Genomic DNA, 72,089 nt, shown 5'->3' with positions numbered 1-72,089 from the left:
TTGAAAGTTTCCACTATTAAGGCTGGCAAGTTTAATCAGTTTTGCAACCAAAACCTACTGTAGACATAAAAACTTACTGTGTTTTGACCAACTTTTCCAACAAATCTTCTCTTCTCCTGACTGGGGGAAAAGATGTAGAAACATTTGATGGACTCCCAGCCAAACACAAATCTTGCTTGTATGGTTTTGGTTTTCCACACAAAAGTTTTACGCAGTTCTAATAATACATTTTAAATTCTGATCAATTTCAATTTATGAACCAGATCCATAGATGCTGCATTTCTGTGTGGCTCCATTGACTTATGCCACTTACACCAGCTGAAGATCTGCCACTACATTAAAAAAAATCCATATTTTTAATTATTCTGTCGTTCTCCTCCATATCTGCGTGTGTGTCGACAAACAGTTAGAGGTTTGTATATCTTCCTTTATAATATAAATTACATGGGCAAAGTGAGCTGCAGGCTGTGAGGTATCTTGACACTTGACAATAGCAAGGCAAGGGAGGGAAATGTAAGTGCTGATCATTAGATTATAGCTGAAGTATTCTTTTTTTCCCCTACTATGTTCCCTTGAGACCCAGGTGTTAATAAAATCAAACAAAATGAAAACGGGTAAATTATTGCAAGCTATGAACACCTACATTTTGCCACGCCTCACTAGTTTTCAATACCACATCATTCTTCAGACAACCAAAGAAAAAGATGCAATTTCCTTCTGTAGACTGGGTGGTGCAGGAGAAGGACAAAAGAGACAAGATATTGCAATCCAAAGGTCAGTGACCCAGTCCCTTGTATAATTACAGCATTTCATTTATATTCTACCAATCTGTTGGTAAATTGGTGGCTAAAAATAAAGCAATTTTAAAGTCTTTCCTAGCTAGCAACAGAGCTCTAAGGCCAGACTATCAGATAAGGAGAGGAAATCACATACTAGCTGTAATTTATTTTCTAAAAATAAAAAATACACCTTACACAAAGAACCAGGTCAGATCTGAAACAAGGTTACATTTTGTCTCCTCACTTCAGAATTTCTGTGAATAGATTTGATCCCTATTCTAAACAGTAGAGATGCTGTTTGAAGGGCTTCAGGTTCTATAAGAAACGTTTCTGAATGCAATAAGCATCCAATTTAACCTCCCACAATGGATAGAATTTACACCTTCTTCAGACTTAAGTAGTTAATTTTTGTCCAATCTAGTTGACTTTTCCTAGCCTTGCATGATCAAACTATCCTGAGATCACATCCCTCTGCTGCTTTCTGACATGTAACATTCTCAGACTCTCCATAATGATCTGCAAGGCTACAGGAAGTGAGATGGTGGGAGAGCCAACAAGACAGTCTTGCATCCCAAGAGAACCACAGAAATGCTCTGGGTAAGTTAATGCTGAACCTCTCCTCGTTAAATGATTTACCTTTCTCTGGATCTGGGAGTTTAGTTTGGATCCATCACTGGGCATATGCCAGTAGATTTTTTTTTAAAATGTCCAGACTTCATTTGTGTCCCAACATCAATTGAGCTATGCTGACTCACACCAGCTGGGAATCTGATCCTATATGTGTATCGTGTTATTTGGGGGCAAGATTCCCATTGCTTTAGACCAAACTTCTGCTCTTCAATCCTCACTACAGCCCTCTGACGCATATTCTGCACTTGTTCCATTTATATCAGTGGATGCAGTATGTGCAATAGAGATCTGCAAGGCAGAGATCAAAGAGAATTTTGCACTAAATCCCATAGTTATAGAACAAAGGGTACATCTACACTTCATGATGGAGGTGTAATTCCTAGCTCCATGCTAGCTGATCCAGTTAGTGCACTATAAACAGAGAGTAGCTGCAGCAGCAAAAGCAGTGGCAGGGGCTTACTCCTCCCAGTATATATCCATCTGAGATACTAAGCACGCTCTCAGGGCAGCTAGCCCATCCCACCTCTACACCACTACAACAGCTACACTGTATTTTTAGCACACTAGTTTGATAAGAACTAGTGCAGATATGTCTCTTCAAGCTGGGAATCAAACCCCCAGCTCCAAGTGTAGATGTCCCATTAGTCAAAGTCAAGTCAAAGATGACCTAGTACCTAGCCCTCTTCCCTATGACGTTAATGGCAGAACTATTAACTTCAGGCAGGGCTGGAGTAAACCCATAGTACAGATACTCAGGATGATCATAATGGACAAGTAAAGTGCATCACAACATTACTGACTGGAGTGGGAAAGGAGTGGTTTAAATATCTTTTCCAATCATTACATTTCACACAAACATTATTCATCGTGTGGTTATGGTTTATCCACTGAAAATAAATGTATTTTGTTTCATTAATACTTTGACACACAGTGTAACTACCACCCTAGTGGGATTAGGATTCATCTAATAATCTTGCTGTAACGCAAGGCCTTTGTGCCTTTATTGTCCTTATAGATGAGGATTTGAATGGTAAAAATAGGGTATTGTCCCTTATCTGAAACTGGACATCAATGAATGAATGACAGATATTGAAAATTGGCTTTCATTTTTGTCAGTTTCCAGTCTACCATACACATCAGATTTGCATTTGTTTTCTTGTTCTATTGCTCGTCTTTTTTAATAGCCATTTTAAAATGTATTTCTCAATTTAAATTACTCCCCCAAAGAAGTTTTACATTGAAGAATTTTCAATTGTAGATAAACATTTCCAAAAAAATGTAAAAACTATCACATTCTGCCCATTCTTTGGGCTTCGTCAATGACATGACTGCTGCAATCTAAGGCCCAGTCCAAACAAGGAACAAGATTCCATCTTCAACATACCAGACCAGGCACTCAGCAGCTTGCAGGATTTGGCCAAAAATTAGGAAGGAGCAAAGGATCAGACCTTTAATGGCACCATTAGGCACAATTCTGATACTGGGGCAGTGTTTTACAGCACTTTATGGCATGAATTCCACAGCCACTCAGTCCTTTGCTAAGTGTGACAGTGGTTTCGCTGGAATTTTTGTCCAAGTAACCTTGCACGATTATGCCTTAAAATCAGTATTGCTTCCATAGCCTATTGCTTCTCAATATACGGGTGATGCTGTAAGCTCAAGACACGAAAAAAAAAAAAAAAGGGCTCACATTCCTCCCCAAGACAATGAGCAAGAGTGAACTGCGGGATATGCTGTGGGGAAATATTCAGTTTTTCAGGAACCCAAGAGGAAAACAGTCTCTGTCCTGAAGAACCTGCAAGCTAAATATAGATAAACACAACACAAGGATGGGGTGAAAGGCAGGCAAAAATGAGGGGTACACAAGAATATGCGGAAACTTTGACTATTAATGCTTGATACGTCAGAAGATTCAAGGACTTTTTCTTCATGTGTTAATAGACAAACTCCTTAATAAAATGAGTCAATGTGTCATGGAAATCTAGTTCTGTTTTCTCAATGAAAATCTCAGCCAAAGTTTGAATTCTGTTTAAGCCAGCTGCACAGCTGGTCAAATAAAGATTTTTTTTTTCCTGACCCTTTCTTCTGACCAAGTCAACATTTTGAAGTATTTCAAACAACTCTTGTTTATAGCTAGGAGCTGATACTTATATTGGGGATTTTTTGACGGGCCATAATGCAGTGGGCGGGAGACACAAGAGTTGTTGATCATGGTAGGGAGGTGAGGTAGGGATGGAGGGCCACAGAAGAGGTTAGGAAAGAGGAGGAGGTGAGAAGATTCTAAGCAGGTGGGAAGGATGGAGGCAGAGGGAGATGAGGTGCATGGTGGGCAGGTTGTGAGTCAGGTAAGCAGCAGAGGGCTGAGGAATGTGTGCACGTATGTGCCTGCATGTAAATCTGAGATACACTTTTTCAGTGTGTAATTCTTTCCTTTGGTGTATAATTCAAGAGAATGTAGCAGGGCTCCTTAATCTGTCTCTCTGGGTGTTCACCCCAAACCATGTGGTCACCACAAAAAGTCAGCATGTCTCAGCCATTACTAGGCATTGGTATCTGAGATGTCCCAGTTTCCGCTCTCCTTAGAGTAGGAAACAATTATTGGCAAATGCTGACTTTTCAGTAGTGACTACTGCTTGCAAATATAGGCCTTACATACCTATGCATAGATAACATTCATGTGTGTATACATCACACACAAAGACATATTTGATTTTAATAAAATGTATATTGAAAAATAGCACTGAAAACAGATTGCCAACAATTTTCCAAGTGGGAGAAAAAACCCAGAATGGATAAATACGTGTTATTGATCTGCAGAACGTGAAGTGTATTAAGCACTGCAATTAGAACAGAAGAGTAGACATTCAGAACTCAATACAATTTCTTTGAAGATGAAAGTCATTAGATTTCAGTGAGAAATTGGAGTAGAAATTCCGATTGACACAAAAATATTTAACCTGCATTCTGCAGTATTGTGAGCACTTGGTAGCATGATTAACAATAGTGTAATTGTAACGGCAAAGAGGAAGAAAAAAAGGATTCCAGCGGTTCTCAAACTGTGGGTCAGGTCCCCAAAGTAAGTCGCAATCCTGTTTTAATGGGGTCACCCAGGGCTGGCTTAGACTTGCTGGGGCCCAGGGCCAAAGCCTGCACGCCACAGACCAAGCCCAAGGGCTTCAGCCCTGGGCGATGTGGCTCAGGTTACAAGCCCCTTGCCTGGGGTTGAAGCCCTTGGGCTTCAGCTTTGACCCCCCACCCAGGGTGGTGGGGCTGGGCTTTGGCCCCCACACCCAGAGTGGTGGGACTCGGGCGGTCTCAGGCTTCGGGTCCCCCCTGCTGGGGTCATGTGGTCATTTTTGTTGTCAGAAGGGGATCGCGGTGCAGTGAAGTTTGAGAACCCCTGGATTACCCTAATCAAATTGAAGGTCCTCTTGCCTATCTCTGCAGTCCACATTTTGTTCTCAATTGCTCAGAAATTTGCAGTTAGAGAAAAGGAAATCCTGGCTTCTGAAAGTCAACAGCTAAAATATCAATGTCCAACCTAGCGTTTCTGTGGCTGTGTACGCTACAGGGATGGCATTGTTTGGGCCACGTTTTCCCCTCAGATGCACATCTGTGGTTCCCATTAATTTCAGTGAGAGTTGGGCACATACATCTGAAGGGCGAATGTGGCCTTTAAATTATAGATAGTCTGAACACAGCACACATTAGCGGTCATGGTAATTTTTTCCTTTTGACGGGCAAAAACAGCCTGGTTAGGAAACGCTAGATTTTCTGGAGTTCAAAGATGGGTTCTGAAATTTACTAAAGGGCTTATGACCAGGAAGGAGTAAACCAACTCCTACCTCAGCCCTTGCCCTGGACCAAATCTTTTGGAATTTGGGACTGGCTTATTTAAGAAGCCATCCCATGTCTCCCATATAAATCCTCGGACAGGGTGAAGGCTCACTCTGTGCAGCCTCGCTGACGTGTCCCCAGAGGTCTTCCCCTCCTGCCTCAGTTTATTTTCTGGCAGCCGTCCCATCCAGCTCATCTTCCTCCCATGAAGGTGAGAGGGCATACAAGAGTCATCTCCAAGCTTGTCACCTCCACTTAAATTCTGAAAGGGTCTCTCAGAACAGTTTGGCTTATAATTACATTTTCTATGTTTTCCTCTTCCCTGATTTGCTACAATGGGGATATTGGCTTCAAACCAGGGGTCCATACTCCCTTTCATTCAGAGGGAAGTCTGTGCTATGCAAGGGAGAGTTTCACCTTTGCATTATGCTCCATGTCTTTGTCTCTTCAGAAATTTCTCAGTGGGGCATAGAGCAGACCAGAAAAACATTGACAGAACCATTTTCCTTCAGAAAATGCCTATTTTGCACTACAATGGAATAAAATTATTCCATGGAGCTATTGAACATATTGTGGTGCATGCTACTTTGTGCAACATTTATTTCGGCAAGTGCTAAATGGTTGTGAAAGCCAAGCAGTCACTGAAAAGAAGTGGTAAAACCGAAGTCCAGCAAGGTGGTCACTAACATAATGCAATGTTCCGGTCACTAGCAGAACTGCCAAATGGACCACGTGGTGAACATTTACAAGGAGCATTAAACAAAAGATGAACAGTAAGTCTACTCCTGAATTCAGCAGGCCCTAAAGCAAGGTTCCCATAATACTACTATCATTTCAGGCTCATCTCTTACAAGTAATTATGAATAACTCTCTGAAAGTGTTCCCATGCAAAAATGTGGAGAAGAGGGGTCTGAAGGTTATATATCTGAAGGCAACTGGGTAATCTTATATGTTTAAAAAAATACAGCACCGTGTAGCCATCACCCAGAACACTGCAGTATCACTATATTGTAAACTGTAGAACTTTAGATCATTATTGCAGAATACAAATATCCAGTGGCAATATCTCCATTGTGCTTCTTCATAACAAAGTCCAGTATCTCAGGATAGGGTGAAAAAAAAATCCGATGGTCTGAAAAACCTTCACCCTTTGATGCTCAGAAAATCCTTTCCCTTTGCTGTATTTCCCATTCTACTAAAGTGAGTCAGCTAAGTTCTGCCCTGACTTGAACTTCACATCTGTCAGAAGGGATATAGCATGGCGCACAAATGAGAGCAGAATCTGGCTCATCACTAGATAGTGATCTAATATTTTAAATGCATTTTATTTATCATTTGAATGACACACCTTTCCACTCCAAATATTGAAACAAGGCTCCCAGGGATCCACCTATTTGTATTCTCTCCTTAGCCAAAGACAAGATTAAGAACCTAAAACAAAAAGGAAATACTAATATTGTCATTGCTTATAGAGGTATATCTTGGTTGATCTCACTCCTCTCCCAGTTTCAACACTTTGTTTAACAAGGAATTCAACTGGCTGCTGAGTACTTGCAGGCTGAGAGTGTGTGACAAGACTGATTGTCAGCTCGTAGGCTGAGTATGTCACAGAGCTGATAAACATTCACTCTGCAGAAGAAGCGGGAAGGGAGAGAATTGGCTGTCTCATGAATGGTAGACCTTTAGAAGCTGGTAAAACATCAGCACTGCAGTCAGATGCCAGCCTTATTTGGCAGACAACAGCTGCAGACATCTAAGAGGATAAGAGAGGAAAAGAAGGGCAGAAAAACTGAGGTAAAAGGGAATCGAGTCTGCAGTATTTTTATAAGGTAGATGGGTTACTTTCTATTAAAACTGGTTTGTTTATATTCTCATGTTATCAGTTTGCCTGACTTATTAAAAAAAACATTTTTTAAATATCTGCAGGCACAACTTGAGCCTTAAATTCCAGACACATCAAACAGTGGGTCTCCGGTCCATTGAACATTGTGTTCCCATCAAAACCAACACAAACTCCATGCAGTCAAATGGGATTTTAAAGCCCCAGGACTGCAGCAAGTAAGTGAAGGTGATGGGAGCTAGTGAGCACACAATGAGCAATATTTACTTCATCATTACAACATGCAGAACCTATTTTACAGGGTATATGGAAATATAAACCACAGCTGCATTGACTGCTCAGTATCGGAGAAAGGGGTCTGTTAAGATTTAGAAAGCTCTCTGGCTGAAGAGCACCTTCTTGCTTGATACTACCCAAGGCTGAGCCAAAGCAAAAAGCAAAATGTGCCAGTATGTGTCTATAACAGAGACCACACATGTGTGCTGTGGTGGTGCAAGTTTATTAACCCAGGCTATGTATCCCAGATTACATGTTACCACCATGTGGTGTACAGCAATACCTGAATATCAACTGATATAGAAAGATACAATGGCTTCATGAAGATAGATTAGAGCATAACACTGAAAATATGTTTTTAATGAACAACAGTGGAGTAAGGAAGTAACTAGCTGTATGTGTTTGTGGATGCACAAAAACATGTGCAGGCCCAATTTAGGCTGACAGTGCTGCTCCAAAAAGTTACATATTTTACAAACGTTTCAAAAGACAAAACATTTTGTTTGAAATTCTCTGTGAAATTCTTGTTTTAATTTTTTTTGCTGAATTTTTTTTCCAAAAATTCAACACTTTCAAAAATTCAAGTTGGAAAAAATAACTTTCCCTCCCAGTCTAAAACCAATCAGTTTTTCCAATTGAAAAAAAATTCCCAACAAAAGTAAATGTGTCATTTTTAAAAAAAATCGTTTTCAAATTCTTTCGTTAAAAAAGGCATTTTAACATCAAAACAAGATGATGGAAAAACTTTAATGAATATGCACAAATCAAAATGGATGCCTTCACACAGCTATGCGTGCACATACCCCATGACTTGACCAGGCATTTTGGGGCATGTGCACACCCACATTGGCTGTATGTCTGCTTGAAAGCATGTCCCTTTATAATCTTCTCTCTTCTCTGCATACAAAGGGATCAGCCTTACAAGATGCTGAGCCTTCTCGCCCTGATGCTGCAAGCAATTAAGCACATTAGTAGTTCTACTGAAACTTTTGTGATTATTCACATGTATAAAGTTTGGCACATGATGCTTAAGCATAACTTAAGTACTTTGTCGGATAAGAGTCAGAGGGCTTGGCACCTTGCATGGCATGATCAAGCCCTAACAGAACCAGTTTAGATGTATCCAAGATAATTGATTCTGATATGAAGATTTAAATATTAAATTATTTATATATTCACACACACACACAAACGCGTGTGTAAACTTAGACTGAGTCATGCCAACAGAAAATGTCAGGTGGAAGCCGTACTGGGCTCTTATAATTTGCTTCTCACCAGTCCTTCAGCAAAAAAACTGAACAAACCAAACAGAAACCAAAGCTCAAAATAAAACAAACCACCATCAGTTTTCCCCACATTGTACTTTTGCTTTTCTAATTGTTTTAAGTTCTTCAAAGCAGCACCTTCCATTATGCTCTTCTGCCATCTAGTATAATACACACACACGGTACAATGAGGGAGCGCTGCTGCAGAGCTACCTTTAGGCTTTGTGCTTTGTGACCTGACTTCACAATGGTTTTGATTTATTAGACAATAAACCCTTTCCAATGTTATTTGTTTTCAAATGAACTGTAAATAACCAATTCAGTATGACACCTACTAAATATTTCCTTTGAAATTCTGATGCTGTCTGGCTTCACTTACACTATCATTTACCACAGCATACTTTTGTTGATCCTCTTACTTATATATGTTGACTATACATATATTGACATATTTGTATTGCTAGAAGATATATGAATATTTTAGTTGTGTAAAGTCAACAGATGTTAAGGTTGGTGTTAGAATTATTACATATCCTTAGTTTGCAATTTCCATAGCTTGTGATGTTTGGGGAAAGAGTCTTTCATTTACTAACATGTTTAATGGCACCTTCCCTTGAATTGCATACAGTAACCCTAACTGTAACTTAACACAATTTTGGTTTTGAATTGTGTAAATGTGCGCGCACGCGCACACACACACACACACACACACTTCTTTTAAATCTATAATTTAAATTACATTTATAATTAAATGCCAAGTTCCTGCTGGACCATGCTTTGTATACACCAGGCAAAACCCTTCTGTAGAAGAGATGCAAAGATTTTCCCATTACATTTCACATTAGATTGTCACAGAATAGATAGGATGTTTTACTGCTTCCTGCCTGGCTGCACTCCTCAACTAGCGTAGCTCTCCAGCACCGTAAACAGCCTCCAGATACCCCGACTGCATGGCTCCACTCCCCGGCCAGTTCTCATTCTCTGGCTGCAGCACCAAACCTTGGCTCCAGTTCCACTAGCAGCCCTGGTCCTCAAGCCAGTCATGCTCCTTAGCTCACCAGCCATCTTCCCTGGATCCCTACATGCCACACCTCTAGTCCATCTCCTTCTTCCAGTTAGGTCTGCAATAGGGGAGCCCAGCTTCACTGGACCTGAGCATGTCTACCAGCTGCCACTGTGCCCACACACCAAAGCTCAGAGCCTCTTCTCCCCCCTGGCTGTTTCCCCGACCACATTCCCAGATTCAGTGCTCTCCAGTACCCCACCCAAACCACTCCGGCAGTTCCAGAATACAGCTAAGCGCTTATCACTTAAAACTTTAAGTGCTAATTGCTTAGTAATGAAAACTTTAATCGCTGAGAGATTAAACCTTTAATTGCTAAGTGGCTGGCGGAGTTCCAGTCCACAACAACCAAGATTCACTAACACAACATTTTTTTTTCAACGCCCTTTCAATGAAAACTACACTATGATCAAGTCTGTAGAGAGACTTATATGCATGCAAGGCACTTAAATATTCCCAGGGCTGAGGAAAAAAAGGTGGCTGAAGAATCAAGTGCAAATGTAAAGCATGGCTAATTTTGGATTAAGTACCCCATGGAAATTTATAATTTCCAAAATTCTCCAGAAAAATCCTCATCTTACCTTTTTTTTTAAACCACACACTTTTTTTGACAAATTGCTTCCTCCAGTCACAAATTAAAGGGGTTGGAAGGGGGAAGCAGAGAAAGCAGGGCTTAAAGTGGCATAGTCTTAACTATGGAGTCACTACTGTGCTTTCATCATAATGGACAGGACAAATAAACTGAGGTACTGTACGGTGAGGAGAAATTCCTTCCTCTCCCTAAAAAAAGAATGTTATGCCTCAACTGTCCATTTAAAAGATAAAACCAGTGACACTAGTTTTCGTTACATCAGAGGAAATATCAGTGGAGCTGAAGTAGATCAGTCCTCTGTAGGTTACATATTCTGCTCTTCTACAAGCAGATGTAGGTGTGTCAATGATTCACTGCAACGCTAACCAAGCTGCCTGAGAGACTTACGTCAGCCTGCTGGGATCAGTAGGCCAAGCTTCAAGCGGTAACTAGTTGCCAGATGGCAAGCTAGTGTGGATGCTTGGATGCCTCACAGTCTTCTATCTTGGATGCCTACTGGCTTCTAGTTTGGCAGATCTCTAGCATCTAGATTCTGAAAGGGAGACGTTGTGAAAGCAAATAAAACAGGACATGAGCCCTATTCTCAACAGCCTGATGTTCCTAGTCTAGCTCCAACATTTCCACCAGTGTCTTTTTCAGGTATATGGCGGTGAGGCTTTGTAGAGGGCTTGAACGGTGCTCCGCAAACTGGAAGCGCTACCTCCACAGCCACAGCCACAATATGAGAGGTTTTTGGCATTCTGATGTTCTGTCAGTTTTTAATGCAAACCCTAGAAGATCACGGACACTGCACAATCTGAAGAAGATAAATCACAGTTACTTCGAGCTAGCTGACAGCAGTTTAAGCAGCTACAATCACCAACCACCAAGGGAGTTTCTTCTTTTATCTTACTAAATGCAAAAGTAGACCAGGAACTGGTAATATCACTGGACTATCAGGAGTCCTGCTTTTTACATAAATATCAGCAAGCAGTAAGTACATTCTGTTGACGAAATGTAATAAAACAAAGACGGTTTCAAATATGACCATTCCCCGATGCATTCTGTAGCCCCGTCTTACTCACTTATTGCGTGCTGCTGAGATTATAAGGTTTGCTTTTATCTGTCAGAAATCAATATTTCAAACATCGGATAAAAGAGGAAATTGAACTGGGAATAGGCTGAAGTGCTGTAAAAACTACAAAGCACAATTATCAAAAAGCACTTAAAGTACTTAATAGGACACACATATAAAAATGCTCAAATTAATGTCAGGAAACTATAATGAGAACTTTTTCTATGCTTTTTCATCCAAATGCAATGTAATTCGAGTGCAGCCCAGTCAGTCAATACAGTTTTCAATTTATATGAAACTCCAAGGATTTCTAGCAAACCATTTGTTAGAACTGAACCATTATATATGATTGGTTAATATTTCAATTTATTGCAAATACTTTATTTTGTGTAAAGTGTTTAACTTGTTGTGGTTTAACCATTCCAAACAGTTGTGATAAAAATAGGTCTTTGGGTAAACAGACTTTATAGTCAAGCTTTTAATAAGCACTACTATAACTAGAAGATTGGATTTTAAGGGGAATAGACAGCATAGAGAAATGCTGTATATGGGGGAGGGATGGGTGGGAGGGAGATGATGTATACAAGTGATCTTTATCAACATGCATTAAACTGAGAAGGGACATCTTTGAAAACTGGACAGTGGAATGATTAGTTTATGCAGAAAGTTCACGGTTAATTTTAGTACTTTCCCTTTAAGTTTCTATATTCTATTTATCATCTTTAATGCTGTTGAGTTCGAGGTCATCACAAATCATCTTAACTCCAGATTAGAGATCACTACAAGGGTGTGTGCGCATGCGTGCACATATTGCTATCTATAGAAAACAGATGATGTGGAATAAAAATGTATTTGGCATCAATCTTGGATGGTTGCATTTCTCACAGGTGGCAAAGCCATGATGGAATCACATGGTTAACCCAGACGAATGCTAATTAAACATTTATACCAAACCACAGCACCACCTTCCTGTATTTATGCCACATATTTTACAGGAATGCAATTTTGGAAACCTTTGTATGTAAAAGTTCAGCCACTGATGCCTTACTGTGCCCTCCTGCATTAAATAGAATCCTACCTTAACTGGAAAAAATCCTGCTACTCGTGAGATCATCAGAAATCTAATCAGAGAAGAAAAAAGGGCCTAATCCCAAGACCACCAAAACCAACAGGAAGTCTCCCACTGACTTCAGTGAGTTTGTATCAGCCCGCATATTTCCATGGGAGAGTAAATACTATATAATCCAAAACCAGCCTCATTTTCATGGTTAAAGGCTGCATCCAGAGAAGCGCTGTGCAGTCCCCTCAGCATCATCGGATTCCTCTCTCTCCTTTGCTCCAGGCAACAAAGACCAGTCAAAATTCTGCTGCTTCTTCCTCCACAACATTTCTGAGAACCAACCTTTTCTCTCAGTCCCTACAGCTACAACTCTCATCCAGATCCTTATCTCCATCTTTATTACTGTAAACTTTGCCTCCTTGCTGCCCACGGTCCATACAAAACACAACTACTAAGACAATTTTTCATGTCCACTATTCTAACCATGTCACCTCCTCGTTGAATCTCGATGGTCGTTCCCCAGTGCACCAAATTTAGGGCTTCTTGTCCTTCAAGGCTCTGCATAAATCTGCATGCTCCCTACTTATGCACTTAGCGCCTTTTCATGTTGTTCCTGCCTCTGAAAGCCATACCATCCTTGGTACACTGTTTGGTCTGGTTCTAACAACAAGCACCTCTGTGCTTTCAGTAGTCAGAAACTGGAGCCATAGGTCAAACTGGAGAGCAAGAACTGGATACCAGAGTTGAGGGTCAAGCTGGAGTTAGTAGTCAAGAGTCAGAGTCTAGGGTCAAACTGGAGGTTAGGAACTGGAGCAAGCAGGCTTTCAGGCAAGGAGATAGTCAAGGCAGGAGAAGGACAGAAGCAAGGCTGGATGCAAGGTAGAAGCAGGAGAGACACAGCGTGGGCATGAGCATTGAGGGGCCAGGAAGCTGCTGCTGCTGCTGCTGGCTTAAGAGCCAGCTTGCTGGTCCCTGCAGCCAATCAAACAGCTTGCTGCAGACCAGCTGTACTGATAAGCTACCTGGAGACCAGCTCAGCTGCAGGTCCTAACTCCTGACAGGATGCAGTTGAAAGCAATCTAATATTTAGTATTCTGTATTTATATTTCTAGCAGAACAAAATTCAAATATTCATACACAAGTGGTACACACAAAACATGCATGCAAGCCCAGACAATTATGTGAAGAGGACGCATTTGCGCACACATTACAGGAAACTGCATAAAAGATCACAGCTATACCCATATGTGCATACAATGCACATGCATGAGGTTATACATGTTTTCCAGACACAATACAGGTTTGGATATTGGAAAACATGACCCTTTGAGTGTTGCATTGAATTACATCAGGCAAACCCTTTTAATTGCCACACATCTGAATTGACCTACCTGTTAAGCTGGGTAAATTGAAAACATTTTCGGCCAAATCCTGCAGTCTAAACTCTCATTGAAGCCAATGGGAGTTTTGCTTGAGTAACAGCTTCAGGATTTAGACCTCCATTATAGATGCAGAGAAAGGATAGTTTTGTGAAAGTCAGGAGATTAGGGTTCAACTCCTGGATCTACCACTGACTTTGTGCGTGACCCTGGACAATTAACTTCTCTGGGCCTCAAATCCCCATCGTTCCACCATTTGTCTACTTTGTCCATTTAGATCATAAGCACTTTGGGTAGACAGGGTCTCTTGAAGAGTACTATAGGACTCAGACAATACTGTAATGCAAACAAACAGAATCAAGATTCTTTATGAATAAAATCTATACTATGGTTTGACTCTACAGCCCTTACTTTCACTGATATAATAATTGGAGATATACCAATCTCCTAGAACTGGAAGGGACCTCGAAAGGTCATCGAGTCCAGCCCCCTGCCTTCAGTAGCAGGACCAAGTGATGAGCACTTACTCAGTGAGCTGACTTTCATGAATGTGCTATTCAAGGTAACAGTTGCAAAATGTGGCCCTGTGTATATTAAACAAAAGAAAATGCATAAAATGAAATGGGGGGAAGCTGGAAAAATTCTTGGAGGGGATGGATGGCATTTCTCCAATCAAAGGAGGACAAAATAGATAACACAAAGGAGTTGAACACTAACTGGATACCAAGTTAACTACAATTCTTTTGATATACTCTGTATGTTCAGATTCCTGAATCAACACAAATATTTTCTAAACCTTACCTAAAAATAAATAAAAAGGCATGTGTAATATAGGAATAGTCTGCTTTAAAAAACCGTCTGAGTGGAACTATGATATGATCTGTTAAGGCAATTGTAGTTATGGCAGTTAAGTTACTGTATAATATTTTTCCACAGAAGTTTCCTCCATCGGCACTTACTGTATTTTTCCTTCAATTATTAAATATAGAGGCTTAACCTCAAAAGCAAATGCACTTGTCTTTACATGCACTTGAAATGTAGCTGCCATTTAAAACTAATCAATGTCTTCTTTAGTACTTCAATAGCTTGTTTGCAAAACGCCTCTTTTAGGAAAATGTGTACTGCATTCAAGAAGAAAATATGTTTTTCATTCTAAGAAAAGCTCATAATAAAGAGAGTGGGCTTGATTCTTCTGCTCTCTCGAAGATTTTACTCTAATATAAAGGCATTACTTTGTACATGTGTAAGTGGAGTTACTCCTGATTTATGCTAGTACCCCTCGACCCCGATATAACGCTGTCCTCGGGAGGCAAAAAATCTTACTGCATTATAGGTGAAACCGCATTATATCGAAGTTGCTTTGATCCACCGGAGTGCGCAGCTCCACCCCTCTAGAGCACTGCTTTACCGAGTTATAGCCGAATTTGTGTTATATTGGGTCAGAGGTGTATTCAGGCCCAGTAACAGGAAAAATCATCATGTGCTGTACTCTATGCTATATCCCTGAAGGATTTGCGAGACTCAGCATGAAAATACTTGGAATTCTTAGAGCATCTGAAATACATATAAAGGTCCATTTTCAAAACGTTGAGAGCTGTTTTAACCTAAGTCATTTTCATTGACATTAATGGGAAATTGAATGATTAGCCCCCCGACTACAACCAGTGCTTCCAAATATATACTCCTTGGAAATATCCCAATATTCCCACCCCTAATTGTAGATGCCCAAGTGCATAAAACATAATGAGCCAAATTCTGATTTTCCATATGGTGGCAGAAGTCTGGAGTTTTTCCAGTAAAGTCAAAGGTGCGCTCGAGATTTACACCAGAGTGCAGGTTGACCCAAAGTTTCCAGTTCTGACATGATTCCACAAACAGAAGTCAATGGGAGGTTTGCATAAAATTCAGTGGCAGGATGAACCCCCAAAAACTGTATATTTATCTTCATTTTCACAAGATAAAGAGCCATCAATTTATTAAATATACTGGATTTAGTTCAACTTAATGCCTTTATTTATGTTCATGCAACCCCACTGATTTCAATGAGGTGGTAAATATGGAACTAAGGGCTAATGTTAATCTTCTGAACTATAAAAAGTATAGTAATATGGTCCTGTAAAATTTTTTTTTACATTTGTAGATTAGAAAAAGAATTAAAATATTTATAATTGTAACTGGAAAAATCAACAGATGTATCACATGACTCCTGTTTATGGTATCCGTTCCTATAGTTTTGTGATACATTTTACTCACTCATATTTACAACATAAACTCTTCCAATGCAAAGTGTGTCCTTTGTTTGACACATTCTTCTACACTTAATTCATATGCCTATAGTAAAGTATCATCAATGTAATGTTAAAAAGCAAGTATGGGCCAGATTTTCAAAATCTTATGGGCATGCACTTGCCTATTCAAAATGGACCTGCAGTTGTAGGTCCTAATTATCATGACTGCAATGCAAGTTGGGCAACTACACAAACAAACAACCACAATTAACAATGTACATGTTGTTACCCAATTTACATGAACAGTGGCAATAATCGCACATGCATATTAGGCACACAATTACATGCCTAACAGAACCTATGCTAAACTGTGGGGCTCTCTGTCCCCCTTTAGGGTATGTCTACAACTCTACACTGTCCCTGAGAGCAAGCCTTCCAGGTTTCTGCTAGCGGCGATTGAGATAGTGTGCTAAAAATAGCAGTGTAGACACTACAGTTTGGGCTCTAAAGCCCCGAGTGCTATTTTTAGCACACTAGCTCAAGCCCTGCTAGCCGGAGTCTGGGAGACATGCTCCCACCTGAAGTGCAGACATACCCTTATTGACTGGGCCATGTACATTTGTGAATATCTGGCCCTATATTAGGAAAGCCCAATGCATTTATTGTGACAAAACTGACTTATAATGAAGAGGCAAACGATGAACCACATACTCTCAATGGTGAACAGTAAAAATAGCTGCAGGAATAGATTCACATCAGTAGATTATTTCATGCAGATAAAATCCTAACCTGTTTAAGTAAGCAGGGTTCATAGTTTTTTCACTGGAAAAGTGAGCTGTGGAGAAGAAATAGATCAAATAAATTAGAAGAAAGTAACAAAATAGATTGTGATTGGTAATGATGAAGGAGTACAGAGTTTTGAAGTCATTCAGGCGTCATCAGTACTGGGAGGTAGAATTATAGTCCAAATATGGGACTCCTGACTTTCCATAAAGCAATATAACACACTGCAAAACATTCACCTCCAAGTAGACTTGCTCTTTTGGCAAATTACATGGTTCCGAATTAATCCTCTAGCTTGCAGCAGGCAGCATATGCCAATTTGCAGCAGTCACCTATTACTGTTCATTATTTAATAGCATTGCTTTAGCTCTAGTGCGATTGCCTTCATTGTTGAATAGTTTCCAGCATCATTCTTACAATTTTGTGTTTTTCACAGTTCTTTTCCAGGGCTTACTAAACAGCTTCACACCTGCTCACTGAATATAATGTTGACTCTAGTCTAGTGCATAACAAGGAGCAGCTAAATGAGTTTTCCTGCTCAACTTGTCCCATATAGGCCATCACTGTAAACTGGGTTCTCTTTTTGTAATCCACCAATCATCATAAAGTGTCAGCTAATGAAACTTGTTCATGTCTTAAATATGCTTTCTCCCAATTAAATGCAACACAAAAGGAAAATAAATAGCTTGTGGAAAAAAATGTCTGGATTCCAGGGTATAAACTAAATCACTTTTATGTTACGGAAAAATTAATTCTGTTTCCAATGTCAAATAAATAAAATTTGCAACCTAAAGCATAACAGAGGCAGAGGAAATATGGCTAATGCATTTCCTATGTAAATACTTGCTCTATCTAGAAATGGACACATCACATGGGAATTGCCAGACCAGTGGGTCTATCTACAATAGAGATCTGTACTATATGCTTCAGGGATAGGAAACTCCAAAGTGAGCAATTATGAAATAACTCCTTCATAGGGGGACATTTCTTCCTAGTTCCTTCTCTCAAACTGAATTATACCCTGACGCATGAGGGGTTCTCATTCACCCTTGGGTGATATGGGGAGTGTGTCGCTGAAGATGTCCTTATTATCCATATAAACCACTTGATACATTCAAGCTGAGTTTGTACTCTAAAATGAGTTGTTGGACTTCTGAACCTGAGCTTTAGTCTTTGTACAATATACATAAGAGGCATTTTGAACTTTTCTTCATAATAACCTAGCAGAATGAAACAAATTTGAGGAGAAAACACTCAGCTATTAGAGCTTGTTTAATTTTTTTCTAAGATTAATTTCTGCAATAAGACTAGATATTGTTCCTTTTAATTAACACACAGTATTCCAGTGAACACAACTGTGGTACAGTATATTGTAATGTATTTACAGAGATCTATATTCTGAACAAAAATATGTCTGTTACACCACAGTAAATCTGGAGTAGTTCCACCCACTTCAGATGACTTATTGTAGATTTTCTCTATTGTAACTGAGCAGAATTTGGACAAGATTATTTTATGTATTAACAAGCTACTAAGATAACCGCTGTCATGTAGAGTAAGTTTTCTGCAGCAGTCTTAGATCCATTCAAATTAGGTGGCGTATCAAATTTATGCATGTGAACGCAGAACCAGGTCCTAGCATCTCTCTCATGAAACATGTGCCCAACATTTCACATCTGAGAGTGGAAGCCATGTCTTTCAAGATATTGTCTTTAATTGTTGTGATGATCTATATTCCTTACTTTACCAGAAAAGGTATTTAGCTTGGTTTTCTCAGCATGCTTACATGGGTGTCCCTAAAAGTTATCAGTTATATTCTCCATCTTAATCTTTGTCTGGCATCAAGTAGTTTATTGGGGGTACCCCACTTCTTCCTCTTCAAAAGTCATGAGAGACAAGCTTTACGCATTAATATTATAATGCTTCAAATCAGAACAAACCAAAATTCTGAGTCCAAATTCCCTGAACTTCAGCAATATTTTTGGAATCTCCCCTGGGATCCAGGCCAGAATTACAACACTTGTCTGATCTCATGATCCACATTTTGTGACTTGGGACGGGATCTGGTTCCATCTTTTTAATGGGAAGTATGAACAAGACTGAATGAGCCAGTAGGAGCAAGACTGATCTTGTGAGGTACTGAGTCACCCCATCTACTAGCCCAGGGGTGGGCAAACTACGGCCCGGGAGCCACATCCGACCCTTCAGACATTTTAATCTGGCCCTCGAGCTTCTGCTGGGGAGTGGAGTCGGGGGCTTGCTCCGCATGGCTCCCAGAAGTAGTGGCACGTTCCCCCTCCGGTTCTTACGCGTAGGGACAGCCAGCCCCCCGCCCCAAGCGCTGCCCCTGCAGCTCCTATTGTCCAGCAAATGGGGCCAATGGGAGCTGCAGGGGCTGCGCCTGCGGACGGAGCAACATGCAGACCACCTGACCGTGCATTCGTGTAGGAGCTGGAGAGGGGACATGCTGCTGTTTCTGGGAGCTGCTTGAGGTAAGCGCCACCCAGAGCCTGCACCCCTGACCCACTCACACACCCCACACCCCCTGCCTCAGCCCCGATCCCCCTCCCACCCTCCGGACCCCAGAGCCTGCACCCCCAGCTGGAGCCCTCACCCCAACCCAGAGGTCCCTCCCGCACCCTGAACTCTTCATTTCTGGCCCCACCTCAGCCAGAGCCCTCACTTGCTCCCGTACCCCAACCCCCAATTTTGTGAACATTCATGGCCCGCCATACAAGTTCCATATCCAGTTGTGGCCATTGGGCCAAAAACTTTGCCCCCTCCTGTACTGGCCCATTGGAAACAGAAACAAGTTATTTAAAAGTAGAAAATCTTCTGTCACCTGAGGACTTAGCTAATAGCTGAATATTTCCAGGTTATATAAGTTTAAATAATCAATTCCCTTACTGCCTATTTTGACTTGACTTTACTTTCCAAGATTACCTTTCCAGCTGGTCTTTAATTAAATATTTCAATTAGGTGATCATTTAGGAATTATATATACATACTTCAGTGTTTCCATTGTAAATCATAGGCACTTAACACACTAGCAGCAAAGGAGCTGAATTTTACCTTACACTTTTAGTAAAAGGCCTTTTTTAGAAGGTGGTATAGAAAATGTCTCCATTTACAAAAGAGAATTTCGTAATTATATTCATTTAAAATAATCAAGCATTTCCTCCAATTAAGGGAATTTTAAGGAGGTGACTGAAAAACTAATCCAACTATTTTTTCATTGCTCTTTTTCGCTGTCTAGACTAAAATAATGGGAGTTCAAAATTATAGATTAATTCTTCTCTTCAAACACAGTGGAAGGATACAAGATTAAGAGGTATACTTGATTATAGTCTATAAGTACCTACATGGGAAACAAATATTTAATAATGGCCTCTTTAATCTAGCGGAGAAAGGTATACCACAATCCAATGTTTGGTAGTTGAAGCTAGACCAATTCAGACTGGAAATAAGGTGTACACTTTTAACAGTGAGAGTAATTAATCATTGGAACAGTTTACCAAGAGTCATGGGGTGAATTCCTGACCCTATTGAAGTTAATGGGGTTTTGCCTGGATTTCACCCTTTGAGTCTCCAGTATGTGAAGTGAGTAAGGGCCCGACTCAGCATCCATTGACTTCAATGGGCATTTGACTCAGGCTCTTAGGCCGAGATTTTTTAAAGGTATTTAAGTGTTCTTCTGCTCAGTGTCACACTGCCTACGTGATTTATATACTGAGTCCCAATTTCAGAAAGTCAGTGAGACTTAGCTCCTAAGTCACTGTTGAGAATGGGACTTGGGGGATGTGACCTGTAGAGAAGATGGCTGCCTGACTCCTGGTCCCCTCAACCCCCCCACACTAAAACTCCTCAATTAAGGGCTCCCAGGCATCTAAGGTCTGGGATATTAAGGGTAAAATGGGTGGGTTTGGTTTTGTTTTGCATAGAGAGGCACTCAGAGGCTGTCAGTTTATTGGGCATCAATTAGCAGTTGAACCATCACTGATTTTTCATGAACTTTATTAAGCTTTTCCCCCTGAATGTATGAGGGCTTATCCTTAATGAACCCTCCAAGAGAATTAAGACTTTGAGGCATTTAAAATCAAATGGACATCATATAGCTTTCCTTCAGGAGACCCATTTAAGGACTGAAGATGCAGATATAATTACAAAACTATGTGGGACAAGAATATCACTCTTCTTCCAAGTAGGGAAGTAACAATGCTAATCAACAAGAGCCCAACTTTTCAATTTATTCCGTCATGGCTGGATCCAAAGAGGAGCTAAATAATAACTGAAGGCATTTTCAATAGTAAGAGATTATTTTTGGGCAGGGCATATAATCCTAATGATGGGAATGCACCCTTTATCGCAGAACTAGTTGACATTATTTTCACTAGAACTGATATCCCAATGGTACTAGAAGATTGTGGATGATGTCACAGACAAATCTAAGTGTATCTAGGTAATAAGCTCAGGCCTTTGCAAACCATCTGTTATTCCTACTCAAGGATATTGGACTAGTGGATATTTGAAGACTGAAGCATCCCATGAAGCAGGACTACACATATTTCTCCATGGTTCCTGCCTCCAATTTCAGATTAGATATTTTTAGGATAGCTAAGGTGCTAGTTCCTGCAGGTCTGGAGGCAGACGTGAGTAATATCATGTCTGATCATGCTCTAATTTCTTTTCACACAGATACTGGTCATAGTGCTATAAGATCCTCAAGATGGAAGTTAAACTCGCACCTACTTAGAGACTCTAAATTTCTTCAGATAATTGAAACATCCATTACCAGCTTCTGGAAGGCAAACACAAATACTGGCTCCTCCACAACAACTTTATGGGAAGCACTGAAGGCTACCTTAAGAGAAAAATGCATACAATTTGCATCTGAAAAGAAAAAAGAAAGCAATAAATTACTTAATTCTTTAGCAGAGGAGGTTGCCAAGTTTGGGGAGAAGGAAACATAAAGAAGACCTTCAAAGTAATGAGCTGCTGCACTCTCTCATTACCTCAAAATACAAATACAATGAATGTAAATCAACCCATGCTTAATTCATGCTTAGCAGAATTAAACAGAGGCATTATATGGGAGTGGGGAGGGAATAAAGTGAGGAAAATTTAAAGGGCTTCATCCAAGAACACCATAGCCTCTTTGCTACAGGACAATGGTCTTTCTGTATTAGAATCTGATAAAATTAACAGACCATTTAAAAACTTTTATGAATTCCTTAACACATCTCATGGTGAGCTCAGTTCTAATCTATTAGACCAGTTCATGGAGGGATTATCCTAAATACACTGTTGCTACCTCAGACTGATTTTATGGAGGAACATCTCTCTTTACTAGAAGTTAAGCAGGCAACTGGCTCACTAAATTCAGTCAAAGCATCTGGGTGTTGTGGTGCTCCAGCAGAATTGCAAAGGACATTTATTAATCTCTTAGTTGGGATACTGTTGAAAGGCTATAATGAAATATTTACAAAAGAAAAAAGACAAGGACGATCTTCATAATGGTGACTACTGCCCCCATCTCTCTGTTGAACACAGATAATAAAGTTCTGACAAATATTCTCGCTTCCCACCTAAACAACATTGCTCCACCAATCATCTAGGCAGACCAGTTGGGTTTCGTGTATGACATTAGCCATGGACAACACTCAGAAGATAAAAGCAGCAAAGAGTCTTATGGCACCTTATAGACTAACAGACGTTTTGGAGCATGAGCTTTCATGGGTGAATGCCCACTTCGTCGGATGCACATAGTGGAAATTTTCAGGGGCAGGTATATATAAGCAAGCAAGAAGCAGGCTAGAGATAACGAGGTTAGTTCAATCAGGAAGGATGAGGCCCTCTTCTACCAGCTGAGGTGTGAAACCTCGATGCCAACTCTGCCCACATATCTACACCAGCGACACCATCACAGGACCTAACCAGATCAGCCACACCATCACCAGTTCATTCACCGGCACGTCCACCAATGTAATATACACCATCATATGCCAGCAATGCCCCTCTGCTATGTACATCGGCCAAACTGGACAGTCTCTACGGAAAAGGATAAATGGACACAAATCAGATATTAGGAATGGCAATATACAAAAACCTGTAGGAGAACACTTCAACCTCCCTGGCCACACAATAGCAGATCTTAAGGTGGCCATCCTGCAGCAAAAAAAAATTCAGGACCAGACTTCAAAGAGAAACTGCTGAGCTTCAGTTCATCTGCAAATTTGACACCATCAGCTCAGGATTAAACAAAGACTGAATGGCTTGCCAACTGCAAAACCAGTTTCTCCTCTCTTGGTTTTCATACCTCAGCTGCTAGAAGAGGGCCTCATCCTCCCTGATTGAACTAACCTCGTTATCTCTAGCCTGCTTCTTGCTTGCTTATATATACCTGCCCCTGGAAATTTCCACTACATGCATCCGACGAAGTGGGTATTCACCCACGAAAGCTCATGCTCCAAAATGTCTGTTAGTCTATAAGGTGCCACAAGACTCTTTGCTGCTTTTACAGATCCAGATTAACACGGCCACCTCTCTGATTCTCAGAAGATATTCCACATAATCCATCAGGCACAAACAACTGATGCTCCAGCTGCTATCTTTTCATTAGATGCCGGAAAGGCCTTAGATCAAGTGGAATGGCCATACCTACAAGCAACCCTGAGAAAATTAGGATTTGAACCTAAATTCCTGACCTAGAGTGATGATATTTACAAATCATCCCCTGCCTCTGTTCTGACAAATGGTGCCCTCTCCTCCACTTTTCAGTTAAACTGATGAGCGTGTCTATTGCTTCTATTATTTGACATGGCCTTGCAACTACTAGCAGCATATATCAGACAGACACCATCCATTGAAGGAATTACCATCTGGGATAAAGAGTAGAAGATAAGACTATACACAGAAGATATCCTGTTTATGTTAAAAACAAACAAACAAACAAACAAAACCTTTCCTCTTCCATTCCACCACTACTATCTGCAGCACACTACTTGGTGAGATAATCAGGATTTCAGATAAACTGGAACAAGTCTCAAGTGATGGATATTTCTCGTAGACTAAATCCATCTCAAATACAATCAACCATTCTCCTTACATTGATGCAAAGAAATAAATTACCTAGGCATCAGGATATGCTCTGATTTAACAAAAATAGTATCTGCAAACATGGATTCCATACTTAGAGAACTGGCGAAAGGTTGCTCACTATCAATATATTTTATTGAGAAAGTTAGACACTATTAAAATGAATGTAGGAGCAAGATCAATGTATACATTTAACTTAATTCCATTTAAATTTCCTTCTTCAACTTTCATAAGAATAAATAGAGTTGTACAATTCTTATGGGTATCCCACAAGAAACTTAATAAATCAGGGTCAAATGAGGGACATGGGTGTGGGATTGCCTGTTCTGTGTTTATATCACCTGGCTTTTCAATTACGATTTTTAATAAAATGGTTCTGTCATACCAACTTTTCCCAAGTCCCATCATGGCTGGAGACTTTCTCTCTGCACTTCCATTTTTAAAATGGTTGTCTGCACCTTTCAGAAAAAACACAATATGTACTTCCTCTTGGAGCATTCTTCAGAAAATCAAGTCCATTACTACTTCTGATCTGATCAACTTTTCTTCCATGCCAATCTACTATAATCCAGGGTTTAAACTTGCTAATAGTTTGAAATTCAAATCCACCTGGCTACCCAAGAGCATATTAACCATAAAAGATATTGTTGAATGGACAATTCAAGCCTCCTTCACATATCTTTGTGATAACTATCAGCTACCAACAGAGCAAGGTCCTTTCTAAGCTTAGATTCAGATTTAGAAATGAGCTGGGGAATGGTTGGCAGGCCATAAACAACACGCCACTTGAAGTGCACCTTAAAAAGTATGTTAATAAAAAACATGTTGTGGGTAACATACAAATGGCCAAACCCCTTTATTTATTCTCCTGACTGTACCATAATGTGAGAAGGAGCTAAACTTCTCCATTTCCTCAGACAGATAGGAAAATGTCTGGCACAATATATGCAGAACATCCAGGTCTTTGTTTTTGTGTTTCTTTCAAAACAAAAATCTACATAGATATTATTGGACTCCTCAGCAATTTCATAAGACTGGACTTGGTGCACATAGTATGTATTGTAAATATGACCGCTCCAATGCAAACCTGTCTCGTATAGTCTTTGAATGTCAAAGTATATCCATGTTTTGGAAGGAATCATGTGGTGTTCTAGCTAAGACAATTAGGAAAGGGGTTTTCCCTATGTCAAGCCTCTGTGTTTTGGACATTCAAGATCTATCCTGTTCAAGTAATGCAAGGAACTGGATTGCTGCAGCACATATAATGGCCAAAAAGTCATTTTGCGAAAATGGAAATGTGCTCTTTCCCACACATTCTTTGATTGGCTAACTGAGCTAATCAACACTCTCCACATGGAAAAACTGACCAACTATGAAGACCTTTGGTCTTTCATGAGATCATTACAAACAGACTCCAGGTTGATTGGGCTTCTGATGAGTCTCTTTTTGTGTGTGTTGGGGGTGGAGTTTAGAGAATTATTGATCTTAAATACTCCTGTTATAGCTATGACTATGTCATACTGTGTTATTGTTCAATCCATATTCTGTCTGTGTTTTGCCATTGTGTATGAATATGTCTGTATAGCTATGTTAGGACTTATGAGAAAAAAAAGAAAATGGGACCTAGACGTTGCAACACTGAGCCAGTCTGAGCCTTACTGATCTCTTGCCAATTCCAAACAGACAGATGCCCACCTCTCCACAGAGAGATCAAAGGCAGCATGCATAGGACTGAAATACTAAATTACCGCCTCACTTTTGGAAGTACTCCTTCCAGAGCAAGATTGAGACACTACTGCTGGCTTTGCTGGGTTTGTTCTGTGGATACATTTACACAATGAAAATCATTAGCATTTTTATATAAAGATAATAAAAATAGTTGTCAGTCCTCATGTTCCTACAATTTATGGCTCTAAAACACTAGGGCCAGAACTTTAAGACATGACATGTAATTGTGAGCCCCTCGGCTTTTTTATTCCCAACTTGAGACACTTCTCAGCTGGGCACCCAAAAATCAGTGTCCGTGCTCAGAAATTTTGGCACAGCTGTCTAAAAATGCAAGATGAAAGGTGTAGTGCTGGATTCAGCTCATGTTCCATGCCAGTGGAAATGAGCACAGACCCTAGAGCTGGAACACAGAGTGGCAGGAAGTCAGCCAAGGAAGTTAATGTGATGGTGGAAAGTGACAACAACCTGCTTCCCAGCAGCCATGTTGTCCATTGGAAGCTTGCACAATCCCAAAAGCTGACCAAGGAGGGGACAACCAGAACAGCCACGGGATGTACTAATTCAACATATCCCATTAGCAGCCTCATCCAGTGGGAATCTATGGCAGAAAAGCTGGGGACAGGCTGGCCCAGGGATGTATAATTTACATCTTGTTGTGCCAGCCAGAGTGAAGCTGGTCCATAAAAGTCCTCTCTCACGTCTCCCTCTGAAACTTGGTTATTGAGACAACTTTATTATCTATGATGGAAGATGCTCTTTAAGGAACAAAAAATATGTTTATTGTTGAAAATTGCAGAAAAGGGTTCAAAGAATGTTGCTAAAAACTTTAAAAAATATCTACCACTCTGTGAACTGATTGAACAATAGCAAAATATTTTTGCCAAAAAACAGATTGAAATTTTGAAAAATGTCAATGAGCTATATACTAAAAATAGTTGGAATATCTTTCCATTTAGCTATGTGCATGAATTGTTTCTTGCTGTTCTTTTCTGCCAAAACAAAACCCTCAACCTTGGTGTGAGCAGGAGCAAATCCTCTTAATTCAGTGAAATTATGCTCACTTACACAGGGCTGCATTTGCTTTTAGGACCCTGCAGAAAGTTAGCAGAGGGCCCCTTTTCATTTTGCATTCTTTAATCTAACCTAGCTATCATATCAAGCCATTTGTAGCAGGTTCATCACTATAGAATTTGAGGGCTTTTATAGCAGAGATGTTGGACTCTCTCATTCATGACGAAATGACTAAAGAAAGTTACAAGTTAAATTAGGGATGAGCTAATTGTCTCAGATAAAATAATAAACCATCTCAATCTACAAACACACCCTTAAAAAAGAGCTAAATTTAAACAGAATCTTTATTGAGCGCCTGAAAAAGGAGGTGGGGGGGGGCTGTTTTTATTGGCTTGGAAGCAGTAGTCTCATAGAAAGACTTACTTGGTAGCTAGAAATTGCAGTACTACAACTCTCATGAGTTGTTCAGACTTGAGAGTGTTGGATAGTCTGAGTAAGCACCCAGACTTCTGGATGCTTATCCAGACTGAAGCTGAACTCCCAGCATCTGATGGATGCCTGTCCCTAATGTAAATATCAAGGTGCAGCCCTGCCTCATTGCAATGCATGGGTTCCTTGGGTATTGCACTTGTTAGAATGCACAGCTCAGGCATCTACCTTTAAAACCATTTAGATATGCTGAAACCCACCTAGGAATTAAATGGGACAAGAGCATGCTGAGGATGCTGTTGCAGGTTTAATTACCTTCTGCATTTTCTCTTTAGTGAGAGTTCTGACTTCTGGTGGAATAAAACTTCAGTCTCCACTGTATTGAATTTTTTTTTTTAAGCACTCCAGTCATTGTCTCCACTTGACTAAGACATTTCTGTGCTGAAGCGGGTGCATTTACTTTTCAAGTATTATTTTACTAATCAATTGAAAAATTACCTCCATGAATGACAGAAGTGCAGACCTTTGGAGTATTTCATTAAAAGGAACAAACATTAATTACAAATCCAGCCTAACCTTTTGCAGACATAAATTATGGGACTGATCTATTTTCTCCGTGGTTAATTGCAAGCAGAGAGTAGCTCTTTAAATTATTATCTGTATGGCATGAATGAAATTAGAATTTATTGGGTGATATTCTGAAGATTTATTTGTACCTAAAAAACCTGACAAAGGTAGTATTGGCCACACATTACATAGCAAAACCAGTTAAAACATCTTTGAGGCTCCAAATTGGCTGACCAAGATCACTATCAAAGGTTGGATACTAAGGCCTACTATTAGGACTTTACTGATAGTATATTATAGCAGCTGGAGATAGCCAATATTGCCCAAGTATTTCTATTGTAAGCCAACATTTTTGGTTACTCATAATTTTCCAAAAAGTTCACCTCATGGGCAGGTATTTGCTGGAAGGTAAAAACGGCTCGACTATTTTCTAGTGAAATAAAATACACTTTCCCCATGATAAAACAAAAACAGCTAGTTTGCTGTAGTGGGGGATCAAACTGAAATCTGGGAGAGAAATAGCCTTCTGTGAGCAAAGTCATTGACTGCTCTGGTGCAAACTGGTTTTGATTTGACCGTCTTTCATGCACAAAGTCTGATTTTCAAAGGTGTACAACAACGGCAATATTTTTGTAGTGATCGTGTTGCGTGATTACGTCACAAGTTTTAAGAGGTGGGGCATGATCGTATTATTCTTCTCTTCTGTCTAAAATATCAGCAATTTCCAAAGTCTTGTCTTCCTTATTTTTTTGGTAGAGGACTAGAGAACTGGAGTAGGATCTTTCCCAGGTCACAGCTAAAGGAATGAGAGTGTTGTATCTTTCTCAAAGAGAGTCTTTCTCCTAATTTTTTTTCAGGCATTTGAAGTAAGTAGGAGCTAATGAAAATAAACCCAAACCCAAAGTTTTAAACAGACTTACTAAAACTCGTTGCCCGTCTCTATTGATCCAGTCCATTCAGGTTTCCTAACCTACCAGTTTTCCAAGGAGTCATCCAACAAAAAGACGGAAGTCATTATCTAACATTTCTCATGTAAATGACAATGTGGCAGAGCTCTGACCTTGCTCCCGTGGGTCTTGCGCTTCTAGGCGGTTTATACTAGCCTCAGGGGCTCACTGTGACCCTCCACGTAGCCCTTCTCTCTCTAGGGCCAGGGTTACAGTCTACTGAGCCCTTTTCATCATAGGCCAGCAAGGAGGTTGGTGAGAGAACTCCTACAGTCTCTGTTTTCCATGGGGGCTTATTTCAGAACAGTTTAGCCTTCTGTCCTGACAGGGGCCTGACTTCCCCTCCCAGGAGATGTTCCTGTAGTGGTGGGTTGGGGGGAACCCAGGCTCAGGCCCAGGGACTCTAATGGTAGCAGCTGTTGGCAGCCAACCTTTCACTGCCAGAGTTGCTACATTTCCCTGGACCACTTCCCCACAGCTCTCCTGCTTCTCCCTTCTTCACCCTTACCTTAGGGCTCCCTTAACAATGGTTTGAGGGTGTCTTCATTAACCAGCCCTTCAGCCGCACTTCCTCTCCTCAGGCTCTCCTGGCTCTCCCCTGCCTGACCGGAGTGAGCCCTTTTTATAGTATCAGCGGGGCCTTAATTAGAGTCAGGTGGTCACATTAGCTTAATGGCCTCACCTGACTCTTTGCAGGTTAATTAGAGTCAGGTGTTTTCATTAGCCTGGAGCAGCCCCTGCTCTGGTCAGTCAGGGAACAGAAAACTGTTAATCCAGTGGCCAGTATATCTGCCTTCTGCTATTCTGCTGTACCCAACTGGCCTGGGTCTATCACAACAAGTATAATAAAAATATACATACATATATACCAACCATCACCACCACCACTTTTATTTCAAGTCCTTTCAGGCTGTATTCACACAATGAAAGAGCAAGGGAACAATAAACCCAACTGGAGAACACAAAATCCATCTAAATAACCCAGACTATGAAAAAAAGCCTGTTTTGATGTTTAGTGAGTAAGAACACCTTTAAGACACAGGACCAAGCCTTTTCTGTTTTCCATATTGTACCATGGAACAATTTTCAGCAGCGCCATCTACTGGTGAAGTCACTCCAATATTGTTACAAAACATGTGACATCAAAGTAATTTCCATGGCATATTAAAAGCACTAGTACCTAGATAGGCTAGACTAGATGAAGGACATGATGACCTTATGTAAGGAATAACTAGCTGGAGCAGATGTAAAAAAATTTTTTTACATATAAAGGACACTAGTAATGAAAACTGGGAAGAAAAATATGGACTATATATAATATGTTGGCAGAATTCACTCTAAAAAGAGACCTTTCCACAAAATATAAAAAAAATAGAAGAAAAGAAAAGAAAGCAAAATCCTTTACACTGGAAATAGTAAACCTTGCTTCCATGAATACTGGAACACGCAGGACCACGTATTGAAAGAAATACCTCAACCACCACTGCTTGCCTCACTTCTCTAGCTTTCTTTTACCAAAGGGGTTAATCATTAGTTATATAGCGCATCAGAAAACTTAGCCTGCTTGTCGTTTAATTTGCTTGTTTCATGATATGATTCATACCAAAGTTCTCATAGCATTCATCATTAATACAGAATACTGCATTAGCTTAAGACACACTTTAGTACCCTCTATGCATTATGTGACTACAGCCTAATCATAAATATGGAACATAGTTATGCCTTTCAGTGATCATTTTCAACAGGGCCTAAGTCAAAAGCACCTTAGGCTCCTTTGAAAATTTTACCCTTTGGAACTAACCTAGTCTCCCATCTCCACGGCCACAGGTTCTCTGGTAGTGAAACTGCTGCAACTCTACTGTGCAGGGTGGGGTCTGAATCTGTGGGTGGTATCGGGGGTGCCCACTCAGAGAGGCCCTTGGTATGGCAGCCCGCAAGGGATGGTTGGAATCAGGGCACAGCTATCCTGGGAAGAATTGGCTGCAGTGCAGCTCTTCTAATCCTTGCTCTATGCCAGATATTCAGTAAGGCCAGGAAATGCTATTGCAGGCAGTGAGTTGAAGATGTCTTCGTGGTCTGGCTCTGTAGCCACCCTATCATTTATTGAAAGATTAGATATTGAGCCACAGTAACTGGGAATAGTTAGCCCTGATTAGGAGTTTAGAGAACTGGGAAAAGAGAACTACTCTGAAGCCTGCAGGAATTCGAGACCACTCTGCTTAGCCCTTGTGAAGCTAGTATTTTCTGTCTGTTATCCTAATATTTTGTCATGTTTGAAAAGTAGGGAGTTAAAGATTGATCTGGAGCCTGGGAAAAGCACTCAAGCAGCAAGACCACTTGGGACAGAGTGAAACTTTTTTAAAACCATTTTGCATGAGAAAAGCAGGCCCTGACAATCCTGTCCTTAGAGATATTATATGTAACCTATTTCCCAGCACACCACATTTAAACCACGGGCCTGTTTGTTTCATATCAGCAAAAATGAAGACAGGCATATTATGGAGGCTCTCCCCACCTAATATGCCTGAATCCTAACTTCTGAAGGATTTCACTGAAGTTGGCAAACCTCTCAGTCTTACAATGAAGAATATACTGCTCAAATCATAACTAAAATTAAACAAGTATTCTGACCACTTTCCCCCCATGAAAGTCTAGTTGTGAAATGATATACAGTTTACATTTCTTGCCAGAGAAAACTCCCCTCCCGCAACAGAGCTAGTGAGAATCACAGGAATAAATATGACTTGTATTTGACACCTTGAGAGTTGGTATACATATTAGGAAGAGACACCTTGAGAACTGTGTGAATCTAACACCTGTGTAATTTACAAAATGAAAAACCTTAGAGTAGAATAGGCATGATGCTGGATAAATCAGTGGTTTAAAAAATAAAATAGCTTATCTCCAAATGGATGGAAAAGCTGTGAAAGAAGGAAGAAGAAAGATCCCTTATGCAACTGCTCTAGAATTTGCTCAATAAGAGATCTTTCCTTCAAAAACTTGGCTTAAAGAAAGTACCTCATAAATCAACATTCACCTTACAAAGTATTAGCAAAAAAGTAGAGAAATTTTGATTCACGTCTAGGTATTAGAAGACACATATTTACCAACACCTAGTTTGTTTTCTCAATACAATCTAGTAAACGATTGAAACTCTAACACGGACTACATCCAAGGTGTATTAAGGGTGCTCGGCCAAGTAAAACGTTTCCTTCTTGCATGAAGCTAGAACAGCCAATCCTAGAGTCACTGGCTTAAATGGAAGATGCATATGAGAAAGGAGGGCAGGACTGGACCTTTGCAGGGATAGCCTCTGTTTAGAAAAAGGAGTTGCAGAAATTAAGCTGAGAAATATTCACAAATTGGCTTCACCAGGAACTTTTTTTTCCCTAAAAATAAATGGGGGGAAAAGCAAAACCTGGCTTTGGATATGAAGTGTGGTCTGATTCACAAAGTATACTGAAACAAGTATTAATAAGGTTGGGATTTTCAAAGGAGCCTAAGTGAATCAGGTACCCAGATCCTATAGAAATTCAGTGGGGACTGAGCACCTAACTCCCTTAGGCCCTTTGAAAATCTCAGTCCTAATGAATATTAACTGAATTGGGATCATGTTATCAAAGACTGGAAGAAAATGTCTACAGGTAAATAGCTTTCTTCAGCTATTTTAGCTCTTAATTTCTTGGCTTTTGAGAGTTTACCATCTCAGATTAAATGTGCCCTTCCAGATTTCTTGGTGTATATACATATAATGACCATCTGATAAAACTTGCAAATAAAGTTCGACCTGAAATATTAAATGGCAAGAACTCCCCATTACAAGCAGCGCTAATACCACAATCACAATAAATGATGTTAAAACCAGTAAAGGACAGAGCTATACATGTCTGTGTGAAAGAAGATTTTAGCCAAATTCTCAGTCACAAAATATACACAGCTGTACCCATTAGTTCAATATCTCTGGCCCATAGTTATTATTACAACACTTTCTAATATGGGTTGCAGCATGTCACGGCAGGTGATGTACCTCTCTCAGAAGCAAAAGACAGCAGGTCACATGTAAGTTTGGCATGACACGGTATATAGACTGTTCTGTATGAACACCTAGTTGACGTGCCAGAGTTGAAAAGCTGACAAGTGGTATGACTTTCACTTCAGCGAATGGCGAGCCACGGGCCACAAAATGCTGTAATACCTTCTTGTAATTTACATCAATAATTTTCATTCTATTCTGTTTTCTCATGCATGAAGTTCTGAAACAGGTAAAAATGAACAATATTACCTTCTCACGGATGAAAGAACAAATATTTATGGAACAGTGTGATGCAGCTGTTCAAAGCTTTCTAAACACGTTAGCTCCTGGCTGTGTTACCAGTTTACCTGATGTCCCTCTGTTCAAGCCCTTACATTTGTATCTGCAGGTAGGTAAAAAACCAACTTGGCCAGACAGCCTAAGAGCTTACATTATTGTTTTCAAAAGTAACTTATGAGCCATTTAAGCCCTTGACTGGTAGAGGAATTCCTACTAGTGGTCACTCCATGTTGCATGTTTGCAGAACAAAGAACCAACATGACTTTTTCTGATAGCAAACTATTAATAACTTAGGTGTTTTTTTCAAAAACAATTTTTTGGGGGGCCAAGTTATGTCCCCAGTCTGAGATCTGATATCACAAACATGTGGCATGAGGATCTGCACTTTCAAGACAATGGTGGAATACGTGACAGATCAAAAGTTGCAGTAAGCTTATAGGCTGCCGTTAAGCCCCTCTACTAAAATCTTTACAATAAAGTAACTAGTAAAAGCTGAAGTCAGAGGCTTTCTTAAAAGGGGCAACATTGGGACAAAATAATATTGAGAAATTAAATTTACTTTGGATTAGTTTCATGTAAACACACACAAAAAATCAACTTCTCAGCACTCACATGAAAAACATAATGTAGTTAATATTAAATACACTGATTACACAACCTATTACTTTTACAGTTTATGCTGCTATGTCCTTGATTTCAGTCCTGTTTTGCTTATGATTAATGAATGACTCACCTTGAGTACTTTGTGTTTATTTCATACCTCATTATGAATTTGAAAAGGTCATTTGTTCTTTGGAACTAGAAGGCAAAACATCTTTGCAAGCAGCAAAATGTTGACAAATTTAAACTAGACACTTTTGTGTAACAAACTTACTGCTACCCATTTTTTAAAATCGCATTGCTTTAGGTTTTCTAAAAAGGTTCTAAAACTGTTTCAAGAGCTTGCATGCCTCTTGTTCCCACAGAACATGGGATGATAATTTGGGCATATACATGTTATGTGCGTGTGTGCACACACACGAATATATATGAAATCTGATGCACTTTCTCTTTTAACTTGTCAGGTGCAATACTATAATAGCATATTTATTTATGCTAACAGTTGCCCACTTACTGCTGATACTTATTCATGTGGGACCAAATCCTAGTCCAGTAGAAGTTATTGGAAGTTGTGTCTCCATTTAGCCCAAAATTGTTAAAAACCAAAAGTATACAATCAATATTTAAGAAAAACAAAGTAGGGTTTTTTTTTAAACTACCAGCTCATGCTAGAACATGATTGTTTAATCTCCCGAGGGCTGTAATACTTTGATCCAATTCTGGTTGTTGGGTTTAGTATGCAGGAGGCTTGGTGGTGCTGGCAGCCTGTGATATACAATAGGTCAGATTTAATGATCAGCAATTTCTAGTTGGCATAACAGGCCCTAGATAGAATTTGCAACCCAGCAAAATTTAGAGCCACCCTTGAGAGTGCTTTAAATTACACCAGTAGCCAAACCAGCTCCCAGAAACCAGTTTTATGGTAGCATAAAGATGGCATTTAGCCATCGTTGCTCCTCCTCAGCAGTGCTGAGCAGAGCCCTGGCACAGCTGAGGATCTGGACCAGTGACGTAAAAAAGAATACAGACCAGAGTCTGTTCTTACTATGCATCATTTAACGTCTTTGTTGTTTTCCTCATTCACCTAATTTGAAAGATATGTCCCCAAAAGAGAGCTTGATTATAGGGCAGAAATCATTAGCCGCAATCCTCCCCTCACACCATCTTTGTACTGGTCTGATTCCACTGTCTTCAATTCCCAATTTTAACTAGCATGAGAGGACAATCAGACCCATTAGCATTTCTCACCTCTAGAACCAAAATGCTTGAGAAGCATAGCTATATATATTTGGAGCTGCACTGCCTGAGAACCAGTGATTGAGGCATTATTACACAGTTGTATAAGGCCGTGGTTTTTAACGTCTGGTCTGCAGACCCTTGGGGGTCCACAAACCATGTCTAAGATTTCTAAAGGGGTTCACACCTTCATTTGAAACATTTTAGGGGTCTGCAAATGAAAAAAAGGTTGAAAACCACTCGTCTAAGGCATAGTGCCCCATGGCCAGTGGGTCTAATGAATCTGGTGAGCAGTGGCGGTATTTGAACCAAATATTTCACCAAGTACAGTCTTCTCTGTGCCTCATCCCTCAGACTTCCAGTGGCCAACCACTGGCAGGAACATCTCCCCCTTCCCCCTATTTTAGCTCCACAGCACTCTCTGTTAAATTACAGCTGTCCTTTATAGAGGTGCACTTGGGTTGGATGCTGGGGCTACATTTGATTAAGAGCCAACAAGATTTAAAGGACTTTAGTTGATTTTTACATTGTCTTTATACAGTCAATTGCATAATTGCTCACCATGTATAATATTCAGGCATATTTGTGTTACAAAGGTCAATAGTTTAAGTATTGCATCATCATTTAAAATAATGTAACTGAGAATGATTTGTAACTGCCGTCTGACCTTCAGCCTCTGGTTTGCTTAATATTGTGGCTTTAAGTTTTCCCCCAATTTGTTCAGAACTTTTTGTACCTTGGAATATTAATCTATAACTAAACATTGTCCTTGGTGTTCATCTAGCTGACGATGTTGGATCCAAACCAAATCTATTATCTTTTCTTTGAATTTTGTAAGCACATTAATTCCAACTCTTTATTCAGGCTTCTTGTTCTCTACAATTTCATTGTAAACTGTGCACATGGGGAGGACATTGCTTAGTCTTTTGGGATCAGTGATTAAACCACTTTTCACAGATGATGAACTTTAGATCCTTGTGGACAGTATCTCCTTATGTAAAATTAACTAAAATCAAACTCTCTATTTCTTAAGGGTTCAGTTCAGCCACACGTATTCATGACAAGTAGGACAGTACTGCTCAGAGTGAGTGGCCATAATTGAAGAACAGTACAGTAACAAATGTAGCTCACTATGAACAAATGGCAAATGTTATGTGAGTTGGGGGGCAGGTGATGCTAATCAGAAATCAAACTGTCATATTCCAATAAGAAAAACTAAGTTTAGAGTGGACCTGGAGATGGTAATAGGGAACTATGTAGTTCTAAACTGACTACTGCAATGCTGCAATTCTATCCCAGTGTAAAGCCAGTAAAATCAACAGAGTTACACCAGCGCAGAACTGGGGTAACACAGGGCAAATTAGGTTCAGTGATTTCATCTACTGTAAGTAGTTTCTTACAAAGGCAATTCTGGGAGAAAATAATTTACTTAATTATTACTAAGGAAGTTTACTTTTCAAGGTAGATGTTTAGAGATGAGAGCTTACAGGCAGTTTGATACATGCATTAGCGCTGATACAGGGAAAATCGTAGCTGCTTTTTGAAGGTCCATATTTTTTTTTGCAACATAAAAAAGTGCTAAGCCACATTTCCAAGCTATACCCAGGTTACACTTCCGAATCAACTCTAAATGGCTCAAGGGATCAGTCGTTCCTATTCAGCTATCAAAATAGAGGCGACCTCCTTTGAGCTAGTTCCAGATAGATGCACCTAACTTATTCTTTTGTGTCACATTCAATGAACAGAGGTGTGATGTATATTTGGTTACAACATCTGTGTTTTAAACCAGGGGTTCTCCACCTTTTTCTTTCTGAGCCCCCTCCACCCCCTCCCACAATCTGCTAGAAAAACTCCATGGCCCACCAGTACCATGACTGTTTTTCTGCATATAAAAGCCAGGGCCAGAGTTAGAGGGTAGCAAGCAGGGCAATTGCCTGGGGCCCCTTGAAGCTAAGTTGCCCAGGATTTGGCTTCAGCCCCAGGTGGCAGGGTTTAGGGCCCCAGGCTTCAGCCCTACACGATGGGGCTTTGGCTTTCTGCCCTGGGCCACAGCAAGTCTAACACTGACCCTGCTTGGCAGACCCCCTGATGCCTGCTCCTGGCCCTCGTTGGGGCCCCGGACCCCTGGTTGAGAACCACAGTCTTAAATAACTTTTGTGTAATTCAGTTCCCCCTGCATACTATGTTGAGATCTCAGAGGCCTTCAGCTATTGAGTATAAAAATAACAAAATTGCACTGAAAATATATTTTTTATTATTTTACTTCAGCAATTTAGGTCTTCTTAGGCAGGAGAAATCTTCCAGGTTAGAGTGAAAGTGATTAGTTTGTTTCACATTATGATGAAAGGTAAAGGAATTTTACCAGTATATTATTGAGTTACAGTTTTTCTTACTGGGGGGAGATAACGTTTGAGACAAACACTTCACATCTGTGATTGTTCCAGCGGGACAGCAGTCATGCAACGTTCTTATAGCATCTCTCTTTACAACCCACACAACTGATATCATTTATAGGACATCTAGGAGAGTGTCACCCTATTTGTATGGTGACTCATAGGATATTTATATTTCCTTGAAATACAGTGATATTAGATTAGTGAAGGTTTCTGATTTTTTCCCCTCATCTATAGCGCACCCAAAGTCCACTGAAGTCAACAGAACACTTTATTTGATTTCCATGGGTTTTGGATCAGGTCCTTATAGATTTGTCTTCAGTAGATTTCTGTACCTTGAAGTGTGTCCACACTAGCTTTTAAAACATGTTGAACACCTTGAATTAACAGGCAGTCAATTAACTCCAAGTACAAAAGTCTTGAGAAGACAAATCCACAATTCCTGAATCCTCTAATTGATATTATTCCTATTTGTCTCTTGTATTTATAAAAGGCACCTATCATCTTGGTATCCAAAAATGGAACTAAGATATAAATCAAAACCAATCGAGCAATTATCTATCTCTATCCTGCCAAATTGCAGGGTGTGTGAATTAATGTTCAAGAATCTTCTTTTTGTTTCCTCGAGCTGACTGAGTTTTGTTTTTTTTCTTTACAACCCTTTCCTGGATGTTATGAGCTGAAAAGGACTCCACTATAGAATACACTGTCAAGGCAAAGAGAAGACTGACACACATTTCACCATTCTATGGAACACAAAGCCCTTTCCCCGCCCCCCTCAGTACAATGCCACTTGCTGTACATTTCTCTGCTTTTTAGGAAAGTGATGATCGGGTTTTCCAATGACCCTCAAATGCAAAGATGCCTTTTATGAGAAGATTACATCCTGCAGTGCCTGAGTCTATTTCTTAATCAAGCATCTATTACTTACGATAAATTCTACAAAGCTTTCCCTTAGTTCGAATCTTTCCATCATTGTTGGTTGAAAAATCTTTTCTCTTTTCAAACATTTGTCAGCTTTAGCACCCTATGATATTAATTCTAAAGTCTAAGATCATTCCTGAGAGTGAGAAGATGGCAAGTTTTTAGAAGAATAAACAAAAAACACCTCCTTCTCCTTCTCAGACATTTCCCCTCTCACAAAAAAACCAAAACCAAAACAAAACCTCACACAGCTGAAAGAAACTGAAATTACCTGAAACTGCTTGGATACTGCAGAGTTGTAAGTAGTAGGAGCCAAGTTCCCAGGATTGTCACTTCCATCTGCAGCAAAGGATGTGACTAAATACTCACTCCTGTATCTAAAGTGAATTAAAAGAAGACTTTAATTGAGTTAGAAATCACAATGCCCGGGCACAGAACTTTCTGTTTATGACAAACATTTTCATTTGGCTACTCACTACAGGCCTATAAATGGGCTGAGCACATGCATCCCGAGTTAATGTCCAGACTCTGTTCCTGAGATTGGCCTTATTAGTAACTCAAAAACCCAAATGGACCTTAATTGGATCCATGTGCCAGCATGACTCAGCAGGAACTATCCTGAGGTTTTTAAATGCAGGTTTTTAGCATCTACAATGACTCAACAAATGGGCCCTACATTTCTATACTGGGTTTTGAGTTTGCTATCCTGTTGCATGACCCTAAAAGATTTAGCATTTTGGAAGTGGATAATTTTCTGCTGTTTACAAACTGCTAGAGAATGAGAACAAATCCCTTTATCCATCCTCATGATATCAGAAGCTGCATATGTTTTTGCTTTGTTATCTTTGTTACCATAACAAATATAATTTCCCCAAAGCAATTTTATAACCAACACCTTTTCAGCTCATGTTTAATGCATATTTAAAAATATTAAAAGGGAACATTATTTCAGTTTACGAAGTTGTACAGCAGCAGCCTGACAACACTGGAGTAACAGGATGCAAAAAAAAAGTTTGACCACAGAAAATGAGTGGACTGCAGCAGTTTTCAAGAAAAACCATTCAATTGAGTGATATTCGATAGTATGAGAACAGAGTTGATATTCTATACTATGAGAACAGAGCTTACAGAAATCTCATGTAAATGTTTATCTCATGAAGGGCTGTTCGTATCCAGGTTAATCTGAACAAAGGCCAAACCTGAAATTCTCCCAGCTAACCCACCCCTGTTATAAGCTGTCATTCACTTACAAGAGGTGTTTTGCTTTTTTACACCACCACTAAAAAAACAAACAAAACCAAGAAAATTAAAAAATGAACAGAAGTGGTGTCATGATGTTACTGCATCATCAACAAATAGCACCCAATAACCAGGGCCGGCTCTACAGTTTTTACCGCCCCAAGCAGCACACCGAATTGCCGCCGTGGCGGGGGCAGTCCGTGTGCCCTTAGGGCGGCAAGCGCGTTTCCGCGGTGGCGGCAATTCGGCGGCAGCTTCTATGTTTAGCTGAAGCCACCGCAGACAGCTAAATATAGAAGCTGCCGCCTAATTGCCGCCACCACGGAGACTCACGTGCGGCCCTAAGGGCACACGGACTGCCCCCGCCGTCCGTGGCGGCAATTCGGCGCGCTGCTGGGGGCAAAACAACAGGGACTGCTGCCCCTTGAAGATTACCGCCCCAAGCACCAGCTTGGAATGCTGGTGCCTGGAGCCGGCCCTGCCAATAACATATGTCAGTGACTGAGCAACATTTGCCACCAATGAGTGTCATGCACACATACACATGACATGGTTACTGTTTATTAGAGCCTAACAGTATTTAGCCACATCAGAGCAGTACAAGTAGACTGCTACTAACTTATTTTTAATTTCAGCAGTGGTGCTATGTGTAACATAGATCTAACAATAACAATCAGCAGCCACCGCCAAAATAATAGAGGCTCAAATTCTGCCCTGAAGCCCCACTGGGACACCCACTGCCTCAGGTGTCCGTTTTTTGATCGAAACATGCAGTCAAAAAGGGATTATGGTGGCTCCGGTCAGACTGGGCCGTTGACTGTCCAGTTGGCAGCACCACGCGGCTAGCGGGCTCCCTGATAGCCTCTGTGCCATGAGGCTCCTGAGAAGCAGCCAACATTTCCCCCCCCCCCGGCTCCTACATGTAGGGGCAGCCAGGGGGCTGTGCACGCTACCCCTGCCCCAATGACCTCCCACAACTTCCATGGCCAATGGGAGCTGTGGGGGTGGCGCCTGCAGATGGGTCAGTGCGCAGAACCTCCTGGCCGTGCTTCCACGTAGGAGCCAGAGAGGGGGACATGCCACTGCTTCCAGAAGCTGCTTGAGGTAAGCACTGCCTGGAGCCTGCATCCCTGAATGCGCCCCCCCATGCCCCAACCCCCTGCCCCAGTCCTAATCTCCCTCGCATCCTCAAAATATCTCGGTCCCAGCCTGGAGTCCTCTCCTGTACCCCAAACTCCTCACCCTCATCCCCCGTCCAGAGTCTGTACCCCCAGCCAAAGCTCTCACCCCCTCTTGCATCCCAACCCACTGCCTCAGCCTAGAGCCCTCTCCTGCACTCTGAACTCCTCATTTCTGTCCCATCCCAGAGCCCGCACCCCCACCCAGAACCCGCACCCCCTCCTGCACCGCAGCCCCCTGAGCCAGCCCGGAGCAAATAAGCGAGTGAGTGAGGGTGGGGAGAGCGAGCGACGGGGGCAGGGATGGAGTGAGTGGGAGGGGGGCTTCAGAAAAGGGGCAGGGCACGAGTGTTTGCATCCTATGTATTATGTGTGTGTATGCCTAGGAAGAAGATAATGCAATACAGTGTAGGGATAGGCTTAGAATATAGAATTTAAATGTTAAAAAAGTGAACAGATTATTTAAGTGGCAGCTACGCAGTCAGAACTATAGCAACTGTGAAGGTAAAGCAGTTACTCTGAATGGCGAGCCATTTGCTTTCTAATGAAAACAGCCCTACTTGTCAGCAACATCTAGAAAAAATGATTTCTTAGTCAGAGCGTGTAACCGAGGAAAGTAGCTTTTTTGCTATATGAGGTAATACACTCGAATGATGTATGACTTAGATAATAGTGCGGGTTAATGATCTTCAGCTGGATCAGGGAGTAAAACAAAGTAATTTCATAATACAGAGCATGATGGATTAAATCATGTTAATACTGGGTATATACATTAAAGAAAATGATCTTTCTGGCATACTAAATGGCAAAATAAAAAGCACTTTTAGTAAGTTATATGATTAATTAGTCTGCCCTTTTATTTATGTACCATGATAAAGTAAAATGTACTACTTCTGGTTACCTCCTAGGCAATTATTCTAAAAAGTGTATTAAATGTACCAGCATCACTCTATTGTACCAGTCCATCAGGAACACCAAAGTATGTCCCCATCTTTGTTATAAGTAAGGGATTCCCCTCCCCCATTTATTAAAATAGAAGTTAGCTCATCACTCCTTCCTAAGGTTTCTAGAGGGCTTTTCTCCATGAGACATGATTTTGATCTCAATACAAAATTGGTCTGTGTTTGAGATCATTAACTAGTGGCATTGTTAAGAACTAGTATTGAGTGGTGAGAATTGGAATTCAAGTAAGTATCCAAAAATGTGGATGGTCACCCAAAGTTCATCCAAATTCTGAACTGTTTCAGCCTCTTGCTTGCAAAACTGAGCTGGATACTTTGTTGCTTTCCCATCCGATTTCCAGGGCTTTTCATCTCAGCCAGAAAGAACCTGGAGGTAGCCTTTCAGAATTAAAAAAAAAATATTTATAATTAAAGAGAGATGAAAGGGAGGAGGGAGGGAGGACAGGGGAAAGGAAGCTTGTATCACATCCAGCCAAGTTTTACCTCCCCTTCAAGAAACCATTTCAAGAGCAGAAGAAATAAGACAAATTTAATCCTGGATTAACTGTAAGTGTCCAGTGTCCACTTCCTGGCTAACACTAGTCTGTGGCTCTGGCCCAGAGAGGGAAGCGCAACACACACCGAGCAGTGAGTTACATTACACCTATATTACCTGTTGGCTGACCTCTGAAGAAGAGTGACATCTGCATAAGAGCAATCTGAAAAAAGCCAAGCTCAATGCTCTAGAACTGTGGAACTGCTCAAGGGATGTTGTCTCTCACTCCCTACAACTACTAACCCTCTCCCCTTCAGTAATGCCATGTAGCCTATAGGAGCAAAAGATTAGGGAAAGAATCCAAGTCAATTGTCTTTTTGCTTTATTTCCCAGCCAGACCAGGGTAAAGGGGAGGCTGCCCTTCCTATTACACTAGGGATGTACTAAGTTTCTTCTCTTGAAGTTTATATGCCAGATGGACAGAGTGGTGTCAAAATGACTCCAACTCCAGTACAGCACAAGGCTGGACTCAAATCACTATTATGTGGCTACCTCTAAGGAGGAAGCATCCCCTCAAAAAAGGAAGTAGCTTTCACACTACTGAGGAACCCAGGAAGCTATTGGATCGACACTGCTCAGTAGCCTCAGAAACAATTATGGGTTGAATGGAGACGTGGTCCTCATTTTAAAACACTCGTGTGAAAGATGAGTCATTTAAAAAAAATAGTAACCTGTTTGCCTAGTGAGGGAAACTCTTTGAAAACTTCCCCCAGCCACAGTTCTGACAGTGTGGGTCAGTACTGCAAGTGGGTGTTCTAATCCTAGGTGTCTCTCTATTAGCATCAACCGCTAATCTCCCAGTGCTATCTTGCAATTGTTTGGCTTTTCTTTCTCTGGAAATGGGACATGAAATCTATTTATATTGAATATATAGCAAACCATGGCAAATGTAAAGCCATGTGTTTAACCATTTGTTTTAACATCTGTACATTTTAACAATATGCCTTTAGCAAAGGAAACTCTTTGCCATCAAGTTTCGCAATGTAACTTTCCACAGGATCTCATTTTGGCAAGTGTGAGTACATTTAGATGGTAAAGTTAAGGGTCTTTCATTCTCCCTACAGCACGTTCACTATGTTTAATTTTAATCAGCATTACAGAGAGTGATTCACGTGCACTGAGCAGGCATCTCAATTTTCTATGTCTGGTGGAATACGTAAATAAGAAAAAAGGTCCAGAAACTTTCCTGTTTACAGTAAATTTTGCCAATATTGTTCTTTTTAATTAAAAGAGCAGAATGATTCTGTGTATCTGTATTAAATGCTACTTTTAATCCTCCAAACCTTAATCAGAAGGCTTTTAGAGGATGCTAATTCTAGCAGAACAGCAACAAATAGTGGGAAATATGCAAAGAAATCTCTGCTTTGAAGTGTCTGACACATTTTGTCAGCTTTCTCTCCGAAATTTATTTTAATAAGATACTATAGCTATTGGGTTAATTATTCTCATGTGTTTCTAAGTGGCCTTTGAGACTCGGAAAAACAGAGTAAAATTGACAGAAAACATACGGTAAAACTGGATTTATGTTTCAGAAGTAGAAAAAAAATTGAACACCCCAAGGTCTAACTCCTTCACTGCAAATCATAAAGGGATTTTAATGGCATGTTAGAAGAAATACCTTTATCAAAAGAAAGCAATGGCATTAATATACGGAAGGATGGGTGAACTGTATTGGAGAGTGGAGAAGTACAGCTTCTGAGGAATACAAAGTGTTGGTCTAAAATAACTTTCAATTGTTGTTACATTTTAGACTTTGTAGGAAATAACACACAGCAGAAGTGTGACTTTAAAATTAGCATTTGAAAGTGCCTGTGATGTAGCTGAGGGTTTTTAACAAGCAGTGGGTTTTGAACCTAAAATTACATTAATTTATTTGCTGCAACAAAATTAGGCTGATTAGTTATTGTTCAAACTCATTTGTTAAACAAAAGAAAAGCCTTTATATTATATAAAAAAATCAGCATAGCAGGCACTCCTTGTAGTCCATTACTGTTGACAAGACTTGACTAGAAATGCAAGATATGTATAAAGAGTAATTTTGCCTCATTAAACGACAACACTAGTGGTTCCTCTTCATCTCCTTAATTCATTTCTTATAGTTTTTCTTGTCACATCCACTTGTTTTATGGCTTACTAACTTGCAAGTTATGGTCGTAATTTATGATCAAAATTGAGTGGTAGCAAATCACAGAATATTTTCATTGATTACCCTAAATTGTCTAATCTCCTGTATGTTTTTAGGACTTGATTGGGTGGTATTTACTGATTGCCTTCATCTAATTTAAAAATCAATCAATAGCAACAATGAGAGGTGGTGGATAAATCGAGTCTAATGCAGCATAACTGCAGCAAATATCCATCAAAGGCTCATTCTCAATCAAATTTGTGGGAAGTTTTAATACATAAACCAAAATGTCTAAAAGCTTTACTTGTAGAGCATATCATTTTAAAATTGTGCTCTGCAGCATGACATCTTATTGCTCTTATGCTGTCTATTTAGGGTGATTTTCCACTGCTAAAATGAACGTATTTCACTACAATAAAACTGTAGCAAACAAGAAAAAAATGTGATCAGCTTTGGTTTAAAGGCACTTTGTTCCATCTTCCTCAATATTATCCGTGTATAATAATGGGAATTAACATAACATCAGCTTTTCTTATAAACTGTGTGCATTTTCCCAGAGATAGAGAGTCTAATAAGTGTCTTGATGGGAAATTTGCTTTCTATAGTGAGAAATCAAGTGATGAAAGTTGTTCCTTACATAGTTGTATTTTGTGTGTCTATGCACGCATTATTTAGTGCCTAAAGTTTACTATGGCAAATATGAAAGAAGGCAGCACGTTAACTTCTTGACACTGTCAGTGCAAAAACACATTATGCAGTGACAGGTTTTTGTCTTTTTTTTATTTTTATTTTGGCTTTTATTTATTTTTTAAAATTCAGCAAAGACACCAAGAATTTAGAGTGCCTCTTTCTAAACTTCCATAAGAAAACTGTAAACAAAATACTGATTTTATTTATGAACTGTGGAGCAGATCCTGAGTTGGTGGAAATGGGCATAGATGCTTTGAAGTTGGAGTTGGAGTTCTCTTGATCTGCACCAGCGGTGGATCTGGCTCAGTAGTCTGAAAGAGTGTGGGTATATGCTGGTATCTAATGTTAGAAGAATTTCAAACTTTACTTGAAAGTGTGGATAGAAGCAGCGAATACTCAGTGAATACTGAAAACCGCTAAAGATATTCAGCTTTGAATTCTGAACACCACGTGCAATGTGAAGCTATGTACTGCTTATGCCAGGGGAGGTTCTGACCTGTTCTGCGTGTGCTGCTGGTGATAGGTGGAGAATGGAAGGAAAGAAATGTGCTGCTGTTTTGGCTTTGCAGTTATTTTGGTATTTTATTTATCATTAATACCAATGGTGCATAGAGCTCAGACAGGAATTATTTTATGTTGTATTTAAATTCAAACAAAGAAATCAAAATACTGATGGAGATGGAGTCCTGGGGCCAGATTCTGGGTCATTGCATGGCAGGTATGTTAGCCCAGAATTTCACCAAGGATGCCTATTGAGAAGTATTCAGAAAGAAAAAGGCCATGCCCATTTGCACACATTAGAACAAGGCAAACAGGTCTTGATAACATTTGAGAAGAGTCAGAACCAAAATCCTGGACATCTCCATGTGCTGGGGATATTTGGACTTGATCCAAACTTTGCAGTTGAAAAACACCCCCCCCCCCAAGGCAGGTCTTGTCAAAACCTGGGGATCTAAAACTGCCAACTCTGCAGACATCCTCATCTGGATGTGGATCAAAAATTTGCATCTCAGGCACATTTCAGCATCAAAAGAGAATTGATCTGAACCTCGACCCAAATCTTAAATCATACCACAACCTCCCCCCCCCGTTGCTTTTTTTCCAGATCAAATTAATTGAGCCAATATTTTTTTTTTTTAAACCATTTTCTATTTTCACTCCTCTGCTCCTGCTGGTTTTCTACAAGAGTAAAAAGTGGTGCGAGGTGCTGAATTACTCTGGCAGAGGCTGCTCTTGAAGATCTCCTGCACTTCTTAGCCAGAAGCAGGAAGTGCAAGAGATCACACGAGACAGCTTGTTCTCGTGAGATTCCCAGCTCGATATTGTAGGTTCAACAGCTCTGGAGAGACTGAAGATGGTTCAGATGGGCATCCTGGCCTTCTGGTGCTTATCTGAGCCAGATACAAATTCCAAACCTTTAGAGGTCGACCTGCTGTCAGCACAAACAAGGCTATAGGCGCAGGGTTAGGAAAGCACACGGTTCCAGTGGGGAGGGGCGGAAATATTCCCTCTCAAATCAATTTTAAAGCATCCTTTGTTGCTAAACACACTTAAAAAATCTTGGCATCAACCACAGCTCACCAACACACATTACAAATACAAAAGACAAACCCCGACGAGAACCCTACGAGCAGTCCACTTTTTATTAAAATTCTGAGAGATCTTCTTGCCAAGGGCCCTCTTACAATGACATCTGTACACTTGTCATTACATTGCAGTTCACATTACTTACATAAACATGCCACAGGGAAACCATGACTGATATAATTTTTATAAGATTGAAAGGTAGCCATTATGATCATTAAAACAAACCTGAGAGAGCCTTCCTGATGATGGAATAGATTCGGTTACTTCTTCCTTCTCTGTGGGTCATTAGTTAAAAAGGGAAAGAGGGGGAAAATAAAGAGGGAGAGAAGGCCACATACTGCAGGTGTTTTATCCTTTGTAAGGAGACTGCACTGAGACAAATGATTCTAGCTGGCATTTTGTACACACCGGAGATTGCTTATCGATCCAGATCAGAATATTCAGGCTGGCCCCGGGGAAAAGGCAGAGTATTTTCTGAGGGAGTTAATAACCTGGCAGCTGAGCTGTCTTGTCCAATTCACTGAACCTAGGGCTCTAATCAGGCCAGAGTTTCTTATTTTGAGAAATCTTGCCATACGTGTCTGCTAGCTGCCTTCTACTCTATTGGACCAGTGACAGTGATTGAAATGACAGCCTATAGATAGAGGCTAATCAAATTGTTTATTATCAGCCTAAATCAATATGTATAGATTGTTGAAACATCACTGTCATGCCATGGAAAAGTAATACTAATACTTCTCATGCTGCTGATGTAATTCTAAAACATATTGTTCTAGCCTGAATTACATCTGAATTTAAGAGAGTAAAAGCAATTATAATGGGGGATCAGGCAGTGAATAGTATACATGCTCACGCATTCCAATAAAATAACGTTAGGGATTAATGATGACATGTCACTCTGTGCTCCCTTTAAATATATTATCATGTTTCCAAACTGGACAGAGAGAGAACCCAGATCTGTGAAAGAAAACGGGGATAAAAAAATAAAACACCAAGGAAGATATTCTTCCTTTTGCCGTGGAGAAGGGAAAAGAAATCCACACAGATCTGTGTTGTTGTCTACAGGGAAAAGAAAGAATTCCAAGATGTATGTATCTCATTAAATGCCCACCCAACAGAAATGATCGAAACAATGTAAATCTGTAATACATGAACATCCATCACAAAAACATTCCAAAGAGTTTCACACCGTTCAACATTTGGATAAAGCGTACAGCAAAGCAAATGTCTTTCTCTCTGGATTTATAAAAGTAAATAGTACCCAGCGCTTGGAAATTAACTTGGGAGTTGGTATCACAACGGTGACGTGTTTTACTTAAAAAAAATCTAGTCTATCTATTCTGCAGCCCCGGAATTTTGCACAGGAATGAGGTGAATGCATATGTGAAGAAAAAAATGTTGCTCCGTTTTCAAAGTATGCTATAACTTGTGGTTTTGCAGACAGTGATATACAGTGTGACATGCATATATATTTCATCTTGTACAGCATGTTAATTATCTGTCTGAGTCAATAGCCTTGATTCACTCCCTAGGTTGCAGGTGCAGAGTGGTAGTAACTTGACTGGAGCAGGGGGCACAGCAGTGCACCTGCAGCCCTCACTCTACCACATAACCCAGGTTGGGTGGAGCTGGAACTATGCAGGCCAAGTGCTATACTACTTGGTATCCTGCAATGGAGCTCCTAATTAATGCTGGCTGACATTTCAATCTGCCCTCTCCTGACAACACCCACAGAGCAGGGTGTCCGGGAATTTCCTCTCTGGGTGTAGGTGACACTAATGGCGCAGTGACTACAGTCTACCCAATGCACATATTATCCCAGAATAGAATTTGGATTTTTTTTAATATATATTTTTTCAGGTGGGTACATTAACAATAATTTGCAGTATCTTGTGTGCCTAAGTGTGGCATTTTCCTTCAACAAAAGGGCCTGCTTCTCATTACACTATGGCCACTATATAGAAATACTATATGGAAATATAGTATGGCTTTAAAGTTGCAATAGATTATATTTCTCTATCCCATTGTAAGGCCCCCATACAATGTCAGAATGGTACAAAATGACATTAGTATAAATGATGAATTGGGACCAAACATCTTTACACTCCTTTTTAAAGATAATTTGCATAATGTGTTCATTGGACTGAATTACTTTGTCAAGTTACTTTGTAGCTCCAAACTAAAGCAAAGTTCAGCCATACAGCATTTGTGTTAATAAAAATAATATTACTCTTTAGATAGTGCTGATTTAAAGTGGTTTGTTTTTCCTTTGGATAAAAGTTACTATTCTTAGTGTGTGCACTCAAACCCCTCCTAAACAGCAATAATCTTTGGTTGACTGATTCTAGGAATTTTCCTACTACATTTAAACTGACATTTTTAGTCACATATTAATTGCATCTGTACGGAACAGAGGCCCTGACTCAGTAAACAACTTTAGCACAAAATTAAAATGTAAGCATATGCTCAAGTTCATCCCTATTCAGGAAAGACCTGAAGCAGATGCTTAAGTTTAGGCATGTAAACAGTTCCATTGAAGTCAATGGGGCTTAAGCAGATATTTAAAATTATGCATATACATAATGCACATTCGCAGAATAAGTTGCTGCCCAATGAGAGTCGCAGAATTTGGTCCACAGTGAACTGGCACAACAGCAAAATAAAATATTACTTTTAAAGTGTTTTGGCCCCAACCCAGTAAAGCACTTAAAACTGACCTACATACAGGGCTTTTTTACTGATTTAACTATTTTGGTTTATAATTACATCAGTTAACTCCTTCATGCGGTCACAGTTAAACTGGTATAAAGGTATTTATATTGGCATAGCTTATCAAAGTAAATTTACAGAAATAAATGCTTCTGAAAATGGGGGAAGAATAAAAAAGGAGCGTAAGGGGGGAAAAACCCCAAACGGATAAACTGAAAATTGAACAATTTGAGGTTCAGGGGTGTTTTGGTCAAAAAAATAGAATTTTTTAAAAACAAAACATTTTCCATAGAAGTTTTTATTTTAGAAAAAAAGTTTGTTTTGTCTATAAAAGTTCTGAAATATTTTTTTTACCAACTCTAAAGCACTTTGAGCATATAGATGTGGAGTACTTATTATTAGCATCTGTAATTTGCTGTTGTATGGCGCAGGAGTGGTAACAAGTGGTTATTATATCAGGACAGGGAACACTGATTTCCATTGTGTGCATGTGCGCACTTACAAGCTTTGTGTAGGGAATTTAAATGGTTTGAGTGTCGTGTCTTTATCTAAATTGTGTGTGTGAGAGAGGTCCGAAAGAAAGGAATTGTTATATTCCTATATATGAACCAATTGTCCTGAGATATTACTGTCTGATACTTTTTGTAGTATTAGACTACAGAGCCTTCAGAGGCAGCTAACAGAAGAGTTTCAGAGGATGTAGCTGACCACTCTGTGCTTGGAAGTAGCGGGACTTGGTGAGTGGTGTGTTTGGTCAGTCTGTGGGATAGCTGGTTGGTTGTTTTCTGAGTGCAAGCTGTATATCTGGGCCTTGGGCCACTGAGACAGGTCTGTCTGTTGGTGCCTTGGACAGGGCTGTGAGGCTCTGACCCTCGGAGCTTTGATCAGTGCCTTGGTAAAGGCTGCAAGGCTGACCCTTGCAGCTTTGATCAGCCCCGCTGTTCGAAGTCTGAGATGTTAATCCCTCCCTTGAGGCAAGGGGCAGAGCTGAGCTGAGATAAACAGGGACACCTGGTTAAAAATGTCACTTGCTAGGCAAACTTGAGAGCTGTGAACTGAGGCAAGTAACGGGAGAGTTTTGGAGGGAGTTGAGAGAGGCTCTCTTTCCAGGTTCAGCTCTATGTGCTTTTTCAAAATGGCCATAAATGGAACAGAGGTGGTGATGACCCACAAGGATATTTTCTTTCCTACCTGAAGCTAGAAGGGTCCTCCAGTTGAGAAAGTGGCTGTGGTGGAGGAATAACTTCTAGGATTGGAGGGACAAATAGAGATGCTACTGAGAATCAGAGAAGTTCCTGATGGGAAACATCAGTACCCAGGGTTCGAGGAAGGAAAGAGCTGAACACCAAGAATCAAAGACACAAGAATTCAGACAGGAGGCAGGTCAATTTGTAACCACTAGAGGAAAGGGATCACAATAACATTCTTCGTGGCTGGAAACAGATGAGGACGGGTGGTCTGTGGCTACCAAAGAGAAGACAACCAGGAGAATTCCACACAGCTAGAAGTTTCCAATTGATACCAGGTTCTCAGTGTGAAAATTGTGGAAGATACCTCAAGAAACAGTTGGTCCCAGGGAATGGAGAGCTGTATGGGACATTATGAGAAAAACAAGTTTGCCCACAATGAGAACGTCACCAATCCAAGGAAGACAAATGATCCCTTTTGGGTATTCAGTGCTCAGAAGAATTGAAAGAACATTCTGCAAGGGACAAGTGAACAACACAATGGTGTGCTGTCTTTATGGAGCCAAGACACTTCCTGAAGTCGACAGGCAAGCATCCATTGGTGATGGTTTCTAACTTCATACTGATACTTGTGAGATATCTCCAGGGCCGGCTCCAGAGTTTTTGCCACCCCAAGTGGTGGGGGAAAAAAAAGGCACGATCGCGATCGGCAGCACTTCAGGGGCAACTCCAATGCACCACCTTCTTCTTCAGCGGCAGGTCCTTCCCTCTGAGAGGGACTGAGGGACCCGCCGCCGAATTGCCGACAAAGAGCCGGATGTGCTGCCGCTTCCCCTTGGCCACCCCAAGCACCTGCTTGCTGCACAGGTGCCCTGGATATCTCACAGGTAATAAATGACTTCAGGGTACTCGGAAGCATACTGAAGAAGAATGTCCAAGAACTTTTCTCTGGGATCTTTTCTGCCCTGCAAGCAAAGGAAGATGGAAGGCAGAAGATTCTGGAAGTGAACTACTGACTAGGTAAATGATGGAGGGTTTTGACCTTGTGGAACATTGGTTCACCTTCTTTGTGGAGGGGTTGTATAGTTTGGATAGCCTCCACCTCAGCAGAAGGGAATCAATCTCCTCAAGGACAGGCTGACTATAGTAGTCAGGAGGTGTTAAACTAATAAAAGAAAAGGGTAAAAAGAGGGAAGACACGAGCACTCATTTAGCACAGAATCAAGATACTGAGAACAAAATTAATCAAGGAACCAAAGAACATGAAGGGAACATGTTCTTTATTTGCCTGTACACCAGTGCTAGGGGGCAGGTAACAAACAAGAGGAATTGGAATTGCTCATTAATCAGCATAAATATGATCTAGTTGGTATTATTGAAATCTGGTGGTTCGCATGACTAGACTGCTAGAATCAATCGTTATAACCTATTTAGAAAGGATTGAGTGGGCAAAAGGAGTGGTGGAATGGCTCTCTGTTTCAAAAATGGACTTACTTGTTTCTGAGTTACTGATAACTCAGAAGAAAATTATGTTGAATGTTTATGGATCAATATTCTAACAGATAAAGCACAAGATTGGGTAGTAGATGGTGTCTGGTAAAGACCATGAAATCACACTAGGGAACAGAATGACCGTCTCTTTATGCCCCTAACTAGAATATGTAAGAAAAAAAGCTGCATGATCATGGGGGACTTCAATCTGAGTGACATATTCTGGAGGTCTCATGCTGACAGTACTAACACATCCTTTGAATGTCTAAATATGACAGGTGACCATTTCCTGATTCCAAAAGCGTTGCATCCAATACGGGAGGATTCTATATTAGACTTATCTTGATAAACAGAGGAACTGATCACAGAACTGAAAATTAATGGTATCTTTGGTGCAAGTGATCGTGACTACATTTATAAATGTGCAAACGGAATAGAGTCCCCACTGATGATATATATACTTAGTCCTTTCAAAGGACCATTTTCACAAAGCAGAAAACAATGACGAGCCAAATCATCTGGGAGGAAAAATTTAATCAGAAGAATGTGAATGACAATTAGGAATTGTTTAAAAATACTTTACTAGATGCCCAAAAGCCACGACGGAGAAAGAAGGCTGTATTAGTTAAAACCTGACCTCGTTTAAAGGGGAAAAGAAGGCATCTATAAAAAAATATATAACAAATGGAAGAAGAGGGAAGCTGATAGTAACAAGTATAAATCAGAAGTTAGGAACTGTAGACAACTGATAAGTAAAGCAATGAGACAAGAAGAAATTATGTCAGCAGGGTTGAGGACAATGACGATTTTTTTTAGTATATTAAGAATAAAAAGAATTCTGACAATGGTATTCATCCATTACTAACTGGAAATGGTAGAACTATCAATAATGATGCAGAAAAGGCAATAATTATTGAATGTTCTATATTTAGGAAAAAACAGATTATGTAGTGGCATCATATAATAAGACTCTTTCCATTCTACCAGTATTTTAGGAGGATGTTAAACAGCAGCAACTAAAGTCAAACATTTTTAAATCAGCGGGTCCAGAGAACTTGCATCCAAGAGTTTTAAAAGAGCTGGCTGAGGAATTTGCTGGACTGTTAATATTGATTTTCAATAAGTTTTGACTCACTTGGAAAGTTCTAGAAAACTGGAAGAAAGTTAATGTTTTGCCAGTATTTATAAAAGGTAAACGGGATGGCCCAGGTAATAATAAGTGCCTCAGTATGACAGCAATCCCAGGCAAGATAATGAAGCGGTTGATATGGGACTTGATTAAAAAACAATTAAATGAGGTTAGTGTAATTAATGTCAATCTGTGCTGATCCACAGAGGATAGCAATCAGTTACAGACCCAGCTGGAGAGCTTTACTCTAGCTGTGACTATTGTCAGCCAAGATGGAGGCCCACACATAAGCACAGCTGAATGGTGAACAGTCAAACCAGGCATTTTACAGACATAGATGAACTTGAGGCTATGAACAGACAAAACACTTCATTAACTGTAGTTTGCTTGTCATGTCTGTAAAGTACAGCAAGGAATGTCACAGTTTAAAAAAAAAATCCAACAGTGAACAATTAGCATGGGAGTTAACAGTGGAGGTAGATAAGGATACAGTTCATACAATTTGTTAAACAAATGTACTTGTGTAAACCTCATTGCATTTGTCAGGTTAGACTCTCAGATGTTGCTGCCCTGTGGAGTTGGAGCCTCAGCTGGGTCCTGAGCCTGAGGTGTTCTGATGGAAAGATTCAGAAGGACGGAGGTTTGTTTATATTTCTGGCTGCATCTTAGAAAAAGCATAGTCTGCCTTTACTATGGAGCTAGCCTGGACTGCTCCTGGGGCTAGACCCTACTGTTCCTAGGCAGGCCACACTCCCACTGACATTGACGGGACTTTTGCTTGTATCAAAGGATTGCAGAATAAGGCCAAAAGTTGGAGATTTTTCAAATGCAGAGTCTTTCTTTTTTGGTAATGCAATCCTCCAGGGGGGCCAGTAAAGTATTTGAGGACAGTTCAAATGATATATTTGAATTTGGGTTGAACTGACCAAAATAAAATATTTCATTTTGATTTTCCCAATGGAAAATGGAATTATTATTTTTTTTCCAAAATCAAAATTCTCCCAATTTTGATTTTGTGAACATTCCATTTTCCATCAGAAAATCATTTTGATGGAAAATTCCTGGCCAGCTCTAGTTGTACATGAGAAGCAAATTAGATCCATATTTGTCAAATGTCAGCAGTAGGTACAATGCTTTTACTACAATATGTGAATTTTTAAGTGGATCTCTTAGCCTCTGCACCTTGTAGTCTTTTATTACCCTTTTATAATATCCTTACATTTGAAACTTTTCTTTGGCAATCATCTTTTAACCTCAACACACCAAAGCTGGCAAAAGTGTATTCAGAAATGCCAACATGCTGCTATTCATATCTGCATCGGTCTTACAAACAGCAGCTCCTTCCAAAGAGCCTGGAAGAAATGTCTAAATTATATCTCGTATACTGTAAGTCACATTGAGCTGCATATGCTCTAATTGTTGGGTTGAAATGTGGAAGCCTATTTTAGGTTCTGTATGGCGTTCACTGAAATCCTTGTTACAGTTTTCTGACTCTGACGAGAATGCACTATTTTTGTATCATTTGTTTGCTTTTGTTAAATTTTAGTACACCCAAGTGACTCAAGAGAACAGCGTGCATAATTTTTTCTCCTCAGCTGATCTTCAGATGAAGATCTTGTGCAGACAGGAGGGAAATAACATAAAAATGAAGAAATATGAGGTATTTTATTAAACATTATTTCAAAGAAAAGTATCACTTTTTTGGCCATACTTATCTCCTCTGATATGGACACAGTAGACTAGCTTGGGACTCTGCGGCACAGGCCAGTGATTATCTCAGCAAAGGTTTGGGGCCCTACTGTAAATGTGATATGAATCTTATACAACACTTATTAGTTCCATTTCTCTAGCTCCATTTATTTTATTTTTATACATTCTTTATCTCATGTGTTGGTTTGTTTACATTTGGCAGTAAAAAGCATTGTAGAACGAATTGCTATCAATACATTACGTCTGTTTTGATCTGTTGCTTTGTTTGCTTCTTCTGGTTTGTTACAGTATGACATCAAACATATTATTAACATACTATACACACCATACCAACTCCACCCCACCACATACATTTGAAGGATATTAAAGATGCAAAACGAAACACTGAAGACATGAAATTACAAAATTAAGGGTGGTTATGCAATCTTAACACATCCCCTTGGTGCATATATATTACACTCACGTAATAAATTTATCGTACGTCCTTTTATTTTTGCAGGACTGCTGCCTTATTAAAATGGCGTCTTTCATTAGCAATGTCAGCACCGTTCAGTTACTAGAGACACTGAATGGAGTGACAATAATATCTAAAGTCTTCTTTCCCCCTCCTACTCAACATATGCAGTAATATAAGAATATTATTATTTAGTAAACATTTATATAGCTCTCTAAGTTATTCTAAGTAATCAGCACAATTTTCTTTTAAAAAAATTGTTAGAGTTCAGACCATCTTCAATTTAGCCTGTTATTATGATAGCCTCAGGCACTACACACTCAGCCTCCTTGGATACCATAGTGAATTTAAGCAACTTCCCTCTGTCATATGAACCACAAAGCCAGTGACTAAGATTAAGCAGATTTCTCCAGTACCAACAAATAAAGTCTTATATTGAACTATTTCTGGTTTTTCAGATGCATTATGATGTTGCTAAATAAATCTAGCAATGCCACAACAAAGCCTTATTTGTGCTCTAGCTCACAAACTTTGCAACCTAAATGTCAGAACTAAAAAATTGCTATTCAAGTGAGAAGGGGAAATACAGTTTATACATCCCCCATGTCCTACAAAACCTCTACACATAATCTTGTGTCATTGCAGATGCACAAATAATTGATGCACTGTACAAATTAGTCCTGCAAACACATTTGCTTTCTAACTTTGATTCAAACCTCATTACATTTAATAGTTCCATACCAAAATGCCATGTTGTGTAATAAAAATTTCTACCAAACATATGTACTTTTTTTCTTATGCAAAACATTTCAGTATTTCGCTGTTGCAAGCTGTATTAGCAGCATGTTCAAAGGGCAAAATGTACTCCACCAGCATAAAGCTGGCATAATCAGGTTTTGTGATTAGTAGTAGTAGATGGGGTTTGGGAGTTGAAATTCACCCTTCCTCGGCATAACTCCCATCATCACTCTTTGCCCTGGGTTAGATTTGTTATGAGATGAGACGATCCCCTCAATGGTACAGAGACACGTCTGGACATCCAGGCAACAGATGGCCCCTCAGGCAGTGCCAACACAAGATACAGAGGTGGTAAGGACTGTGCTGGCCAACTCTATGGGCTGGATGCTCAGCTAGTGTAAATCGGCATAGCTCCACTCACTTCAATGATTTATACCAGCTGGGGGTCTGGCCCTCTGTGAGAATTTCACCTAATATGAACATTAGGTAAAGAAACATTAGTTACCATCACAATAGCAAGCTTATAACCCAATTATGATCACAACCAAGCTAATCCAAGTAAAAGTATATTTTATCAGATTCACCGCACACAGAATCAGCATTAGACATCTACCAAATTAGCGCCACTGCCTGCTCTAGTTTTTAAGTAATTTTTTTTTTTAAACGGCAAATCCTGAAGTCTTTCAGGAAATTTCCCGGAGTAAAGCTGTGTACAGATCTGGGGATTTGGCCTATGGAAAGAAAGATGGCTCCGCTGTCTTGAAGAACTCTTTGCTCCAGCCAACTTGTCTTTGTCAAATATTTTATTCAGCAACCAATACCTACCCCTTATGCACTCTTACAAGAGGGCACTGCCAAATTTTTTTGCCGTGTGACAAAATATTATTCTATAATGATAAATGTCTTGTAAGATAATATTTGGATAGGTCTCTGCGAGTTGTTGTTATATAGATTGCTTATTCGGGAAGTATTACATTCAGGTTTGTTTGATTTTTAGCTCTAAATTAAGAAACATCACATGCCAGGAATTTTAAGGTGTCATTATTCAATGATTTTAAGAGGAACACTGGGTATATCAGTGCTGCAACAATACAAATTAATCAAATGGAAAAAAAGCAAAGTAATTAAAGTTGAGCAGTGAGACTAATGAATTCAAAGGTAGGCCAAACTTTAGTAATGCATATTCAGTAACAAGAGCCTAAGTAATTAGGTATTGCTGAAGAAAGATTGTTAAAGTGCCCATTATTGTAGTTCCGTGAAATCTACTTCATTTAGGAACCAAATACACTTTTTATGGTCCACTTCAGAAGGTTCCATTAAAACATAAGGGGACGTGGGGGACAGGATGGTCTTGTGGTTAAGGCATGGAACGGGAAACAAGAAATCTAGGTTCTATTCTTGGCTATCTTAGGACTTCTTGTGTGGTCTTGGGGAAGTCACATAACTTCCCTGTGTCTTAGTTTTCATCAGTAAAACGGGGCTAATAAAACTTTCCTATCTCATAGGTGTGTTGCGAACATAAAGCAGAAGTAAGGGTGGTATGATATTGCCACCCTTACTTCTGCGCTGCTGCTAGTGGCCGTGCAGCCTTCAGAGCTGGGTGCCTGGCCAACAGTCGCCTCTGTCCAGCCACCCAGCTCCGAAGGCAGTGCCAGCAGAAGTGCCTGATATATAAAAAAAAAAGAAAGGGTGGCAGGGAAGAGAGAAAAGAACATTAGCTTGAGTCAAAGAACTGATTGGGAAACCAATGCATAAGTGCAAATAACTTAATTCTTTATGTGTTTTAAATTATTTAGTTCTTTCTTCCCTTATAATCTGTATGAACCTTTCAGTTACTGAGATTGTTCTCAGGCAGAGATGCAGGTGACATTATCTCAGCCACTCAAGCTTGCTGTTCTATAAACGTTGCTCTGTCAAAAACACTAATCAAGACACTCACCTACTTGTTTACCTACTTACCTAAAACATTTCTCATGTCAGTGTTTATGTCAGAAAGCCGTATCAAATATTTACCTGAATGCACATGGATTTGCTTAGATGTTTCTTTCTATGTCTCTAAGGTATTATGGCGGGGAATGGAGCAGGATTCATTTTATGTTTAACCACTCATTTATGTGAAACTGCCAGAGACAACAGGGAGCATGCTACATAATGAGAAAATTATCCCAGGTTAACTTTGTTATTATATTCTTCTGCTGACAAGAACAATATGTATGCCATATTCACTAGGTTTCAGATGGCGGATAAAAGCCCTCAAGTGTTCTCAACATAGGCTTCAACTTAACTAACAAATACTAGACAGTTAATAATACAGTAGCTAAAGCTAGGCCTTTTAAGGAACACTTAACCTTTTAATACATAGCTCCATTGCTTTACAGCACTGACAATCAAAATCATATTGGCGCAATTGTTTCTAGTGGCCTCATTAGGCTGAAATTCAGCCAGGCTCCCATCACATAGAGCAGCACAGCTTCAGTTTCATAAAAGGTCACATTTCAGTAACAAATGTATTAACCAGAGGAGACCCTTCGCCTCCAGGCTCCAATTGTTACATTATTTTGTACATTAGAATGTCACTTAAGCGACTTTTTACAAAGTGAAGGGTCTTAAAGATATCAATGAAAATGATACTCTGTGCATGAATGGGAACATAGAAGGTCCTCAGGATACAGCTTTAGAAACTACGTAGTAGTTATGCTGTAATGAAGGTATCTAACGGAAAGGGAGGGAAAGGAGAATGCTTATCTTCTTCAGCATAGAGGTCCATAATGTGGAGGACTGTTAAAGAAATCCCAGTTAAAGAGATCGTCTGAAATGTTCAGTCAGTGCAATAACATTCAGAACTGCTATTATGCTTCCTCCAAGAATCTCAAAGTGTTTCCCAGATGCTAATTCAATGAGCTGTGAGGTATCTGTTATGACTGATTTTCAGACGGACAAACTAAGCCACAGAGGCCTATAGGTTCCTGACCTCCACCAAGGAGTATGGAGGAGACCAAATTAATATCCATTCATTAGAGTGGCAGGATCTGTGCTGAAGGAATATGCTGCAGCCACGGCAGTGCAGCAGAAAACAGAAGCCATGCTGCCATTGGTTCGCTACCCCCCCAGCTTCACTCTGTGAAGTTACAGCAGGAGTTCACATTGCCTAAGGCACCATTAACTCTCCACAACTGTTCCTGCAGATTGGGGAGCGCTGAAAAGTGGGCACGACACTGCATTGTTCAGGCTCTCCTCAACTGTCCCCTCCCCAGTTCTTACTCTCACCCTACACAGCTAGATGAAAGATTAGCCCAGAGATGATCCTTCCTGCCGCTGGAGTGGAAAGAACATATGGGGCCAGTGAGATTAAGTTTCCAGTAGAGCTGGAAACAGAGCACAGAAGTCCTGACTCCCACTCCCCGGCAGTATTGTGAATTTTACAAAACATCATCTTCCACTTATACTCCTCAGTTCAAATTGATCCTTCCCCAAGTGCAAACAGAAAAGGACAACGGCACAAAAGTTCCAAGGGGTAGGCTGTTTCCCCTCCTTTTTTTCTGTAGCAAAAGGAGACAGTAAGGCAAAGTTACAGTCTAGCCAAATTTTCTTTAGAGGTGGAGATCCTCTCAGCCCAGGCTCCTCAAAGCCCCAGTGCCACAGAGCCTGCCTCCAGCTAAGGAGAAGCTTCACGCCAAGCCTCTTGGTGCCTCTCTGAAAATCAGACAGTGGATGCTGCTTGACTGATGGGATGAGTTTCCTCCCCTCTAGGGCTGAGCATCACAACTCCTGCAGGTTTGGGGAGAAAAGGATCATACTCTGCAAAAATGGAGACTCCAAATTCTGGCCTCAGATATCTGTGGGGTTGCAAAAGTGTAAATAAGGGTGTAATGTGGCCTATTATGGGACAGTGAGATTAGCTGCTCCCAGTCCCTTGCTGCAACCAGAAAACCACACTGCACACCACTGGTGGTATCAAGACACACAAACTCTGTGGGTCAGACTCTGCCTTTGGATACATACATGGCTCCCACTGACGTCCATGGGAACTGCAACAATACATATCCACCCCTTGATATAAAATAGCTGAATGTCTTGACCTCCAGGACACTATGTAAAACTCATCTTTTGAGCAGGCACTTAGGGAGTGCTCAGATGATTGAGACTTGGAGTTTTTTTGCAATCTGAGGGTGGCGTTATTGTGTTTTGTTGTGTTTCCTTGCTGACACAATGGTTGCTTTTTGGTGAGTGGGTTTTGCTGCTCTTTTGTTTGATCTTTATTTTTTTTTATTGCTCTGGTTTGCATTTTTAGTGGATGTCAGGGCGTGCAGAGCCTGGGAGGTGTGTCTTTTCTGAAGTCTAAATCAAAACAAATATCTGAGGGCAGACTATAACCCATACCTTCACATGTCACTATGAGAATGTTCAATTTCAGTTCCTCCTTCAAAAGTCATAACTAGCTGTAACGCATGGGTGGGAGGGAGAGAGAAATCTCAAAGCCCCTGCAAAACATTGCTCCATGATTCTTAAGTTTGAGACAACAGAAGAGGATTTTGCTAAAAGAAAAAAAATGACTGTGGAGTAAAATTCCACCCTCAAACCCAAGCTTGAGGAAGAGAGGGGAACGCAGTCCTTAATGAAGAGTCTTGGGATCGCTTTGCCCAGGTTTTTAGCCTTTTTTATTTAAACTGAATTTAGTGATTTTGTATTAAACTACCGTTGGCTCAGCTTCTGTTGCTACAGTTTCAAGTTCAGAGTGAAAAATCTTCTCTCAAATTTGGAGACTGCAGGAACACATGAAGACCAGGGACAGTGACCACGGATGCAATCACAAGTATGAAGTCTTATCTGTACTACAACTTTTATTAAAGCAATAAGTAAAAGCAGTGGCTCTCAAACTTTTTACTGGTGATCCCTTTCACACAGCAAGCCTCTGAGTGCGACCCCCCCCTTATAAATTAAAAACACTTTTTTATATATTTAACACCATTATAAATGCTGGAGGCAAAGCAGGAATTGGGATGGAGGCTGACAGCTCGTGACCCCCCATGTAATAACCTCACGACCCCCAATTTGAGAATCCCTGAAGTAAAGTTACAATTATTCATGCATATATAAATCCCACGAAAAACCAAGCAATGACTAATACTGTAATCATACTCACATCCCCAAAAATATTCTAGGATCTTGCTGATCTCTCAAGAGATGATCAATAGAGGGTGGTTCCTGTTGAGATTTCCCCTGGGTCTTCCACTTTTATCCAACCAGACTACCTCTTTTATATTGTTGTTCTGATTGTGCCTAACACCTTATGCATGTGTGTGAGGGTTTCAACCCTCTTTTCCTTACCTGTACTTCCACACCCCATGAATTTTGGATGGCCCATTTTTCATACATTGATGTCTTAGTTCCCCGTATTCTCATTAACATTTATGCACAGCATGTGCCCATGGTAACCTGGGGACAGAACAGAACTTTCCGTGATGTTACAATCAGGTGTTTTGTTGTCTATTGCAGTCTATTTTTCCATATCACCACTTACTGGCATTCCTTCTAGCAATCCTGTAACCTTACTGGATTAGGGTTATTCCTAGGTCACCCATTCATGCCAAGCATTCTTAAACCTGTGGCCTAGTATGACTAAGCTAAAATCTTACAGGCTTCAGCCGGTAGCCTTGCATTATAGCCATTCTTTACTTATATACACACGCTTCACTCCTAAATACCTGTCAGTCTTATACTTCTATAATCCTATAATTTAAATCTCTTTCGCATAGATTAATTATAGATGAAACAGTATATGCGCTGTCCATAATGCTAAATAGCACATGATAAATGGATGATCAAATGAACTAACTGGCTACAGTTCCAATAAATATGCTGATTGAAAATAAACAGGTGAAAAGTAAAAATGCTACTGCAAAAGTAAAGATTGTTTGTGTTCAAACTGCACTGGAGAAATTAGTCAAGGGCAGTTCATCCTTGTGAAAATATGGCCTGTCACACTGCCAATTCAATAAGACTTTATGAAGTAAATGCTGGTCATACAAATCAAAGATACCTACAAGCAACTTCGAAGGTGAATGTCAAAGATTTGCAAGTTCAAAAACTGTTTAAGATTTGACTCAAACAATGACACAAGACAACAAAAATAAAATTAATAAATACTTGAATAACAGAATATTTCTTGGTTCATTTCTCATCACTTACTGGATTCACCAAGGCTGGACATCACATGCCCTTTCTCCTACTTTATTTTTTCTTGTGTTTCCACTATAACCATTGCTAATCCCACACGTACTTACTTTGAGAAAAAGGAGGGGAACTTAATCAGGATATTTAAGGACAGTTCAAATAGCAACACAAGGTTCTCACCTTACTCCGTGATCCTAGCCTGCTATTTGCTTTATTGATCAGGTTCTATCCCACACATTTATGTTAGAAGCAGCTTCACAGGCAAAGAAAATCTGAACTGCCTCCCCAAGCATGAATATATTGAATATGCCACTAGTCTGATTAGTTGTTGGGTTTTTTTAAATCAGAACTATAACAAAAACATTTTAAACAAACAAAAAAAGGGGGGGTGAGCAAAAAGATTTTCACTGGAATGTTTCATTTTTGTCAAAATTTTTAAGTTTTTCAACAAAAAATTGAACTACATTTCTTTTGCTAACTCTTTGCAGGTTCTGGTTAAATAATTCTAGTTTTTAGTTTCCACAAGAAAACCTATTTATTTGTTTTTACCAAAAGTTGTTTTCAGAAACTGAACTTTTTCTGTTTTCACTTTTTCCAGAGCTACTTTTAAAAAAAGTTCTCAAAATTTTCCACCAAAAAACCTGACCTTTTTCAATCAGCTCTTGACTTCCCCTCACTCTCCACCCCCAATCTCTGGAATCATAGAGCGCCTCTTCCTTGATTCTATCTACCTACCTATAATCTATATCCCTATCTTAGGTACTTACATGGCCCCTACTGTTGTACAATCTTCAATGCATTTAACCTCTCAGCACCTCTGTGAGGTGGGCCTCAGTGTAGCCGAACAGAGGTGGAAGACTCAGTCTCCCAACAAACATACATACTCACCTGTGTGACTACCAGGGACATCGGAAGTTAAAATTATTTTTCAAAATCAAATGAACTCTATGCAGCAAATACAAATCGTCAGCTGTGATGTTAAAAATAGCAAGAGTTAGTAACAGGATGAGCAGTTTCTGAGTCAGACCCTCCAAACCCCAAACAAAGCTGAATTCAGGATAGAGTTGGCAATTAAGATCCACTGTGTATTGATTCATTTCTATTAATAATTAATAGTATGTTTTTGACTACTCTGTGTATCTGCACCCGGACTCCACAATCCAGAAGGTGCAATCCCTAATGACACTCCACACTTATTGGCACCCATTCAAGGAATTCAGACCATTTTGAGGCTTAATTCATTAGTACTTTTACTGCTCCTTCTCTGTAGGTAATTATCCCAATTTTGCACGACTAAATGATGCAAGCAGAGATTAAGAGCCTGATTTCTAAATTATGTGCACAACTACATGTGAAAAAATACACTGCATCTGCACCCCTACTTTAAACATGCAATTTGAGTCACTACAGGTGTGAATCAAAACATTGTATGCAAATGGGACAGATATTCATCATGAGCTTGATTCAGAGCCCACTGAAGGCCACGGCTACACTAGAAAGCAGCACTGGTAAAAGTTCTTCCGGCATAAAGCTGCAGCCGTCGCTATTTTGTGAGAGCACCACATTTGGCTGCCATAGATGGTGCAGTGCATTCTCATATCACCAGGTTGTATTGGCAAAAGTCGTGCTGCACTGGTAGGCATCCCAGTGTCCCTGACATCACTGTCTGGTGCATGGCCCTATGGGAACTTTTTTTGGGTGCACAGTGGGATACCACCACTCATCTCAGGGAATTTTGGTATTTAGGGGTCAAGTTCACATAATTTCCTCTGATCCATCCCATAATCCACTCTTTTTCACACTGATTTTCTGTTGCTCTGCCATCTTGCCAGGAGAAGTGTGACTGCCGAACAGCTCCGCGAAGTTCTCTCATCCGTTAGAGAGAGGATGACCTATTCTTTTGTATTTGTGGAACCTCAACAACCACCACTGCAACCAGACACGCAGCAGCGAAAAGAATACTGAGGTGAAGTGGATGATGCAGAGAATGAAAGTTACCAGCTGCTTCAGGCATTCACTGACCAGCAGCATACTGTGGAGTGGGTTGCAACCTTGGATTGCTATGGGTTTGTAGGCAATCAACTCAGTATTGGCGAATGTACATTGGGGACGGTTGTCATTCAGGCATGCAAGGCCATTAAACATGTCTTTTGGCACAGGACTGTGACTCTGGGCAATGTGCAGTAACTGGGCTTCCCTAATTGTAGATGCATGTCCTGATGGAAAGCACAGCCTGATTCTACCTTCTTCCTCCCCCTGCCATTCCTCTGATTACGTAAACAGAAAAGGGACTTTTCCAAGGTTATGCAAACTCTGGTAGATCCCTGTGGATGTTTTACCAACATGAATGTTGGTTTATCAGGGATGGAACATGGTGCTCGCATCTTTAGGAATACATAACTTTTTCAAAAAAACTACAAGGAGGGACATTTTCCCCAAACCACCATGTTCACATTTGGTGGGGTTATAATGCCAATTGTGACTCCTGAGGACTCAGCCTACCCCTTTTGCTTTCCTGGCTCATAAAGCTAGGCAATGGGCAACTGGTTGGCAGCAAGGAAAGATTTAACTGTCTAGTGGTTCTTAACCTGTGGTGCAATCAGCACACAGCTGCGGCCCATGTGACATCATCAGGGCTATACAGGGAGTATTGGATGCAATCTACATAACACATTATGGGCCACATATGTGGCCCACAATGGTAAATAGGTTGAGAACCACTAGCAGCTGCAGGATAACTATGGATTGTGTATCTGACAGATTAAAGGAGCAGTGGAGATGTATCACTAGGCTGGATCTCAGTGAACCTAACATTCTATTGTTATTGCTGCATGTTGTGTTTTTACATAATGTATGTGAGGCCAAGGGGAAAATGCTACCAGCACGGAGGAGAAGGAAAGTGGAAAGACTGTCTGAAGATGTTGAATATCCTAACACAAGGGCATCCAATCGACGGAAGTTGTAAGAACACACTTGACAGTGTGCCATAGGCAAACAGTGTGCTGCTTTGTCCATTTTTTGTCACTTTGTGCGTATATGGTACATGTCCAGGCTATGGATATTTATGAACTTTTATGACTCTTAGGAGGAATTAGTGACTTGGAGGGCAGGGGGGTTACATCTCTATCTTGTAGAGAAAATAAATGTTTTTCAAAAACAGTGAATCTTTACTGTACAGTAATAAACAAACTACTAAAAAAAAGTGCAAAATGCTGACTGCTCTGAACTGTATCACAGGTTAGTGTATGTGTACTCATAGCAGTCCTCATTGTCCACTGGTGAAGTATGGAAGGGAAAGTGTTTCAGGGAATTTTGGTGCCTTGAGGAAGGGTTTATGCTGTGGCCCAGAAGCAGGAATTGTCCACCTAGTGGAATGGCTGCTGAGGTGTAGGCCTCTGCATGCTCTACTCCATAAAATGTTGGAACATCTGTGTTTATCTGAGGTGCTGCATGACGTTTTGGAGAACTTCTGCCCTTCTGCCTTTCCTCCAACTTTTGTTCCTTTCATGCCCTGGTATCATGGGCTCCAAACTCAAAAATATTAAACAGCTCAAACAACAAATCCTCCCTTGTCCATTTCTTTTTTCTCCTTCTCATGGTCAGACTTTCAGCATATGTGGAAGGGATGGTCCTCAAGGATACCCCAAACCAGGTTCACTGATAAACAACCAGACAGATAGCCATTGTTAGATTTACAGAGCTAGCACACACCAAAAGATAAATGCCACAACTATTTAAATTTTCCCCCATATAGATCTACATAAAAATATGAACAAGGTCACACTCACAACTGCTTGCTTCAGGGCCATGTAACACCACATGCACACCATGAGGAGTATACGGAGGTTTTTTCCAAACTCTCTTGCCATGATGGGCCAGGTGTATAGGTCCTGGGTTACTGTAGGAATAGTGTAGTAAACACTGCTATACTTATTACAGACAGTGCTGATCCTGGTGGATATAGGGTCCCAAAGGTCCAGAAAAAGCAACTGCTTGAGATGGTTTGCAGTTGCCAGGCCTTTATGCTGTCAGTCTCTTCACAGCAATGGTAACAGATTATTGAAGAGTGTCATGGAAAAACAAGGCTAGTCTTGCTAAAATTGCACAGGCAAAGATCAAACAATACTTCCTTGGATTTTCAGTCTGGAAAACCAAAATATTGTATTTTGGGTTAGAAAACCCACATGCAATAAATTTAGAATACTATTTCTGTAAAATCATATCGTCTGAATGTCCAGTTACTGTCTTGCTTGTAAGATTTCCTTTGTATTTCCAATGTAGATAATTTGAATGCTCAGGTACCAGTTTGTGTATACTTCATTTTCTGTGTAAAATGGTTTTCATCCTGCACATTTTTTAAAAAATGTGAATGCTTCAAAGGCTTCTGCTAAAGCATGTATTTGGGAGTGGTTTTTGACTGCTATCATTTTTGGCCCAGTTTTGCCAATGCATACTCTTAAAATAAACGACTTGACAAAAGAATTCCTTTGTTCCCTACCTGCATATGGTTGGCCACCATTATGGAAGAAGCACAGAGCAGAGGTAAAGTTTCAGGGGCAGGGAGCAAAGTGACATAAAAATGTGCATTAATGGTGGCAGTAGGTAATGCCTACCTGAGTCTCCTTCTCCTTGCTCAGTGGTTTCCCTCTCTGCTGTTGGCTGGGTCTCAAAGAGCACTAACTATCCATGGGCCTGTATCCTCCTCAGCAAGTTCTCTCTGTTTGGGTGTGTTATATCCTTGGGGGCAGCCAGTTTAGGAAGAAATCACTTGAGGCCAGACAGCAGACAGCTAACAAAACTCCCATTTTATTTACAGACACAGAGCTCACCCAACTGGCCAAAACCGGCTGGGCTATCCCCTAATAATCTAACTCAGTTGCGATAGGAACAAAAACCATGACAACCAAATAAACAACATATTCCTCCCCGCCTAATAAGAACATCCCCTAAATAAAACACACACTAGATTAGAGAAGGAGGGTAGACTGCCTCCATTCCCGGCTAAACCCTGGGGATTATTTTGCCCCATAACCGTGGGTTTGGCCTAGCCTAGATCCAGCTGATGAGGAGGCCTTCTGTCTCTAGGTGGATTACGGCGAACTTCTGGTGTTGTTGCACCCGAAAAATACCATGGGCTTTGGGTTCGCAGCACGAACAGGTGAGGAGGTGGTATTAGCTTGTGCTGGGCAAAGGGGTATTTTAGCCACCGGCAGTAATGGAGGAGAACAGACAGAAACAGGTGATTTGTGATTTGGTGTCTTACCAGAAGTGGTGAAGTCAGACCACTCAACTGCAGATGTGTCCTGAGGACTGGCATGACCTGGCAACAGCTGATTTACATGTTGCCGCCAGGTAAGATTCTCTGCAGTCCGGACTGTGTAAGAAACAGGTCCTGTTTGAGTGATGATTGTGGCAGGGACCCTTTTAGCTCTGGAAGTATAATTCCGAGCCAAAACTGGCTGTCCTGGGCTAAAGGTTTGCTCTTTTGCTCTGGGTGCCCATCTGATAACTTGATTTTGCTGCTGATGTTGCACAATTTGTCGGGGTTCAGAAGATTTCAGCAGATCAAAGCAAGTGCGCAGCTGTCGTCCCATCATTAGAAAGGCCGGAGATGCCTTGGTCATAGCATTAGGTGTGTTTCTGTAGGAAAGCAAGAAGGTATCCAGACGCTTTTGAATGGAGTGTTGTCCCCTTGCTGATTTTAAAGCGTGTGTCATTGTCTGCACAAATCTTTCAGCTAATCCGTTGGTGGATGGATGATATGGTGCTGACGTGATGTGGTGTATCCCATTTGCCTTCATAAAATTTTGAAACTCCTGAGAGACGAACTGCAGTCCGTTGTCGCTCACAAGTTGTTCTGGCAGACCAAAACGACTAAAAAGAGTCCTTGTAGTTTTTGGATAGTACTCTCTGCAGTAGTGGACTGCATTATAGAGACTTCTGGCCATTTAGAATGGGCATCTACTGCCACCAAGAACATGCTTCCTTCAAGGGGGCCAGTGAAATCAATGTGAATACGTTGCCACGGGTTTTCAGGCCAGTCCCATGGGTGTAGGGGTGCCCACTGGGGTGCATTCCTCACACCCTGACATGACATACAAGCTTTTGCCTTCTCTTCAATAGCACTGTCCAATCCAGGCCACCAAAAATAGCTTCGTGCAATTTCCTTTATGCGCACTATTCCACAGTGACCGGAATGTAGCTGTTCTAACATCTGTGATCTCAGTGGTGGTGGAATAATGACACGTCTCCCCCACAACAAACAACCAGATTGGACCGATAACTTCATCCTCCTGGACATGTAAGTAACAAGGTCAGGTGAGACCGGAGAGGTTTGTCAAGATTTTCCATGCATCACCAGGTCCATAACTTGGGACAATACTGGGTCAACGCAAGTTGCCTTCTTTATCTGAGTAGCAGTGATGGGTGTATTCTCTACGGGTTCAAAGTAGAAGATTTTCTTTTGGGCACTATCTTGATGTTTGACCGGCAAAGGCAACCTTGAGAGGCCATCTGCATTGCCGTGCAGAGTGGATTTCCGATATTTGATTTCATGTGTGTGTGCTGAAAGTAACAATGCCCAACGTTGCATACTACTAGCAGTTAATGGGGGAATGCCTGTGTAGGGTCCAAAAATTGACGTCAGAGGTCGATGGTCTGTGAGAAGAGTAAACTTTCGCCCAAACAGGTACTGATGAAACTTCCGAATTCCAAAAACAATTCCTAATGCCTCACGTTCGATTTGGGCGTAGTTTGTTTCTGCTTTGCTAAGCCCTGGTCTACACACAGCCCCTGGTTCGAACTAGGGTACGCGAATTCAGCTACGTGAATAACGTAGCTGAATTCGAACTACCCTAGTTCGAATGACTTACCGTCCAGACGCCGCGGAAGCGAACTCCGCGGCTCCAAGGTCGACTCCGGCAACTCCTCCTGCCGCGGTGGAGTACCGGAGTTCGAACTATCGCTTCCGGAGTTCGAACTATCGCGTCTAGATCAGACGCGATAGTTCGAACTCCGAGAAGTCGAACTCGCCGCGTCGACCCGGCGGGTAAGTATAGACGTGGCGTGAAGCAAAAGCAATAGGTCTCTCTTCTCCCGAAGGCATAATGTGTGACACGACTGCTCCCACTCCATAAGGGGAGGCATCGCAGGCCAATTGTAGGGGTAAGGATGGATCAAAGTGCGTTAGAACTTCAGAATTTAGCAATGCATCCTTAGCTTTGTTAAATGCAACATCACAGGCTTCAGTCCACTTCCAGGCCTTGTTCTGCCCAAGGAGCTCATGAAGTGGTTTTAGCAGTGTGGCTAACTGTGAGATGAACTTTCCATAATAGTTCAGTAGTCCTAAAAACGAGCGCAGCTGGCTTACATTTCGAGGTGGGGGAGCCTCCACAATAGCTTTAACTTTTGCAGGGGCCTTATGAAGACCTGCAGAATCAATGATGTGTCCCAAATATTCAACAGAGGGCTTGAAGAATTCACACTTGTCTTTGCAAACTCGTAGGCCATACTCTTCCAGTCTTTGTAGGGTAGCCTCTAAATTCTTTAAGTGATCCCCTTCATTTCTTCCAGTGACCAGGATATCATCCAGATAGCACTGAACTCCTGACAAGCCACACAAGATCTGGTCCATAGCCCTCTGGAACAGGGCGGGAGCAGACGTTATTCCGAAGGGTAGGCGACAGTATCGATAAAGCCCCTTATGAGTCACAATAGTCAACAGCTCTTGGGACTTTTCATCGACGTGCATCTGTAAATATGCTTGACTCAGATCAATCTTACTGAACTTTTGTCCCCCAGCCAGGCCTGCGAAGAGGTCATCGATGTGGGGAAGCGGGTATTGCTCTGCACACAACATTGGGTTGACAGTGACTTTAAAATCACCGCAAATCCGGAGAGAGCCATCTTTCTTCACTATTGGAATGATAGGAGTGGCCCATGAGCTATGGGTAACTGGTATTAGGACTCCATTGGTGACCAGGCGCTCCAGGTCCGCTTCGACTTTCGGCCTGATGGCATATGGCACAGTTCGGGCTTTCAGATATTTTGGTGGACTGTCAGGTTTAATGTTCAATGTCACAGTGATTCCCTTCATACTTCCCAAATCATTTCCAAAAACAGCATGTTTCCTTAGTATAGGGGTTAGACTGGTTTCTTCTTTAGTCATCCGGTGCACTTCTGCCCAGTTCAGCTGAATCTTCCCAAGCCAAGACCTACCCATTAAGGCTGGGTAATTACCTCTCACCACAAACAGTGGCAATTTAGCAGCCTGTCCATTGAGCTCCACCTTAACATCAATAGTGCACAACATGGGCACAGTTTCTCCCGTATACGTCTTCAGAACAGTTTTTGTTGCCTTAAGCGGAAGATGCTGTAGCTTTTCTTTATACACAGTCTCGGAGACCAGTGAGACGGCTGCACCGGTGTCCAGTTCCATGCGTATAGGTTTGCCATCCAACAACGGGGTTACCCAGTATTCATGTGAGCCCATTGCCAAAGACAAAACATGCAGTGGCACTTCCTCTTGCGATGAGGTGTCACTTTGATCATCCTGGGTCTGCTCTAGGGTATGCAGGGTTCCTCTTTTTGTTGGCCAGACCACAGGCCTCTTTCTTTTGTTTACAGGCACACTCAATGTGTCCCTTTTTGCCACAGTGTCGACACACCAGGTCCTTACACCAGCATTCTGATGCCAGGTGACCCAGCTTACCACAGCGGTAACATTCTTGACTCTGCACAGTTTTGTGGGTCGGTTCTTGTGACACTTTTTGCACCCTAGGGGATGCACCGATGTATTGCGCCTCCCTTGTAGCCAGTTCTATGGAGACAGCAATATCAACAGCCTTCTGTAAGGTAAGCTGAGCCTCTGTCAGTAGGCGCTTCTGTATAGCTTCACTGTAGAGGCCACACACTAACCTGTCACGCAGGGCATCATTTAACATCTCCTTAAATTCACAGTGTTCTGCTAGCTTTTTTAAAATTGCTACAAATTGTACAACTGTTTCATCTTCCTTTTGGTCTCTTTTGTGGAACCTATATCTTTTAGCAATTACCCGTGGTTTTGGGGAAAAATGGGACCCCAGGATTTCCACAATGTCACTGTAAGATTTAGTCGCTGGCTTAACAGGGTGTAGTAAGCTGCGTAGCAGGGAGTAGGTTTTAGCCCCTACAACACTTAAGAATATTGGCACCTTCTTCGCTTCTGTAATGTCATTTGCAATAACAAAAAGCTCAAAACGCTCAGTATACACATACCACTGCTCTATATTCTCATCAAAAGGTTCCAGTGGCCTGGTCAGAGTAGCCATGATTTTTAGTTTCACTTTCACAGTCAGTGCAAACAAGCAGCTTTTTTGTTTGTTTGTTTGTTCTTTACCTTGACTTCTACTTCCTTCTGTTACTGGAGCAGCACCGGAATCCCACCCTCGTCGCCACTTGTTATATCCTTGGGGGCAGCCGGTTTAGGAAGAAATCACTTGAGGCCAGACAGCAGACAGCTAACAAAACTCCCATTTTATTTACAGACACAGAGCTCACCCAACCGGCCGAAACCGGCTGGGCTATCCCCTAATAATCTAACTCAGTTGCCATAGGAACAAAAACAATGACAACCAAATACACAACAGGGTGCAATTTTGGGGTGCCTTCCTTTGGATGTCACTGTCATTTGTGGGCCCTCCCACAACCACTCAGTATCGAGCTCTACACACTAGCTATGGATTGGGTAGCACATCCTATTTTGTTGCTCTCCTTCGCTTTTGGTAAGACCGACACAGTTCCTTCCCCTTTGCCCGGTATTGGAACTTGTCCATATTTTGTACCCCAGCTTCGGCATTCCTTTGAAGTATGTGTATAACCATCTTTATTCTGTGAGAAACTGGCACAGAAACAAAGCACTAACTGTCACAGAACCATGTCTAATATTTTGTACTGATAGGCAGTGGGCGACAAAACTTAAAGGACAAGTACAGCCTGCAATTCTAACATCAAATCGACCAATTGAAGTAGCACATTATTAAGGAAGGGAAAGGCGGATAAATTATGGCCTTATCTCAATGGAGCCAAATTGATATCCACCACCTAAGAATCTGGCTCTGAGAGTCAGAACAACAAATGCAGCTTGTTTGTTTGCCAAGAAAGTTCTCTTCTGTAC

The 72,089-nt window shown here is 40.7% G+C and overlaps 1 long non-coding RNA gene across 1 annotated transcript; it reads right to left on the bottom strand.

Moving 5' to 3' along the window:
* Positions 1–29,486: 29,486 nt before the first annotated feature.
* LOC120384230 lies at positions 29,487–62,884 on the bottom strand. The gene is made up of 3 exons (XR_005588690.1): positions 62,825–62,884; positions 38,300–38,405; positions 29,487–32,816 (listed from the first exon to the last, which is right to left on the bottom strand). It is a non-coding gene; the product is annotated as an uncharacterized LOC120384230 (long non-coding RNA).
* Between the last annotated feature and the right edge of the window lie 9,205 nt (positions 62,885–72,089).

The sequence above is a fragment of the Mauremys reevesii genome, linkage group 16 (assembly GCF_016161935.1).
Source record: "Mauremys reevesii isolate NIE-2019 linkage group 16, ASM1616193v1, whole genome shotgun sequence".
Lineage (NCBI taxonomy): Eukaryota > Metazoa > Chordata > Testudines > Geoemydidae > Mauremys > Mauremys reevesii.
The sequence above is the reverse complement of the archived record's forward strand: the minus strand, read 5'-3'. Positions and strand labels throughout refer to the sequence as shown.